This window comes from Lynx canadensis, chromosome B1 (assembly GCF_007474595.2).
Source record: "Lynx canadensis isolate LIC74 chromosome B1, mLynCan4.pri.v2, whole genome shotgun sequence".
NCBI classification, from domain to species: domain Eukaryota; kingdom Metazoa; phylum Chordata; class Mammalia; order Carnivora; family Felidae; genus Lynx; species Lynx canadensis.
This window is the reverse complement of record NC_044306.2, coordinates 90,095,573-90,167,661: the sequence shown is the minus strand read 5'-3', so window position 1 is coordinate 90,167,661 and position 72,089 is coordinate 90,095,573.

Sequence of the window (72,089 nt, the reverse complement as noted above, 5' to 3'; positions counted from 1 at the left end):
GGGTATTAACAAACTGATTTTAAAGTTTATATGGAGAAGCAAAAGACCCAGAACTAAAAGAGCTAACACGATACTGAAGGAGAAGATAAAGTTGAATACTGACACTACCAGACTTCAAGACTTATTGTAAAACTATACTAAACAAGACAGTGTGATAGGTGAAAGAATAGACTGATCAATGGAATAGAACAGAGAGACCAGAAACAGATTCTCATTAATATAGTTAACAGATCTTTGACAAAGAAGCAAAAAGATAGTCATTTCAAAAATGGTGCTGGACCAACTGGGCATTCACAAACAAAAGAAATAAAAATGAATCCAGACACAAATCTTCCATCCTTCACAAATGTTAGCTCAAAATAGATCACACCTTAAATGTAAAATACAAAACTATAGAACTCCTAGAAACATAGGAGAAAACCTAGATGACCTCGTGTATGGCCATGACGTTTAGATATAACACCAAAATTATGCTCCATAAAACAAAGAATTGATAATCCGGGCTTCTTTAAAATGAAAATAAAAAATGTCTGCTGTGAGAGATACTGTTAACAAAATGAGAAAGCAATACACATACTGGAAAAAATATTGGCAAAAGACGTATCTGATAAAGGGCCATAATCTGACATATACAAAGTTTTTTTTCATTATATTTATTTTTTTATTTTTTTTCAATATATGAAATTTATTGTCAAATCAGTTTCCATACAACACCCAGTGCTCATTCCAAAATGTGCCCTCTTCAAAACCCATCACCCACCCTCCCCTCCCTCCCACCCCCCATCAACCCTCAGTTTGTTCTCAGTTTTTAACAGTCTCTTATGCTTTGGCTCTCTCCCACTCTAACCTCTTTTTTTATTTTTTCCCTTCCCCTCCCCCATGGGTTTCTGTTAAGTTTCTCAGGATCCACATAAGAGTGAAACCATATGGTATCTGTCTTTCTCTGTATGGCTTATTTCACTTAACATCACACTCTCCAGTTCCATCCACCAACGGAATGGGAAAAGATATTTGCAAATGACATATCGGACAAAGGACTAGTATCCAAAATCTATAAAGAGCTCACCAAACTCCACACCCAAAAAACAAATAATCCAGTGAAGAAATGGGCAAAAAACATGAATAGGCACTTCTCTAAAGAAGACATCCGGATGGCCAACAAGCACATAAAAAGATGCTCAACATCACTCCTCATCAGGGAAATACAAATCAAAACCACACTCATATATCACCTCACGCCAGTCAGAGTGACCAAAATGAACAAATCAGGAGACTATAGATGCTGGTGAGGATGTGGAGAAATGGGAACCCTCTTGCACTGTTGGTGGGAATGCAAATTGGTGCAGCCACTCTGGAAAACAGTGTGGAGGTTCCTCAGAAAATTAAAAATAGACCTACCCTATGACCCAGCAATAGCACTGCTAAGAATTTACCCAAGGGATACAGGAGTACTGATGCATAGGGACACTTGTACCCCAATGTTTATAGCAGCACTTTCAACAATGGCCAAATTATGGAAAGAGCCTAAATGTCCATCAACTGATGAATGGATAAAGAAATTGTGGTTTATATACACAATGGAGTACTACGTGGCTATGAGAAAGAACGAAATATGGCCCTTTGTACGAAGTATTTTTAAAACTCGACAAAGGGGCACCTGGGTGGCTCAGTCGGTTAAGCGTCCGACTTTGGCTCAGGTCATGATCTCACGGGTCGTGGGTTTGAGCCCCGCATCAGAGCCTGGAGCCTGCTTCGGATTCTATGTCTCCCTCTCTCTCTGACCCTCCCCTGCTCATGCTGTCTCTCTCCATCTCTCAAAAAATAAATAAATGTAAAAAAAAATTTAAAAACTCAACAGAAAGTAAACAGTAACCCAACTAAAATCGGCTAAAGACCTGAACAGACACTTTCTCAAGGAAGATATGTAGATGGAAATTAGCATATGAAAAGATGTTTCACATTAGATGCCATCAGCAAAATGCAAACTGAAGCCACAATGCCACACCTATTAGAATGGCCATAATCCAGAACAATGATCACACCAAATGTTGTTGGGGATGTGGGGCAACAGAAATTCTCATACACAGCTGTTGGAAATGCAAAATGGCACAGCTATTATGGAAGACACTATGGCAGTTTTTTACAATACTAAGTGCACTCTTGCCATATGATCCAGGAACTGCACTCCTTGTAGTTACACAAAGGAGTTCAAAATTTATGTCCACAAAAAAAAACTGCTTATGGATATTTATAGTAGTTTACTCATAATTGCCAAAACTTGGAAGCAACCAAGATGTCCTTCAGTAGGTGAACAGATCAATAAAGTGCAGTACATACGGACACTGAAATATTACTCAGCATTAAAGGAAAATGCACTATCAAGCCATGAAAATACATGAAGGAGGCTTAAATGCATACCACCGAATAAAAGAAGTCAATCTGAAATGACTATATACACTTGATTCCAACTGTATGACATACAGGAAAAGGCAAAACTATGGGAGCAGTGAAAAAGGTCAGTAGTTTTCAGGGTTGGAGAGGGAAGGAGGGATAGATGGAGGGTGGAAGACTCTAATGTCAGTGAAAACACTGTGCATCATAACATAATGATAGAAATATTTCATTATATATTTGTTCAAATTCATAGTATGTGCAACACAGAGAATCAACCCAAATGCAAACTATAAACTTCGGGTGATTATGCTGAGTCAAAATAGGTTTATTAATTATAACAAATGTACCATCCTGGTGAGAGATGTTGATAATGGGGGAGGTTATGCAAGTGTTGGGGCAAGACGTATACTGGAAATCTCCGTGCCTTCCTCTTACTTTTGCTGTGAATGTAAAAATAAAGCCTTATTTTTTTAAAGGAATTCGGTAGTCACCATGTTTAACTAAATTCTTGAACTAGATAATTGTTCTAGATAGAGAAGACTGCTTTCAATATGAAAGTATGATTTGATGATAGAGACTGCATTTTCTATTCTCTAGGAAGGGCTACTGACGCTTATCTGATTTGAGGACAGCTTATAAAATAGTCTTGTGTGCATCAAGAAACACAAAGAAACTTGAATACATACTCCTGACACATATAAGCATATAATTACTCTTACCAAGTGAGTTCAATAATCACACTCACAAAAGCAGATGATTAATATGCTGATAGCTTATTATTGTTTATGGGCTAACCATCAAAGGAAAACCTTTGTTTTTGCATTTGTGTTTCTTTTACATCTGTTGTTAAATATGCTTATTTGTTTGACACAAGGCTTTTTTCACTTCTTATGAGGACTAATACTGTCCCAAAGAAATTAGGAATATAAAATATTACAACAAATACTCAAATTTGGTTTTCATTTTATTTCACAGAAATAACTATGTTTTTGGTCTAAATTATAGACTGAAAGATGGTACTTAGATTATGAAGACAATATTTTTGAGTACTTAATGTCCTATTTTAAAAATGCTAATCAAGGTACTGGATAATTATATTACATACAGAATTTTGGAAGTACTATTTTGATTCATCTATCATGCTAAATCTAACATATACAGCAATACCAAACAATAATTAAGTGGCATCGGTTGATGAAATTATCTTTAAAAAACATAAGATTTTGCAGAATCCTATGCATGCATATTTTACTATCAATAGTGAGCGATCCTTTGCACTTTCCTGCAATTTACCCTGCATTTGACTTTAAAATTTTCAGGTTGAAAAGTAAAAGCTATTTACTTTTAAATATCTAGGCCATAATCATACTGGAAAGCAATTTACATTATGCCATAATTTTCTTTCTTTAAATATTAGTAGATGACACAGGGCTAAACTAGAAACGCTAAATGTGGACCAACTTAACATTTAACTTTCAAGTGAGAAATTTAACTTAAGGTAACAAAAGATAGTCTAATAAAATTCGCCTAAACGAGCTTCAAATTTCTAATCTGTCCAAAGAACACTTTCTTTTCATAAAGTCAAAATTGGATAATACAAGCTGTACTAAAAAAGCTAAATGACCTGACAAGAATAATGCTCTATCTTGTCTTTATTTGAGGCAGCTTCATGAATTTTTCTTCATGTTGAAAATCCTACTCTTTCAGAAATAAATAAAACATATTAAAAAATTTAAAAAAAGAGGGGCCGCTGGGTGGCTCAGTTGGTTGGGCGAACTACTTGGGTCATGATCACACGGTTTGTGAGTTTGAACCCCACATCAGGCTCTGTGCTGACAGCTCAGAGCCTGGAGCCTGCTTCAGATTCTGTGTCTCCTGTTCTCTCTCTCTCTCTCTCTCAAAAATATGAAACATTAAAAAAGAAAATCCTAATCATTACTTAGTTTTCTATGAAAACTAAGTTTGAAATGCCTAGCTAAGTTTATATTGTTTCTGGGGTAAGTTAACTTTATGGAGTTAATGGTTAAAGAAGAAATCAATACAGTTTGAAAATGCTAATTTTTAATCTGTTGGATCATAATTTTAGAAAAGAATACTTTCCAAAATTCAAATGCACAAACAGAACCCACAGCAAAGAATATTCAGAAGTCAATTTGTCTTAAAAAATCTTTTTCAAGTTATCAAATATATAATTTGCATTGATGCCTTCTAAAGCTATTTGTAGTGGTGCCTGGGTGGCTCAGGTGGTTAAGGGCCTGATTTTGGCTCAGGTCATGATCTTGCAGTTCGTGAGTTTGAGCCCCACATCAGGCTCTTTGCTGACAGCTCAGAGCCTGGAGTCTGCTTCGGATTCTGTGTCTCGCTCTCTTTCAGCCTCTCCCTCCACACACTCTGTCACTCTCTCAAAAATAAATAAACATTAAAAAATAGAAAAAAATAAAATAAAGCTATTTTAGTAAAAATAGTAAAATAATAGTAAAAAATATTATTGTATAATTAAATTAAATTAAACCTATAAAATAAACTATCTCCCTATTTAAAAATTAAAATTCTAATATTTAATGAAGAAAGAGAAGTCAGTTTTAATATTTACTCTTATGGAAAAAAATTACTATGTAATTGTTAGATACAATGTGAACGTTAGTTACAAGCTTTAAATGATTGTATGAGTTCATTAATAATAAATTAATCACTCAAAATAAAACAAAATGCAGTTTATCTAGATAAAAATGGATTTCTTTAACTCTGAAGAGCTAAAGTTTAAAAAGCCATTGTTCAAAATTCGTTATCTAAACATAATATTTTAGCTCTGGGAAGGGGATTTTAAGTACACTTGGTAAGATGAGTAATTTAGGATTACTCTTGAATTCTTAGTCTTACTGGAGAAATAAAATTTTTGGATTCCTTATAATCTTCCTGAAGAATAGACTTAATTAGATCTTCAGAAATGGCCTCAAGCTGCTTTTTACCTCAAGGCCTTCACATAAATACTATACTGGAGCTCTGTTGCCCTACCTCTTTTTCCTTATGACTCTACCCATCAAGTACTGCAAGGATCTGCGTCCTTGCTGAAGATTTCCCTGAGCATCCATTATGCCTCCCTAAGAGCACTTAGGCCACAATATTATATACTTTCCAAATAACATGTGGCTATATCTCTGATAGCACTTATTAAATTGATTGTATCAATTTTTACTATAATAGACAATCTCTATAACTTTTCTACTATAACCAAATCCCATGATACCAGAGACTTCTTTTCCAGCTCCTCATCTATCACTAAGGTAGCATGCTGTAACTCTCCCAGCTTTTGAACAAAATCATTTAACTGCAATTATTCCAATAGAATTCTGGTTCTGATTGATTATGAATATCTCTATTTCTAAATCATATTACGGGACTTACGATCATATATATCTCAAAAGAAAACAGAACCATTTTCAAATATTTTTAGTTTAATTGAATCAGGTTTTGATGCCAAACAATTCCAAAGGTTGTTATAAATCTTCTCTAGAGCTAGTAGTTTAAAATGACTTCTCTTATATGAGGTTCTTATGCCATTAGGATTGGATGAGAATATATAATAAATATGAATAGCTATTCAGTACTGATGAAAACCATCAAATTAGTTAAAATTCTGAAAGTGCCTTTGGCATCCGAATATTAGAGGACCCCGAATTTAGATTCCTTTCTCTCAACTCCTCTCACCACACTGTTTAGAAACCCATCCTGAAAACTCCACTCCTCTAGATAATATTTCCTCTGAACACAACTGCCCACACCTGACCAAGAGCCGATCTCTCTCTTGTTCATCACACTTTATCTAGGTTGTAACCCTGTTATCCTCTTATAGACAAATATCCTCTTGTTATTACAAATATTCCAACTTTTTGAGCATATCTGCCTCCTGTATTACACACTGTCATTTTAAGAACAGGAATCATGTTTTATTCAATTCTATATCCTTGGCAAATCTCTCATTTTGCTAAGTAAAGACATTAGATTAATTTCATGAGGTAAAACGTGAATTTTATTACCGTTTTATTTATCAGAATGCTTTTGAATTTCATGATTTACTGGTAGTAAGTCAATATGATTGATTTATTCAATCATAAATAGTTAAATATAGTATGTTTTCAATGTTATACTCATGTCCCCATTTGACAGTAATGGAAACCTTGTTCAAGAATTTTAATTTAATTTTTAACTGCCACATCTCAGTAGTTCTAACAGAAACAACTAAATGGAGGACCCTTTGTATAGTAGAGTAACATAATGAAAGAACCCAATCTAGCTAACTCATAGACAGCTTTCTATCATGAAGTTCCATCTCCTCCCACTATTTCTCAAATACTCACTTCATTTTTACCAACTACCTGCTCAGCCTTAAAAAAAAATAAAGCTTTGTCAATTGGAGGCTAGCATATAATAAAAAAATAAAAGATAAAAATAAAAAAAGGGAGAAGGAAACAAAGGAATAATATATAGCAAATAAAAAAGGCTGTTTTCTAATTATACTGATGAGAGGTCACTAAACCTGCTTTTATCAACAAACTTCTCCCTATTATATATGAAAATTGACAACTCTATTTCATTATATATGGCAACTTGTTTGCCAGGTTTTATTACTGTTTGTGAAGCTTATGCTCAGGTCTCTGTCCAGGATCTTCAACACTGTCCTTTAAATGGCAGTGCTCCCACAGATGCCCCTTTTTAGGTTAAAATAAAAAGAATACAGGGGCACCTGTTTGGCTCAATTGATTAAGGAGTGTCAAACTCCTGATTTTGGCTCAGGTCATGCTCTCATGGTTGTGAGATCAAGCCCCATGTCAGGCTCTGAGCTGACAGTGTGGGGCCTGCTTGGGATTCTCTCTCTTCCCTCTCTCTACCCCTACCCCACTCTCTCTCTCCCAAAATAAATAAACAAACATTTAAAAATAAGTAAATAAAAATAAAAAGACTACAATTTTCCTTATGTTCCCTACTGGCATTTGTTAGTGCTTTTTGATTTACATAATAATTAAATTTCCTTGAGAGTCTTCATAATTTTATCTTCAGTTAATGACATATTTAATTCAACTATATAATGGATTAATTTTATAACATCCATTTATGATGTATTTATTAATACCAATTCTTACTTTGAAAAGTGAATTTCATCATGTTCTCTTTCTTTTACATCACCACTCAATTGACTAGCAGGTTACTATCCATGTTTAATTTCTATTAGTGATACATCTCAGTGATATAAGAAAATATTTTTATTCATTTAAAATATTCCTTTGCCTTTGTTTATAATTTGAGAAAATTAACTAGCATGCTTTTTTTCATTTTTTTCCTCAAAATGGTTTTTAAACAATGCATTGAGATAACTTTCTAATGTAATTTCATATAGTTTGTTTGAGTGACTTGGAAAATGAATAACAGAAAGTCTACATCAACTTTTTATTCATGACATTATTCAATATGTTGACTGCCATTCACTGATAATGTCACAAGTAACTCTGTTACCTACCACTGGCTTCCATTCAGGCTGTTATTACTCTCACATTCTGCAATCACTTATTATATAATTCAGTGGAGGGTAACCAACACATTTGAAAGATTTCCCTTTCGCCCCACCCCTTGATTGACAGAATTCCTGGTTTCTATTAGGAGTGGACTCATTTGTATGTAAAATATTCGGTAACATCCAATTGCTTTCATAAAAATTTAAAACAAACAACAATCAATGCAATTTTGTCCTAGTTTCTACTGACAAGTGCTGGATGGTGCACACATTGAGGAAATTCTCAGAAGACTTTTTTGAGTATGACCATTTTTAAAGTATTTAGAAATATGCATCTTAAATTTAAAAAAAAGTAGTTTAAGAGAGGAAATATCAATAACAGTGGCATCCTGGATTATTTGATTTTTGAGGCTTGAAGGTAAACATAATTCAAGTGACAGACAGATGAATTTATGCCTCCAGCTGTACCTCTGCACAGTGAGCTGTGAATTTTTGAACATGGTAGCAAAAGGTTAGAAGCCTACTGGTTATATGGTTAAACAACACAATCTATATTCACAGCTTGCAGATGGGACAGTTAGATCACAGAAACCATTCACTTTCCAGTATTTTAGTGTTTTGTTTTTGCAGTCTTCTTACATTGCTACACTTTAGGAAATATGCTTCACTTTTCATTCTAGCCAATAGGTAGTTCACTGGTAATAGTTGTAACCTAGGCTGTATTACTAAAAACAGAAGACAAAACTTAAGTATTAAAATAATGTGTGTTTTCACAATTTTTCTATGGTTGCAAAAGTAACTGACCATCGTTACAGCTCCTTTTGTTAACATCGTATTGACTGTAAAGGTTAGAATTGGACCCTCAATAGCAGTAAGGTAATCTGGCCTTGCAAGTTCAGAAATGTAATGACCAACCAAGAGAATAAGCTGAAATTTTTCTATAGCTTGGGAAAAACACCGTCAATAAAGTAGTATAATTATCTACATGAAATGTGTTTGAATATAGGATTTATTACACAGTTAGCCATTTGGACAGTCTTCAAAAATCTGGTGATACACTGGGGGAAGCAGCGATGACTGAGTTTAATAACTAATTAATTTAACTGCAGAAACTGGCTAAGGCTTAGATTTCCATGTAATTCTCAAATGGAGTGTGAAGTAAAACAAAGAACAACTGGATACATTATAGAAATATTTAAAAAATTAAACTCAAAATGCTTTAAGCATTTCAATTAGTGCTTCCTAAAAAAAAATAACTTGCCTGATTTCAGGTTATTGAATTGGTTATTCAGATATGTGCAATGAAGTCATCACAACCCTTAACGAGTTTTAATACCCTGAAGAAGGAACTAAAATTGAGTTTTTCCATCTGTTGAAGTAGAAAGGAATAATTAATTATCAGCGACCTCTTACCAGATAGGTGTCTATGAATTTCCCGATCACTATGTTGCCCAGAAATATATGCAGAATTGCTTTCAATGTGTTACTAGTTTTTGAAGCCCTCTAATCATCATGATCATCCTGGAAAAAAGTTAAGGATTTATAATTCTATCAGTTTCCACAGATTAAGGTGGAGCTAGGTTTTCAAGTGGCAACTCTTTCATGCTTGAGTATCAAATCATTTCATTTTCAAACCTTGGTTAGTCAAAGATCTAAATGTGAAAATACAGGAAAAATAGAAATGAGAATTTTGTTCTTTAATAGTGTTGATAGGGGTACCTGGGTGGCTCAGTCAGTTAAGCGTCTGACTTCAGCTCAGGTCATGAACTTGTGGTTTGTGAGTTCGAGCCCTGCCTGGGGCTCTGTGCTGACAGCTCAGAGCCTGGAGCCTGCTTCAGATTCTGTGTCTCCCTCTCTCTCTCTCTCTCTGCCCCTCCCCCATTCACACTCTGTCTCTTTCTGTCTCTCAAAAATAAATAAATGTTAAAAAATATGTTGGTAAGATATTTTGCTCATAATTTTGTTCTTCAATAGTTTTGGTAGGATATCCTTTTTACCAGGGAGGTTTGTCTGCCAGACACAGATTAATTGGAACTTAGATTTTGCCATTTTTTTTCTTAAGAATTTTATAATGATAGAAAATATGTAGATACTGTGTTCAAACAATATTCCAGCTATTAAGCAATGTGACCAAAAATGCATCACGTAAAGTTAGAGAAAAGAAATTATAGTAGTGATATGTAACCTTCCAATTTACACGCAAACCTCTCATTTAAATTATACATATATAGCTATAAAATTATTATTTAAAGTAAGACTTTAAGGAAACAGTCACTGCTATAGAATACTTTGGTTAAAATAATGAATATAATACAATTAATTGGTAGCTTCTAAGCGCACTGGAGAAGCTGGACAAAGAAGAACATTAGTTGAGTGTTTCAAACTTCAAGATTAAAGGCTTGAGCAAGAAAGTTTTTATAATGGTGCTAACAAATCATTAGTTTCTGTAGCCACAGGGGTGCTATTTCTGAAAACCAAACTCCCAGTCTAATCCTGTGAGTGGCCGAATTACAACAGAAATGGAACTTGTAACTTCATAAGTTCTATTATTATGAAGATAGGAAATTTACTAGGAAATAATGGGACCCTGGAACTTGGCACATCAGCAGAATCTGATGAAAATGGAGACATGGAGCTTCCAAATTCTTTCTGATTTTCCTAGCCAGTAGAGCCAGCTTTTCCTCCCTTCTTTAAGGAATGTGGTCTCTCCTTGTCTAAAAAAAAATCTTTAATCGCCTTCCCTGAAGTTGTTGTTTGGTAGGAGATTCAGATCATCTTCAGGACTCATTAGTACAGCGTCTTACAGCCTCTGGATCTATAGCCAGAGTCAAGTACCACCATGTCCCAGATGAAAAGGTAAAAAAAAATATGATCCATAAGGAAGTGCTATACATACCAAAACTGGCAAGATTATGTCAAAGTACGTAAATAGAAATGTGTAACGAATATTTGGGAATAGATCCTAAGAGTTTTGGGTTAGAATGAAAGAAATACAATATTGCATCAGGCTGTAGATAGTAGGGATGCACTAAAAGGCATTCTAGGTTTAATATATTAGCTAGTGTGAATGAGAATGGCTCTAACAGTTTGCTTGTTATGTTGAGTGAAACCTAGACTCAAAGCTAATCCATATTAAATGAAATTAAAAGCTAGGAACTTCTTGATATGTAATACAGGATGTTTCCCAGAGGATTAAAGACATTCAAATATTAGATTTATCATGCAACACCCCCAAACTATGACTCAAGAAGAAGTCTGGAGACTAGAGACCGATGCTTTATGAAGGCTTTGGTAAAATATGTTTGTAAGGGGAGTCCCAACATTCTCAACATTCTGTATTGTCTCTTGTATGTAGGCCATAAATTACAGTGCAACATTCTGTCATTGAAGGACATGACTCCCTGAAATCAGTTCAGATGATGGGGCCTAGGGTGGCAAGAGCCAAAAAGCAGTACTTAGTTATTAAAGACAGGTAGTTGTGATTACTATAATCCTAAGTAGGTACAAGCAGTAATCATAATAATTTGACTTACCAAAATAGACATTAGCTAACTGATCATGGTGTCCCTAGAATTGAAATAGATTGATATTTTACTGAATCCTTTCTTGGTTAATGTAAGTGGATAAGCTCTTACAATGCTGAACAGAAGTACTAACTAAATAACCACAGTGGAGAGTCACAGTCTCTCAAAAGATTCCCCAATTTAAGGCAATTCACAGCACAGACATTCTTGAATGAAAAGGAGGCCTGGTCCTTTTGAGAAAGTACCTTGCTACACTGACCAAGTTTTATAATGTAAATTTTTTTTCTCAGGCTTCCCTAAGGGACCTGACATTATTTACAAGGAGCTTTGGGTACTTGAGAAGGGAAAATAATGAGAATATTTGAGGATACCTGACACTGGTTCTTACTGAGATCCCAAATGTCACTGTAGTCCACCAGTCAGAGTAGAGGTAATACAAGTTAGGCAATCGAAATAATTTTTTGGGTCCACTTTACTGTTGGCCTAGTGAGACCCTGAATGCAATCTGTGGGTATTTCTCAGTTTCCTAATGAATAAATATATCCAGCAACTGACAGAATTCCCTGACCCACAAAGTGAAAACTATGTGTGTGTGTATGTGTATGTATATATGTATGTACATATATCACATCTTCTTTACCATTCATCCATCGATGGACATTTGGGCTCAAAATAAATAAATAAATAAATAAATAAATGCGTCTACTGACCAAAACAGTCAATTAAAGGTAACATTGTGTTACTAGAGGGATTACAGAGATTGTGCCACAATCAAGATGCAGAGGAAATGAACCTCTTCATATGCTATTTCAATTCACTTCTTTGACCCATGCAGAAGACAGATGGATCTTAGAGAATGATTGTGAATTGTTAGAAACTTAACTGGTCATGTGAATTGCTGCTGTTGTCCTAAATGTAGTTTCAGTATTGGACCAAATTAGTGTATCTCCTAGCACCTGGTATGTAGATATTAACGTGGCAAGTGTTTTTGCCCTGTAACTGTCAGTAACAACCATCAGAAGCCATTTTCCTTCCTCCCAGTTGGTCAGAAATAAATTTTCACTGTCCTACTCAGGGCTCCATGAATTCTCCAGCCTTGTACTGCAGGAATCTTAGTTGCTTATCCATTGCAAAAGACATCATGCTTGTCCGTAACTTTGATGATCTCATTCTGACTGGATGGAACCACTGCCAATAGCAAGTGGTAGGAAATATGAAATGTTTATTATAAATTAAGGCCTTGTAACTATTTTCAGAAATAAAGATTTTATAGCTCCTCTCTACTTATTTCCCTGAATTGTAATGTACATATCAATAGATATCAACAAATTTCTTTTTTCATCCTATTCTACCCCACCATCAACAAATGTATGAAGATTAAACATGCCATAACTTACTCATTTTGTTGAATATTGAAAATGGATTGTAATGAGAAAAATGAAGATTGGATTCAGAGTAGCTAAATTTAAAACATGATACCAAAGTAACTAATACAACTTCAGATTTTCTACTCTTGTGGAGTGAAAATATCTCATTTCCAAAATATCTCTCTTATGTTAGTCTTGACATTTTAAGGATTATATGTATATAAAAAAGGATGATAGCTAATCAAATGATTTCACTATAATGGACATTTTATTTCTGTCTTTGCCTACCTTTTATTCATCCTCTCTTCTTTATTGTCTTGTGTGGAATGACTTCAACCTTAATGAATAGAATCTGGTGAGCTACATGAAGATACTTTCTTTCTCAGAGACAATTGGCAGACATACTGATCAAGGTTGGTCAATGGAGGATGACCCTATGGAGTATAAATCTTCTACAAAGTGGCAAAAGAACCTGAAAATTTTCAAAGTGGTCTGGCTTTATGAGGGAGGTTCTTATACCTCCTGAACTTCAATTTTGTGAATCTGTTTGGTTTTTGACAAATATCCAAGCTGGGTGTTTATATTTTCAAAGATGTGAGCTCACCATATAATTTTGCTGAAAATGACTAAATATGGAACTCTTGCTTACAACTAAAAGAACCCCATATAGACACCATTCTAATAAATATCATTTCTTTGTTCTCTTATGAACCTTGTTAGTGTCCTCAAGTAACAATATCACATTATAGAACCTTTACTTAATGATGTGACTACCTTCTCTATTCAGTATTAGATGTTATGGCCTTTGATAACTCTGATAATTTTTTATCCTTGGGATATGCATGAATTTTTTTACAGACATATATACACACACATACAAATGCAAGGCCATGTTTGTTGGTTCTTTCAAGAAAACACTAGAATGTGGTGGGAAGGATAAGGAAACATTTCATCATTTCTAAATGATGGAGAGTTTTCCAAGGAGAAAAATACCACGCCAAATTTTGTGGATATTGAAACTCAACTCCCTATGATCCCAAAGGTGATATTCTGATTTGTGTATTTTAACGTGGCTATAAACATTTGGTTCACAGTTGTTAAGAGTTAAACAAAGAAAAATAGGTTAAAAGCCAATTTCTCTTGAGAGAAGAAAGAATGAAAGAGCAAAGAACATCTTGGCAAAATGTAATGAGGAAGTGGGAGCACAGGGGAATACCCAGCTTCCCCAAATGAGATAGCAAGAAAACCTGCCAGAGACACACAGGGGAAATATGCCAAGATAACATATTTTCTCCGGGGGAAACAGAACCTGTGAGGAAAAACAAATTGAAATTGAGGAAATAACTGAAAATAAAATCCAAAGCAGAGAGGAACAAAAGGTAATGAGTACAACAAGGAAGAGGAGGGAAAAATGTAAATTTTAATCTACTTACAGATGTTTATCTTTATCTGAATACATATGATAATGATTTTTCTTCTAAAATATATTTGTAAAAAGATTTTAACTATTCATGTAAATGACTTTAGTATGCTCTTATTGTATAACTATTGACTAATTAATATAAGCAATATTGATGATGAGGATAAAAAGATGCTTATTATTACTCACAATTCTGGATTAGAGTTGTAATTCAGATAGTAGCTGCAGAAAGTCCCAGTAGTGACTAAGCTGTTACAATGCACTTTTTGTGTATGGAATATGGTCTTAAATATCATGAGATCAGTTTTTTTCTGTTTAACAAGGCCACCTTACTACTTTGAAGACCAACTACAGAAATAGAGAAAAAAACTTAACCCCCAAATAAAACTAATAGGTTAATATAGTGAAAAACTCTAGTATCTAGCATTTTTTAAAAAGTAAACTTGTGGGGCGCCTGGGTGGCGCAGTCGGTTAAGCGTCCGACTTCAGCCAGGTCACGATCTCGCGGTCTGTGAGTTCGAGCCCCGCGTCGGGCTCTGGGCTGATGGCTCAGAGCCTGGAGCCTGCTTCCGATTCTGTGTCTCCCTCTCTCTCTGCCCCTCCCCCGTTCATGCTCTGTCTCTCTCTGTCCCAAAAATAAATAAACGTTGAAAAAAAAAATTTTTTAAAAAAAAGTAAACTTGTAGGGGCACCTAGGTGGCTCAGTAAGTTAAGCCGACTTTGGTTCAGGTCATGATATCCTGGTTTGTGAGTTCAAGCCCCGCATAGGGCTCTGTGCTGACAACTCGGAGCCTGGAGCCTGCTTTGGATTCTGTGTCTCAGTCTTTCTCTGTCCCTTCCCCACTCACACTCTGTCTTTCTTGCTTGATCTCAAAAATAAATAAACAGAAATATATAAATAAATAAATAAATAAATAGTCAACTTGTACATAGAGTCAACTTCCAAAATCACAAAACTAAATTTCTACAAAGTATTGGAATTTTTCTTAAAATATCTTACAATAATCAATCAAAAAAGCAGAAAACACAATAGTTTCACCTGAAAGAATTATTACTCTTATGGATACTTTATAACTGAGTAAATAGTTTCACCAAAACATATTTTCTTAATACAATACGATAATGGTTTTTCGATACATTTGTATGAGAATTGGTGAAGACATGTCATCTCCATAAAACACTTAGAATAGGGTTTTTATAAAGATGACTTTACTATGTTTTCCTACAGAATCTAATGATATAGCATTTAAGAGCTTTTGCTGTCAGCACAGAGCCTGCTTCAGAGCCTCTGTCTCCCTCTATCTCTGCCCCTCCCCTACCTCAAAACTAAATAAACATTAAAAATAAAGAATAGCCAGGTACATATTTAGAAAGATACGGATACTGGCATTTAAATTTAAGGTAGGGGGTGCCTGGGTGGCTCAGTTTATTTGTTAAGCGTTGGACTTTGGCTCAGGTCATGATCTCACAGTTCATGTGTTTGAGCTCACAGCACAGAGCTCGGAGCCTGCTTCGGATTCTGTGTCTCCCTCTCTCTCTGTTCCTCCCCTCTGTCTCTCTGAGAGAGCATGAGACTCATGCTCTGTCTCTCTCTGTCTCTGTCCCTCTCTCTCTCAAAAATAAATAAACATTAAAAAATAATTCATAAATTATAAGCTAATAAATACTATAATAATAGCTGTAAATTATACCTTTTTCTATTTAATAAAAGGCATATTGATTCAAAAATATTAAACAGTATCATCATATTTTCATATTTACTAGAAAACGAGCAACTATTTTTTAGATGCAATTCAAAGATGTTTCCATAATTTTATATTTATGAATAATCACAAGCGGGAGACAATATGAGGCCTTCAAGTATGAACTCATTGTAACATGCTCAGCCTATTGATTAGATAAATACAGGATTATTGGGCAAACATATCAAAAGGCAACCATCCTTTAAAAATCATACTTCATTTTCAAAATATTATCTGAAATGACAAAGTGTTTTTGAAATGCTAGCATCCTTAGGCATTATGATCTGGGTTAGGTCAAGCTATGTGACGGGCAACAAATGTATCTCTGCAATGCCATATTGAAAAATGTGTGGAAAGAAATGTGATAAAAGTTATCCAGCAACTTCTCCCCCACCCCTCACCCCCAGTTTCTGGGTCATTTGTTTGGTCTCTGAAAATATCAGGGTGAGACAAATATTCGTCACTTCTTTTGTTTGTTTGAAAAAAATATAATGTCAAAATGGTTTCTTGGTTAACAGTTTAATTTGTATCACAAGTAGTGGGTGCAGACTCCAAATCCCTTATCATTTTCACAGCCTTTTCTGCCACTGAGCTGAATGTAATTGATGATACATCAGAATTTTCAAGTTAAAGTTTTAGCAAACAAGTCAATGCTACAAGCTTTTCATTTTTGGACTATTTTTCTTCTTTCCATACATACCTGTTTTTTAACATAAATATTACATATGGTTAACTTAAATTTAAAATAACCTGGAAAAAATTAGCTCAGGATAAATTTTGTCTTATTATCCAAAATATAATTTTTGCTTACATATATTATAAAGAACTATCTTATTGGTTGTTTTGGACAGAATTGTGTGCCACAAATTCATATACTGAAACCCTAAGCTTCAGAACCTTGAATGTGACTACATTTGGAGATAGAATCTTTAAAAGGGTAATTAAGTACAAATGGGGCCCTTAGGGTGGGTCTAATCCAATCTGATTGTGTCTTTATAAGAAGAGGAAATCAAGACATGCATAGACACCCAGAATGTCTGAGTATGGAGAAAAGGCCATGTGAGGACACACGGAGAGGGGGCCCATTTGAAGGCCAAGGAGGGAGGTCTCAGGAGAAATCTGACCATCTGACACCTTGATCTCAGATTTTTAGCCTCCAAAACTGTGAGAAAATAAACTATTGTTTCAGCCACCCAGACTATATGTAGGATTTTGGTACAGCAGCCCTAGCAAACTAACATAACTTGAAAGCAATTTCTTTTTTATATATCTACTTTAATTTGCTTTCCTCAGCCTTGAGAAGACAGTTTTTCTTGTGAAACATTAGTTAATAGCAAACTCTTTAAGGTATATTTACTCATAATATTTGATATTTGATATATTGAGTCTTATTTTTTTTTTTTTTTTGTAAACTGGAACTCTAAGCTAATATTCCATTAAACTGCAAAAAAATAAATAAATAATAGTCTTACATAGGATTCAACATGGGCACAGCAGATTTAATGGCTTATGTATATACCATTATATATAAATTTTGTATATAAAAATTTAATAGTTTTCCATGATCATGGTCAACAACCAGTCCAGTTCTAAAGAATCACTAACTAACCTAGTAGATTTTAGACAATGATTAATGTAATAAAAATACTTACTCTCCCTTACCTTATCTTAAACTTGATGCTTTTAATCTCTTTTCAACAAAGTGACAGATTAAGGTCCCGAACTGGCATAGGAATAAATGTAATACAATTGAAATGCATGCAATCAAATTGTATTTAATAGGTACCCACTTTTATGCTCTACTGTAATTTGTATATGATATATTGGGCAGCTGTAGTTTACTTATGATAAGTTAGAAATGTTTGGGTTCAACATAATTATAGAAAATGAAATGATAAGGGAACCTGGGTGGCTCAGTCAGTTAAACACCTGACTCTTGATTTCAGTACAGTTCATGATCTCATCCTTTGTGGGTTTGAGCTGCACATCAAGTTCTGTGCTGACAGTATGGAACCTGCTTGGGATTCTTTCCCTCTCCCTCTCTCTGCCCCTCTCCTGTTCCCTCTTATGCTCTCTCTCTCTCTTTCTCTCTCTCTCAAAATAAGTACATTAAAAAAAAAAAAAAGAAAAGAAAAGAAAATGAAATGACAACAATGCATTAGTGCTTAGTGCTACAAAAGGGGTTTGATGTTAAAGGCTTATACATCAAAGAGCCAGGAGACCTGGGTCAATGGTCAAGTTCTAATGAGCTGTGTGACCTTGAGGAATTCACTGAAACTTAATGGCTTTGTAGCTCTACAAATCAAGTAATTAGAAAAATTACTTCCTAGGGATGTGTGCTGAACAAGATCATCTTCTATGACAATACTACTATATCTAACACAGATTAACTAAGATAGCCTGTTGTTTTTTAATATGTTAGGCACCTACTATGTACTATGCTTTCTATTAGATGTTGCATATGAAGAAATAAGATTCTTTATATTCCAAACTGGAATGTAGCAGATTCTGTTAAAATGTAGCAGACTGTTTAAATGATACATATATATGGTACTTATCTATAGTGCATTTGTGTATAAAAATATACACATAGTGTATATGATGTAGTTTACATATATTTAAGGAGATCTTATTTTGTAGAATAGTTTTAGATTCATAGAAAAATTAACAAGACAGTTCAGAGTGTTCTGATATACTCTTTCTTTCTGTCTCACCCTACCCCCACAGCTTCCCCAGTTATCAACATCCTGTACCACAGTGGTACATTTGTTACACTGATGAGCCTATATTGGCACATTATTATCAGCAAAATCTGTAGTTCGCATTGGGGTTTACTACTGGGAGGTTTATATTCTATGTGTTTTGATAAAGGTATAATGAAAGGTATCCACTATTATAGTATCATCTGGAAAAATTTCATTGCCCTAATAATCCTGTGTTCTGCCTATTCATCCTTCTTTCCGCCTTGCCCTTTGCAACCACTGATAATTTTATAGTCTTCATAATTTTAGTTTCTTTCTAGAATGTATAACTGAAATCAGTAGCTTTTTTAATTCACTCTTTTCATTTAGTAATGTGCATTTAAGTTTTCCCCATGTCTTTTCATGACTTGATAGCTCATTTCTTTTTAGCACTGAGTAATTTTCCATCATTTGTGTGTGGCATAATATATTTATCTATTCACATACTAAAGGACATTTTGATTGATTCCAAGTTTGGGCAAGTATGAATAAAGCTGCTATAAATGTCACCGTGCAAATTTTTGTATGGACAAGTTTCCAAACCATTTGTTTAAATACCAAGGAGTGCAGTTGCTAGATCATATGGTAAAAGCATGCTTAGTTTGCTAAGAAATTACCAATTTATATTCCTCAGTTACTATGCCCACCAATAATTTATGAGTTCTTGTAAGTTCACATCCTTGCCAGCATTTGGTGTTGTCAGTGTTTCAGATTTTGGCCATCCTAATAGGTGTGTAATGATATGTTCCTGCAGTTTTAAATTGCATTTCTCTGATGATGTGAGAATCTTTTCATATGCTTATTTTCCATCTGTATATCTTCTTTGATGAAATGTCTGTTCAGCTCCTTGGCCCATTTTTAATAGGGTTTTATTTTGTCTTCTTATTGTTGAGTTTTAAGTGTTCTTTAAATATTTGGACATTGGTCGTATATAAGATGTGTTTTTGCAAATATTTTCTTCTAGCAGGTGGATTGTTTTCTTATTTTGTTAACAGTATATTTCACAGAGAAGACATTATTAATTTTAGTGAGGTCCAGCTTATTAATTATTTCTTTCATGTATTGCATTTTTTAGGGTTGTGTGTAAAAAGATATCATAAGAAAAGTGTCCTGCAGATGATATGATCAATAAAATCACCAATGTTTTGATATTAGAATTGAAAAATTAGTGCAAAAAGCAAAATTCCTTAAAACAATAAGGGATGACCAAAAGCTGAGTAAGAAAATGTGTTAAAAACATGACAAAAAAAAGCAAATGAATTTTAAAAATAGGAAAACGTATATAGTTATAGAGGGTAACTAGATTTATTGTGATCATTTTGTAATGAGTGGAAATATCAAATCATTATGATGTACACCTGAAACTAATAAGATATTCTATGCCAATTATACAGACATAAATAAGAGGGAAAATAAATGAATATAAAACAAAAAAATAGTCATTTCCATGTCTTGTTAATAAAAGTGTGAATTGTTCTACCTTCTTTGAAGGGAAATTTGGCCAAATTTATCAAAATTAAAATTTCTGACAGGGCCTAAAAAGTGACATCCCATTTACTGTTATTAGCATACCCAGTGACCAGATTTTAGTTTCCAAAACCATTCTGCAGTTAAAAAAAAAAAAAAAAAAGCAAAAAAAAAAACAAAACTATGGTTCCTTGGAGAAATAGGTGACTCTAAAATGGGCAGAGAAGGAAGGGAAGATGGCGGCGTAGGAGGACGCTGGGCTCACCGCGCGTCCTGCTGATCACTTAGATTCCACCTACACCTGCCTAAATAACCCAGAAAACCGCCAGAGGATTAGCAGAACGGAGTCGCCGGACCCAAGTGCAGACGAGAGGCCCACGGAAGAGGGTAGGAAGGGCGGCGAGGCGGTGCGCGCTCCACGGACTGGCGGGAGGGAGCCGGGGCGGAGGGGCAGCTCGCCGGCCAAGCAGAGCCCTCGAGTCTGGCTGGCAAAAGCGGAGGGGCCTGACGGACTGTGTTCCCACAGCAAGCGCGACTTAGCGTCTGGGAGGTCATAAGTTAACAGCTCTGCTCGGAAAGCGGGAAGGCTGGGGGACAAAGGGAGGGAGAGCTGCGGAGCCCCCGGACGACAGAACTCAGTTTGGTGGGGGAACAAAGGCGCTCGCCAGGGCCATCTCCCCCGCCCATCCCCCAGCCAAAATCCCAAAGGGAACCGGTTCGGGCCAGGGAAATTGCTCTCTCCGCGCAAACACCCAACTCTGTGCTTCTGCGGAGCCAAACCTCCGGCAGCGGATCTGACTCCCTCCGGCTGCCACAGGGCCCCTCCTGAAGTGGATCACCTAAGGAGAAGCGAGCTAAGCCTGCCCCCCCTGCCGCCATGCACCTTGCCTACCCACCCCAGCTAATACGCCAGATCCCCAGCATCACAAGCCTGGCAGTGTGCAAGTAGCCCAGACGGGCCACGCCACCCCACAGTGAATCCCGCCCCTAGGAGAGGGGAAGAGAAGGCACACACCAGTCTGACTGTGGCCCCAGCAGTGGGCTGGGGGCAGACATCAGGACGGACTGCGGCCCCGCCCACCAACTCCAGTTATACACCACAGCACAGGGGAAGTGCCCTGCAGGTCCTCACCACACCAGGGACTATCCAAAATGACCAAGCGGAAGAATTCCCCTCAGAAGAATCTCCAGGAAATAACAACAGCTAATGAGCTGATCAAAAAGGATTTAAATAATATAACAGAAAGTGAATTTAGAATAATAGTCATAAAATTAATCGCTGGGCTGGAAAACAGTATACAGGACAGCAGAGAATCTCTTGCTACAGAGATCAAGGGACTAAGGAACAGTCACGAGGAGCTGAAAAACGCTTTAAAGGAAATGCAAAACAAAATGCAAACCACCACAGCTCGGATGGAAGAGGCAGAGGAGACAATAGGTGAACTAGAAGATAAAGTTATGGAAAAAGAGGAAGCTGAGAAAAAGAGAGATAAAAAAATCCAGGAGTATGAGGGGAAAATTAGAGAACTAAGTGATACACTAAAAAGAAATAATATACGCATAATTGGTATCCCAGAGGAGGAAGAGAGAGGGAAAGGTGCTGAAGGGGTACTTGAAGAAATAATAGCTGAGAACTTCCCTGAACTAGGGAAGGAAAAAGGCATTGAAATCCAAGAGGCACAGAGAACTCCCTTCAGACGTAACTTGAATCGATCTTCTGCACGACATATCATAGTGAAACTGGCAAAATACAAGGATAAAGAGAAAATTCTGAAAGCAGCAAGGGGTAAACGTGCCCTCACATATAAAGGGAGACCTATAAGACTCGTGACTGATCTCTCTTTTGAAACTTGGCAGGCCAGAAAGAATTGGCACGAGATTTTCAGTATGCTAGACAGAAAAAATATGCAGCCGAGAATCCTTTATCCAGCAATTCTGTCATTTAGAATAGAAGGAGAGATAAAGGTCTTCCCAAACAAACAAAAACTGAAGGAATTTGTCACCACTAAACCAGCCCTACAAGAGATCCTAAGGGGGCCCTGTGAGACAAAGTACCAGAGACATCACTACAAGCATAAAACATGCAGACATCACAATGACTCTAAACCCGTATCTTTCTATAATAACACTGAATGTAAATGGATTAAATGCGCCAACCAAAAGACATAGGGTATCAGAATGGATAAAAAAACAAGACCCATCTATTTGCTGTCTACAAGAGACTCATTTTAGACCTGAGGACACCTTTAGATTCAGAGTGAGGGGATGGAGAACTATTTATCATGCTACTGGAAGCCAAAAGAAAGCTGGAGTAGCCATACTTATATCAGACAAACTAGACTTTAAATTAAAGGCTGTAACAAGAGATGAAGAAGGACATTATATAATAGTTACAGGGTCTATCCATCAGGAAGAGCTAACAATTATAAATGTCTATGCGCCGAATACCGGAGCCCCCAAATATATAAAACAATTACTCATAAACAGAAGCAACCTTATTGATAAGAATGTGGTAATTGCAGGGGACTTTAACACCCCACTTACAGAAATGGATAGATCATCTAGACACACAGTCAATAAAGAAACAAGGGCCCTGAATGAGACACTGGATCAGATGGACTTGACAGATATATTTAGAACTCTGCATCCCAAAGCAACAGAATATACTTTCTTCTCGAGTGCACATGGAACATTCTCCAAGATAGAACATATACTGGGTCACAAAACAGCCCTTCATAAGTTTACAAGAATTGAAATTATACCATGCATACTTTCAGACCACAATGCTATGAAGCTTGAAATCAACCACAGGAAAAAGTCTGGAAAACCTCCAAAAGCGTGGAGGTTAAAGAACACCCTACTAACGAATGAGTGGGTCAACCAGGCAATTAGAGAAGAAATCAAAAAATATATGGAAACAAACGAAAATGAAAATACAACAATCCAAACGCTTTGGGACGCAGCGAAGGCAGTCCTGAGAGGAAAATACATTGCAATCCAGGCCTATCTCAAGAAACAAGAAAAATCCCAAATACAAAATCTAACAGCACACCTAAAGGAAATAGAAGCAGAACAGCAAAGACACCCCAAAGCCAGCAGAAGAAGAGAAATAATAAAGATCAGAGCAGAAATAAACAATATAGAATCTAAAAAAAACTATAGAGCAGATCAAAGGAACCAAGAGTTGGTTTTTTGAAAAAATAAACAAAATTGACAAACCGCTAGCCAGGCTTCTCAAAAAGAAAAGGGAGATGACCCAAATAGATAAAATCATGAATGAAAATGGAATGATTACAACCAATCCCTCAGAGATACAAACAATTATCAGGGAATACTATGAAAAATTATATGCCAACAAATTGGACAACCTGGAAGAAATGGACACATTCCTGAACACCCACACTCTTCCAAAACTCAATCAGGAGGAAATAGAAAGCTTGAACAGACCCATAACCAGCGAAGAAATTGAATCGGTTATCAAAAATCTCCCAACAAATAAGAGTCCAGGACCAGATGGCTTCCCAGGGGAGTTCTACCAGACGTTTAAAGCAGAGATAATACCTATCCTTCTCAAGCTATTCCAAGAAATAGAAAGGGAAGGAAAACTTCCAGACTCATTCTATGAAGCCAGTATTACTTTGATTCCTAAACCAGACAGAGACCCAGTAAAAAAAGAGAACTACAGGCCAATATCCCTGATGAATATGGATGCAAAAATTCTCAATAAGATACTAGCAAATCGAATTCAACAGCATATAAAAAGAATGATTCACCATGATCAAGTGGGATTCATTCCTGGGATGCAGGGCTGGTTCAACATTCGCAAATCAATCAACGTGATACATCACATTAACAAAAAAAAAGAGAAGAACCATATGATCCTGTCAATCGATGCAGAAAAGGCCTTTGACAAAATCCAGCACCCTTTCTTAATAAAAACCCTGGAGAAAGTCGGGATAGAAGGAACATACTTAAAGATCATAAAAGCCATTTATGAAAAGCCCACAGCTAACATCATCCTCAACGGGGAAAAACTGAGAGCTTTTTCCCTGAGATCAGGAACACGACAGGGATGCCCACTCTCACCGCTGTAGTTTAACATAGTGCTGGAAGTTCTAGCATCAGCAATCAGACAACAAAAGGAAATCAAAGGCATCAAAATTGGCAAAGATGAAGTCAAGCTTTCGCTTTTTGCAGATGACATGATATTATACATGGAAAATCCAATAGACTCCACCAAAAGTCTGCTAGAACTGATACATGAATTCAGCAAAGTTGCAGGATACAAAATCAATGTACAGAAATCAGTTGCATTCTTATACACTAACAACGAAGCAACAGAAAGACAAATAAAGAAACTGATCCCATTCACAATTGCACCAAGAAGCATAAAATACCTAGGAATAAATCTAACCAAAGATGTAAAGGATCTGTATGCTGAAAACTATAGAAAGCTTATGAAGGTAATTGAAGAAGATTTAAAGAAATGGAAAGACATTCCCTGCTCATGGTTTGGAAAAATAAATATTGTCAAAATGTCAATACTACCCAAAGCTATCTACACATTCAATGCAATCCCAATCAAAATTGCACCAGCATTCTTCTCGAAACTAGAACAAGCAATCCTAAAATTCATATGGAACAACAAAAGGCCCCGAATAGCCAAAGGAATTCTGAAGAAGAAGACCAAAGCAGGAGGCATCACAATCCCAGACTTTAGCCTCTACTACAAAGCTGTAATCATCGAGACAGCATGGTATTGGCACAAAAACAGACACACAGACTAATGGAATAGAATAGAAACCCCAGAACTAGACCCACAAACGTATGGCCAACTCATCTTTGACAAAGCAGGAAAGAACATCCAATGGAAAAAAGACAGCCTCTTTAACAAATGGTGCTGGGAGAACTGGACAGCAACATGCAGAAGGTTGAAACTAGACCACTTTCTCACACCATTTACAAAAATAAACTCAAAATGGATAAAGGACCTAAATGTGAGACAGGAAACCATCAGAACCTTAGAGGAGAAAGCAGGAAAAGACCTCTCTGACCTCAGCCGTAGCAATCTCTTCCTCGACACATCCCCAAAGGCAAGGGAATTAAAAGCAAAAGTGAATTACTGGGACCTTATGAAGATAAAAAGCTTCTGCACAGCAAAGGAAACAACCAACAAAACTAAAAGGCAACCAACGGAATGGGAAAAGATATTTGCAAATGACATATCGGACAAAGGGCTAGTATCTAAAATCTATAAAGAGCTCACCAAACTCCACACCCGAAAAACAAATAACCCAGTGAAGAAATGGGCAGAAAACATGAATAGACACTTCTCTAAAGAAGACATCCAGATGGCCAACAGGCACATGAAAAGATGTTCAGCGTCGCTCCTTATCAGGGAAATACAAATCAAAACCACACTCAGGTATCACCTCACACCAGTCAGAGTGGCCAAAATGAACAAATCAGGAGACTATAGATGCTGGAGAGGATGTGGAGAAATGGGAACCCTCTTGCACTGTTGGTGGGAATGCAAATTGGTGCAGCCGCTCTGGAAAGCAGTGTGGAGGTTCCTCAGAAAATTAAAAATAGACCTACCCTATGACCCAGCAATAGCACTGCTAGGAATTTATCCAAGGGATACAGGAGTACTGATGCATAGGGGCACTTGTACCCCAATGTTCATAGCAGCACTCTCAACAATAGCCAAATTATGGAAAGAGCCTAAATGTCCACCAACTGATGAATGGATAAAGAAATTGTGGTTTATATACACAATGGAATACTACGTGGCAATGAGAAAAAATGAAATATGGCCTTTTGTAGCAACGTGGATGGAACTGGAGAGTGTGATGCTAAGTGAAATAAGCCATACAGAGAAAGACAGATACCATATGGTTTCACTCTTATGTGGATCCTGAGAAACTTAACAGGAACCCATGGGGGAGGGGAAGGAAAAAAAAAAAAAAAAGAGGTTAGAGTGGGAGAGAGCCAAAGCATAAGAGACTGTTAAAAACTGAGAACAAACTGAGGGTTGATGGGGGGTGGGAGGGAGGGGAGGGTGGGTGATGGGTATTGAGGAGGGCACCTTTTGGGATGAGCACTGGGTGTTGTATGGAAACCAATTTGTCAATAAATTTCATATATATATAAAAAAAATAAAGACTTTAGGGTCAAAAAAAATAAATAAATAAAAAATAAAATGGGCAGAGAATATAGAATATAAGGCCGCAATACTATATAGTAGGTACTTAAAAGAAAAATTAAAAAGAAGTTGACGAGAGTATGTCAAAGGACATAGAAGAAAACATGAAAGAGTTCTTAATGGCCAAATTGGAACCAATTGAAAATCAAAATTTATAATAGCGAATAAACACCCAAACTATGAATAGCTACAAGTTCATACTGATATAAATATTTAAATATGTAAGTAAATGAATAGGGACAGATACAAATATTCCCTGCAGAAGAATTATAACTCCTCTCTCCAAGTGATGGAACCTAGTCTTGAAAGGGGAAAACTCACTTTATGGAGAAACATGGCAAAAAGCAACATAACCAAACGATAAAGTTAGTATCATCAGTGGGAAGTCATGTAACGAGCATGTTCGTAAGATATGATGTGACTAGAAGAAATTTTGTCTCTTTGGGTTCTTCCAGGAACCCATATCCAGAATCAGCAAGGTACAGAACCTAAACCGGATCCTGAGGTAGTGTTGCTCTGGAGCCGGTGTTCTTAAACACGGCACCCCTTCCTTATGGGTAGACAGCAAGAGTTTAATTTAGTAAACAGTGTTCCAATGAAACAAAAACATACCAAGTTATTAAAATTATGTTTTGGGGGCACCTGTGTGGCTCACTTAGTTAAGAGTCTGACTTTGGTTCAGGTCATGATCTCTCCGTTCATGAATTGGAGCCCTGTTTCTGGCTCTGTGCTCAGACCCCGGAGCTCACTTCAGATTTTGTCTCCTCTCTCTGCCTCTTCCCCACTCACACTCTATGTCTCTTTCTCAAAAGTAAGTAAACATTAAATTTTTTTTAATAAAATAAAACTGTTTTTCACCTATGACATGTTTGTTCTCCACAGGGTTCTCTGAAGCAGATATTTCCAAGAAATGTGTAATAGATAGCATTGCACTGATGGTCCTAAAGCTGCATAGTGATGAATACAACCATGATTCACAACCATAAAGAAATCTAAGATGCTTAGAATTTGTTTATTTTCTGAATGCAAAAATTTTGTTTGGAAAAAAGGCTTAAAATAGCATTTAAGCTAGAAGGTATGCTTAAATTGTTGACACCATGTATCATGATTAATCTCTATTTCCATCTCAAATCTTTTCAGTTTGATTAATATGCAATCTTGCTTTGTTTATCCCTATAAATTTGATGATAGAATCATCATAATGTATAGAATATAGAAGGTCTTTGGATATTTCTGTGTTGTCAGTGTTATTTATTATTATTTATAAAAAGTTATTTATTAAGAAGTTATTTTATTTCATTTAAAAAATATTTAATGTTTATTTACTTTTGAGAGCGAGAGAGAGAGAGACAGAGCAGGAGCAGAAGAGGGGCAGAGAGAGAGGGAGACACAGGATCTGAGGCAGGCTCCAGGCTCTGAGCTGTCAGCACAGAGCCTGACGTGGGGCTCAAACACACAGGGCATGAGATCATGATTTGAGCCAAAGTTGGACCCTCAACCCACTGAGTCACTCAGGCACCCCAAGAAAGAATTATTTTATTTTTTAAATTTTTTTTTTTCTTCAACGTTTTTATTTATTTTTGGGACAGACAGAGACAGAGCATGAAAGGGGGAGGGGCAGAGAGAGAGGGAGACACAGAATCGGAAACAGGCGCCAGGCTCCGAGCCATCAGCCCAGAGCCTGACGCGGGGCTCGAACTCACGGACCGTGAGATCGTGACCTGGCTGAAGTCGGACGCTTAACCGACTGCGCCACCCAGGCGCCCCAAGAAAGAATTATTTTAAAAACAAGTGATAATGCTGTAGATTTTACCAGTTGTTTTATTAATTGTTTTCTGTAGGTCTTAGAGATCTCGAAAATTGACCGGTTAATATTTATTAACATATATTCATTACACATATATGTGGTATGATAATTTTGTACATGTACATGGGTGTATCATGGTCACGTCTCCAACCTGTCAGCCCAGGAAAACACTTCTCTTTGGAACTTCCTTGGTACATACATAGAACATCTCCTCCTGGTTTATGCTGTGGAACAATGTATGTGAATAATATGAGGACAGTGTGCATTCTATTACATCTTTGTATGAAAGTTTTTTTCTAATAAACTCATGTTCTATTGGCCCCATGTGGTACCATTGGTGCATTCCTGGGATCATTTTTGCAAGTCAGTGAGTGACCATCATGCAGCAAATGTTACTAATGTGTTCTGGGAACTACAGAGTTAACCGGAACACCTGTAACAAGTTTTCCCTTCTGGGATGACAGTTGGTGATTAGCATCCAGTAACCAGTGATAGGTAGGGCTGCCAAGGAATCTGCTCAGAACTTTGCAAATGTGCAAAAATGCTTGGGCTCAGGTCCCAGAAAGAATGAAATATCAACAAAGATGTTGGTCAGTTGAAGGAAACTTGTATTTGCTAAAAAGGAAAACCCAGCCATGTGACTGCTAGTGTTGAGAGGACTTCAGACACTTAAGAGCTTTGGGAGAGGGACCTGAAAAATACAAATGTTTTGTGTTTGGAGGCTGGGAGAATTCTAAAACTTAAGGGGCAGGCAGAGCTGAGATAGACCTGCAGTGGTTTCTCAAATGCAAATAAGCTAATGAGTTGATAGCAAAATATGGAGTGGAATTCAGAAAACCATGAGGATGAGATGAGCAGACGTGAAGACTAGATATAAAACATTCATTCCCCTCTTTCATCCTAAGGTAAGATCCCAAATATTGTTAAACTGTATGCCTCCTAAAGCTTAGATAATTTGCTATTGTACCTGGGCTGCCGTTCCTTTGTCATCTTGTGTATATGCTATGGATGTTTTGGACACTCCAAGGATTGGTTACAGTTATCATAATCTTTGTCTTTGACTTCTTCAAAAATCAAGGAAATGAATGGCCAAGAATGGACTATACCTAAGAAGTTGTAAAGCTGAAATAATGTTTCATTCAAGTAGCAGAAAAAGTACTTGATTTTTCTCATAGAAGAATTAGTAGAGTCACAGTTATTATCCAATGCATTCTTCAAGTTTTAAGAGCCCTGAATGACCAGTGGAAGCCACCAGTGCCCAGAGCCTTACTGTAAACCATATAGGATAAGGAAAAAAGGGACTACTTTTATTACCACTGTCTGATATCATAAGATATCTGCCACTGTGAGTACTTGACATGCAGGCTTGGACGTTTGTAATGGTTTGTTTTTTTTACAATGTTCTGGAGACAAAACCAAGATCAGTTCGCCTTTGCTTGCCTGGAAAAGCATGCCAGTGACAGAACATAAATGGATGGACAAACCTTAGCATGTCAACTCTTGAAAGATGCACAGATTTTCTGTTTACAGTGATTTTTTTTAATAAGGTCTTTAATAGAAACACCTGCTTGTATTTAATTGCACACCATCCTCGCACAACTGGCTAAAATTGGTGTGCCTTGAATGAGAACAAAGCACAAGGTAACATCATACAGATGATAAACTTGGGAATGAAATGAATCATAACGTAAAGAAATAAAAAGGATCTGCTGGATATACATCCACCAAGTACAAGGAAGGGGGCCTAACTACTGATTAGCCTCTTGGGATACTGGAGGCAGCACATCCCTCACTTGAGGTATTTACACCAGCCTCTAAAAGAATTGGCAAAGGTGGTCACATTTGAGTGGGAGGACCTATGGCAACGTTCCATGAAAGCATTCCAAACAAATGTAACTCAAGCACTGCTATAGATCTCCATCTCTCTTTCAGACTCCATGACATATATATCTTTCACCATCCTCACAAATGACTGAACTTTTGGCAAAAATTCCACCAGTGTTCCTGAGTTGCTAAGTGATTATGGATAGACTACCACTGGTTCCTAACAGAGATTGTCTCACTGGGGGGGGGGGGGGGGGGGACAAAGTCATGACTCTAATATTGTCATCCTACAATGGACCCTCCAATTAATGGTGAATATTAGACCTTGAGCTTTAGCCCCCTTCACGAATATGCACAGTCATCACCTCTACTATGGCCCAAAGGAATTACAGTCTATCCCACCATAATATCTAAACCAGTCTGAAGGAATAGGGTCTTTAAAAATAAGTTTTTGGGCATACGGAGCAAACACTGTTAGTTACAAGAAATTTATTCTATGCCAACTGTGAGAAATAAGCCCACTGACCCAATCAAAGGAGGGGCATGGAGACTCGGAGCACAGTGAAGCAAGGCTTTAATCAACATTTTTGCAAGAGTGAGTGTCTGATGGACAGGCACACTGTGGGAAGTTATAGCAGGCAATTTACCTCCTAGCGTGCAGGTCCTTCCCTGATTCCACATTGGCTGAGTACTACAGAGGTTACAGCTTTACCTGGATGTCACCCATGCCCATGTAAGGAAAAAAAGTAGTCTGATTAGAACAAATGTACATTCCTTGAGGTGATGCAAAGATTTCAGTTCTTTGGAGCATGCTCATTGTAAAGCTTGTGATAAATAAGCCCCCTCAAAATGGAGAGGGGGGAAGAAGAACCCGGAAGTGAAGTGTTTAAGGGTTTGGGACTCCATTTTGTGGGTTGGTGGTGGGGGCGGGGGGTGGGTTCCTACTTATTTCCAATAGGATATAATTCTATTGTTAACTAGACAGCACAACTTTTATTTGGTGTTTCTGAAAATGAATCGCCTCACTTACTTCTCACAGCAGCCATACCAGCATCTCCTGCAAAAGCCTCCGTAAGATTGTTTGATCTTATCATCAACCACTTAGAAATTATATATGGTCATATCCACTCCACCTCAGCTGAGTGTATAAACACCAGAATCAGGGAGTGGAGAACAAGAATTTGATGAGAAACTGTATACTTTTCTCCATTTTCAAAACAAAGTACTCCTTTTCCAGGATAGTGACTTCTCAAGATAAAACAGTAGTTTATAGAATGCCTGATTTTGACCTCAAGGGATGGTGGACAGATCAGAAATGCTCTAACCAAGGACATCTGAGCAGACATTAATTTGGATACTGACTTTGCCTCAAGCAGTTCTAGGAGTATATTCCTCTGTCCCCAGATAAAGGATCATGTAAACATGATGAGTCCTGGATTTCTATGAAATACAAGGACTTGTTCTTATTCAAAAACAAGGACAAACATTTTGGATCATTTCCAAGAGTGGCTGAGTATTTCAATTGGTTGGGTATAGATGGATATGCCTTATTTCTGGGAGGTGAACAATTATCTATTTTTCTATTACGCATATGGACAAAAAGCTTCAAGTAGCCTTACCAAACTGTTTTTTTTTTTTTTGCAATATCTTGAATTCTTTGCAAGTTGAGATATTTAGCTTCCCACCTGAGTCAGTGATGTGAGAAATCATATCCCTTCTGCAGTCTGATGTTAATCAGAACTTACAGAGTCACTTACATTTTATGAGCCTTCCAAGACAATGGGAGTCAAATACAGAGGTATTTGGAAGCCCATTCTTACCCGCTTTGACAGCTTAGCCTAGTGGAGAGCTGGCTCAGATTAATTAAATATACCATTCAAGGTTGTTTTCTAGTGCTCCCGGTATGAAACGTGTTTCTCTGTATTCACTCTCCCTAGTAGTTCTTCTAATACTTCACATACTCTGGTAGTTTACTCATTAATTTGAGAGCTACATTTTTTTTTTAAGTACCTGTTACTCTCTTCACATGCATGACGTGATGTGTGGGTACAACTCATTCTCTCACAAAATGCTCTTAGTCATGAAAACCCATATTCAAGCATAATGTAGTTTTGTTCACACAGAAGCTCTTAAATATTGTGATTTAAATCATGTTAGGGGCGCCTGGGTGGCTCAGTCCGTTGAGCGTCCGACTTCGGCTCAGGTCACGATCTCGCGGTCCATGAGTTCGAGCCCCGCGTCAGGATCTGTGCTGACAGCTCAGAGCCTGGAACCTGCTTCTGATTCTGTGTCTCCCTCTCTCTCTGCCCCTCCCCTGTTCATGCTCTGTCTCTCTCTGTCTCAAAAACAAATAAAACATTAAAAAAATTTAAACCACGTTATATGAGTTCATTAAAATAACATTTAAGTTCATAAAGTCCATACAGTTTTCTGGTTGTGAGAAGAAATGGCATATTACTCTTTATAATTTCATGCTGAAGTTCACTGCTATCTACACAAAGAACTTTATCAAGCTTATGATCAAAATATTTGAAAATGTTTTGAAAGTAACTTTAATTTTGCAGATTTTTGGAAAAACACTTTTGTCTCCAAAAATGATATATAAACTGAAAAATTTGAATACCTGAATAAATGAAATTGAAAATATAACCATTGAGTTACAGTATAGGAACATATTCTGACACATTTTATGGATTTAGAGCAAAAATCAACTTTAAGTGAATTTAAAAAGTTCCAATGTTATTGTTTGGATGGTGTTATAATTTCCTTTCCAAAGATGAGTTATTAAAAGTAGCAGAATAGTATTTATGGAGACTTAAGAAAAAACTTCATTGTAATTACCAATTTTTGGTGGAAATTGCTTGTATTCAGGTTTTAAATGGCATTATCATAGTTAAATTCATCATTATATTGTTACATTAAAGAAAAGAAAGGGCGGAGTGCCTGGGTGTCTCAGACTATTAAGTGTCCAACTTTGACTGAGGTCATGACCTCAGAGTTCATGAGTTTAAGCCCCACATCTGGCTCTCTGCTCCCAGCCTAGAGCCTGCTTTGGATCCTCTGCCTCCCTCTCTCTCTGCTTCTCCCCTGCTTGCTCTCTCTCTCTCACAAAAATAAAAACATAAAAGAAAAAAAAAGAAAAGGAAAGGAAAGGAAAGGCTGATGTGGAACATTTTCTTGAAGGACAATTTTTAGAAGTTGAGATGACAAAATTCTAGTTAATAAAAATAAAAAGTTTCTGTCAATTAGAGAAAAACTAAGAAATATTCTTCTGCCATTTCCTACCATCTATCCGTACAGACAGTTTCTTAACAATTTAAATTCTCAGAAAGGAGGACAATCTTCTAACAGCATCAGTCAGCAGTTGGGTGTGACCATTGCAAGGTGAAAACTTAACATTACAAAAAATATGTTTATAGGGGTGCCTGGGTGACTCAGTCGGTTGAGCATCTGACTCTTGGTTTTGGCTCAGGTCATGATTTCACCATTTGTGAGTTTGAGCCCAGAGTCAGGCTCTATGCTGACAAAGAACTTGCTTGGGATTCTCTTTCTCCTCTTTTCTCTCTGCCTCTAAATGTGCACCCTCTCTCTCTTAAAATAAATAAATAAATTTAAAATAATATGTTTGTAGGAGCAAACTCAATTTTATCATCATAAGCTTTGAAAATATTTAATTTTGAGGTATTTTACAAACTTAATGTTTAATATCTTCTTCAAAATATGTATTTAATTAATCTGAATAAAATTATGAAAAGATAAGAACTTTTCACCTTGCCCTATACTGATGCTCGCATTCCTTTACAGCTTAATTAAGGCTGTTATAAAATTGTCTTTTTAACTGCATGAATTTCGTAAAAATGATTGGGAAACACTAGAGAAATGAAGAGCTCTGAAGTTGTGTGCCTACCATTTAACGTAACAATAATAATCATTATCATCGTCTTCATTATTGCCTTACTTTAACCATTTTAAGTTCATAAACAGATATAATCAAAAGGCAGATTAAAATCAATAGTAATGCTACTACTTCTGAAAATATATTTTTCATGTAATCCTGAATAAATAAATTCTGAAATAGATGCACAGGAACATCTTCCTAAGTATGTTATTTTGTAACTTTTTATACATAATGTATCATGTTGATATTTTATGCTGACAAATGTATTTCTATAAAATGAGTTAACTAGTTTTCATCAGATGTAAAGTATACATTATGCAGATTTGCTAAAATTCACATGTAACCATTTCTTGTTAGATGTTATGACTATTTCCAAATATTACTTTTATAAATGATACTATGAAATATCTTAGACCTATGTTTTTGTGCACTTTCTTATTTATTTCTGGGATCAGAGAGTGCTCTGGTTTTTGTGATTTTTTTATATAGATTTTGTAATTGCCCTCTGACTTTGCAATGTTTTAATTTACTGTAATAATCATGTTCAACATATGGCTTCATATTGAAGTTATACAATAACTTTTACAATATAATAAGTGGCTCTTTGTAAGTTCTACTACATCTGAGAAGTCTTAAAGCATATGTAAAGTGTATATTCTGAAGTTAGTACTTCTATGCATTTTTCATGGAACAATGATTCTCTAAAAGTAAAAAAAAAAAAATATTCCCACAAAAAACTTTTTGTATAGCAAGTTGCAAATTGATGTTGTATCTACATTTAATATTTGTGTTCAAGATTGTAAAATTGCAATGTATTTTAAGAGATTCATCTCAGAGGTTTAGGGCTGTAATTAGGAGTATAGAAAGCCAGATGCTCTTTCTGTTCAGTAAGAATATAATTGACAGTTAACTTGGAATCTCATACTTCTGCTAGATTGTTTTTCAAAATCTACAGTGATAATGAGAACAAGAGCAACAATGCCAATTACCTGGTGTTTGCAATATCACTAACAAAAAAAAAAGTAACAAGAATTTGAAATCTTAAAAAAAAAAAAGATACGGACTTACTGGAGAAAATCTTTACTAAGTGGCCTTCACTTAAAAAAGATCAATGAAAATAGTAAGTGAGAGTGCATGAAGAAAGATCCTTGAACCATATCTTTAGGTCAAAATTAACATTATTTTTTTTTTCTGTTCTGACACAGATAATTGGAAAAAAGAGTCCAACCAACAGACCCCTGAAGTGGTGTCATTTTCATTTTCTTTAGAAGACACTTGTAAGGCAGGTGCATTCACTGAAAGCATCTACACATGCTGGAAGGGAGAAATAATTTACCAAAATGATGACCATCTGTCATAATGACAGAACCTTATTATCAGGAAGGCATTGGGTGTGAACCTCTAAAAATAAATATATATATATATATATATATATATATATATATTTTTTTTTTTTTTAATTATTGTTCCACTGGAGAGGGAAATAATTTCATAGGGACATCTTCAAAGGATACTACAACAATTATCTAGACTTCTTTTCAATCTTTCTGACATGCGTTATTACTCATTTGCACACATATGTAGTAAGTACCTAAAAAAGTATAATTTTATACTTTTTGTATGTGAGATACAAAATAATACAAATACATTGTATCAGAAAAATTACTCAGATCAGTAGGCCTGTGATTATTAATTTTGAAGATGAGTTAGGAAGGATCGGCAAGAAAACAAAAATCAAACCAAACTCATTAATGATAGTGAAGTTACTTTACCAGCAATTAAAAAAACAAACAAACAAAACTATTTCATGTACGAACAGCAGCACCCATTTAGGAAGGACTAACAGATGAATCAATCGGCTCAAGTCCCAGTGAGATCACTTGTCCCAAGCCCTTTGATTATCCATGAATCCAACATCATTCAGAGGAAAATATTTACTAAAGGCAGAAGAAAAAAAAAAGTTGAACTTATTGACAAATAATCAGGAAAACAGAACCAGAGTTTATATTTACAATTGATACGCTCTACCTCACTGAGAGTATATCTGTATTACAAAGTTTTGGTAGCATTAACATACTGTGAGGCTCTGTTCTCACTATTTTATATCATTGGCACAATAAATGAAAAAGCACACAATCAAATTATTCAGCAGAAAATATTTTGTTGTATGACATGGAAAGGATATTCTAAGGATAGAATTACTAAGGTCTAAAAAATATTTATAGGATTCCTGAGGATATTTTCAAACTTAAAAGAAACAAAAAATGACTTGAATTGTAAAAATCTTCGGTGACCAAAATAAATGCTAATTAAAGTATAAATTAATTATTATAAAAATGATGATGTAAAGAAAATATTTGTAAAAAGTTTTGCAGACTGTGAAGGTTAGTGATTAGTGGCTCCCTAGCTTGTGTCTGTATTTCAAGCACTTGGAAAAAATACATATCACAGAATTTAAAAGCATTAAGATGATTGATAGTTCCTAAAGAGTCGCTATCTTCACTTTTCTGTGCCCATACTTCATGGAATTTTTCACTTATGTGCCAAGATTTGTGGTTGTTCTACTTGTCCATATTTTCTTATACTTCCACATGCAACTTTCCCTGCCAAAAATGTTTCCCCTATCTCTTAATTTTATAAGAATGCCCCTAATTTTGAAACCTCAGTTCGGGGTGCCTGGGTGGCTCAGTGGTTAAGCGGCCGACTTCGGCTCAGGTCATGATCTCGCGGTCCATGAGTTCGAGCCCCGCGTCGGGCTCTTGCTGACAGCTCAGAGCCTGGAGCCTGTTTCAGATTCTGTGTCTCCCTCTCTCTGACCCTCCCCCGCTCATGCTCTGTCTCTCTCTGTCTCAAAAATAAATAAATGTTAAAAAAATTTTTTTAAATAAAAAAAGAAAAAAAAAGAAACCTCAGTTCAACTCTCTCTGACCCCCTGAAACCTTGACCACTTCTCATTACCTGTTTTACAATCTTCATCACATGTGTAATCCAGTAGCAATATTTAATTTCATACTGTTTTTCTTTTGCACCATGCATCATTTGTATTTGTACCCAAAATGGATAATTTTACTGAATGTTGCTTTAAGGAAGGTTAATGTATATATTGAAAATGTACCTGGTTGGGTTCTGCAGAAGCAAAGGACAAGTCATTAGCTGGTGTGCAGGCTTTTAGTAGGAATCAACACTATCCAAAGGCTGAGTAGCAGATCTTCCCTTTAATATGGGCGGCATCTATAAGTATAATACATAAATCTATACAAATCATAAGTATACATCTGGCTCAGTTGTCTCAAAATAAATACCATTCTTCTATTATATCTTATTTTTCTAGTTGGTCTCGGATGAGGCATTAGTCAGCTACAAGGAGTTTCAATACTGTGGTTCCAGTTACACATCTATGTTGGATAGGTGAACATAGATCTCACATTTCCTGAGCAAAATCTGCATTTTGAGTAGGTTGCCAGATTTAAGATTATGGAAATAAGATAGGGGAGAAAAGAAGGTATTCTCATCTACCAGAAAAAGTTAATCAAATCAACCAAGGAATTACAAATTGGGTCAGATATATTCTACCCTATGGTATCATCTTGCATCTACCAATTAGATCGAAGTTCCAGGGGAAAAAAAAAAAAGTTAAGTCAGATGTTGCTGAAAGAAATTAATTCTTTGCTCCAATGTTAAAATGCCTAAATAGTGCAACAAGATCTCCAGCTAGTCCTCAAGGAAGCTAAATAATGTTTTATTACATATTTTAAACAAGTCGGTAATGAGAGGTGTAAGATCAAGAATAATATAGAACAGACTAAGATGCAAGCATTGAAATTGTTAAATAATCAGGGTAAAAATGGTCCCCAGTCTTAAATCAATTTTCTTTTAGTGACAAAAGGCATATATACAGCATTAGAAGACATTTATTTTTACCTGTATAAATCTATAACGTGTAGAAAAGTGTACTAATTAATCATAAGTATACAGCATGATGTATTTTCACAAAGTGAACATGTTTACATCATCAAGACTAAAATCAAGAAACAAAACATTACCAACACACCTAAAACTCTCTTCATGCTCTTTGTGGTCACTGTCTCCCTAAAGATAATCACGATTCTGAAATTTGCCATCATATTTTAATGTTATGTTGTTAAATATAATCTATTTTGAAGCAATTTCAAATTTTTAGCATAGTCGCCAGTACAGTTATAAAGGATTGTCATATGCTCCTCATGGACATTCACCATTTTGCAGTATTTTCTTTTTTTGCTCTTGCTCCTTAATCCCCCTTGCCTCATTCCCCACCTGTGGACCTTTTAAGAGCAACCCACAGATATACAAACATGATTTTCAGTCCAGTGATTCCCAACCCCAGTACGTATTTCCAAAAAAAAAAAAAAAAAGAGGAAATTTTCCTACATAACAACTGTATAATTCCCCTAAGACAAGATATTAACACTGGTAATACACTGCCCTTCTTTCCAATATCTCATTCAAGTATCCAACAATGTCTCTTCTTTCATTTCTGGCTCAACATCTCCATCTAGAAACAATTTATTTGCCATGATATGTTTTGTAATTTAAATTTTGTGCTCATCTTTGGCTCATCATACTCTGTGGGAATCTTGATGAATTGAGTTGAGGGAATTTACCTTAGAGAGGATATGTGCTTGTTTTTTACATTTTTTTTTTTCCTGGAAGACTACAATCTTAGAGCCTCTCTTACATTAATTTGCTTTTGGATTCCTGGCTAACAGAGATAATGAAATTTCTTCCAGAATCTTATGTGAGTATGGGACAATGCTTATATATTTTCAGGGAAGTGTACCCCTATCTGATGCTGAAAACGAGTCAAAATTTCTTCCTTATCTCCCTTGGTAGGTAAATAGATTTTTCTTAACTCAGTCTTCTTCTTAAGAGGTATCATTTTTGGAGACCTGACTTCCTGCGGGGATCTCATTTCTAATTCTCCATTATCAACAGGCCAAGGTTTTATCTGTTGTCTCCCTCTGGCTGTGCAAACTGAAATTAAATCCTATCCAATACCCTGAATTTTGTTTCCTCTTTATCACTGGCTCCTATGGCTTTCCTCAGCATTCTTTTTCTTTACTTCAAATTTATATATAATCTGACATATTTTTCATCTTACGTAGATCTATAGATGTTTTGTAGGAGGACATTTCACACCATATACTATTCTTTGTTGTTGTTTTGATGCACTCCGAGTGAAGTACAGACTCCCTCTCTTTAACAAATAAAAGGGAAAATAAAAAAGTCTACCTATTAGATTAATGCTCCCTCTAAGTCTTTTGTTTAGCTGGCTGCTGTTCACTAAATGTCCATGTTTCTCCTTTTGTGTTTGAAATTCGTGGCGACAACACAACATTGGAGTCTCCGCAAGTCCTCTTATTATGAGAATTTTACCAGTAATTCAATACTTCAGTACTTTTTAATAGGTTTGAAACCTCCATTTTAGAACAGGAAATATGAAATTAAAATAAAACAGATGTTTCTTCATCTTCTAAAGAAAGATTTGCCACAGAGAACAAATGTCATTTAAATCACAAAGGTGAAAATACAAGAATTTTCATAGATAATTTATATTGCATTAACCAACTCACTCCGGAAGGTATTACAGAAATAATATATGGATATAAATTCTCTCTGTCTCATGAGAAAGAATGATGCCTGCAGGATATTCTCAATTAATTTCCATATCTGATATCCTATAAATGTAAGATGAATTGCTATAAAAAAGGCAAGGCATGTGGGTGAGCTTTTATATAAATATATCAATGATGGATTAAACAAATCTAATATGAAAATGAGACAATCCCTCTAGGCTTAGAACATGCTGAATTGGATTATCCAGGGAACTGCTAGAAATATATATGAAAAATAAGAAGTACATCTCAAAAGAACTGAATTGGAAAGTATTTTGAAATTTTCTAAGTATTGCAAATGAGTTCAATTTGTGAAATTTGCTAAAAAGAATTATTACACAGAACTGAAAAAGATTATCAATATACTGAACTTTCTAGAAAGAGCATCAAAAAGAAATGACTCTTTTTGAAAAAACAAAAATAAAAAACACCACTCAGCCTTCCTTCACTTTTTTATCGTAATCCAAATGCCGAGGATATATATTCTTTCATGAGTTTTAGTTGTACGTACTATATCTACATCTATCTATCTATCTATCTATCTATCTATCTATCTATCTATATATATACATACCTATTATATATACATATATGTGTATATATATTATATATGTGTATGTATACATATACACTACTTATATTTCTAAATTTACAAATAGTTCATAAATATATTGATTTTCTTTAACTGCATCCACAAATATAAACCTTCTAAATTATTTTCACCACTATCCTAAAAATATAAACACAATAGGTTAAAACAGTAATGTAACATTTCCTTGGGTACTTAAACTGATGGTTGTAAAAGCTATTTTTAATGGAAAATTTTAGTTTGAACAGTCCAACATAGGAGGGAAATAGATCAGAGAGGTGCAAGGAAAGTATGTGGAAAAAACTCTGTGCCCCTCGTGCAAGAATTGGTCTTCTGAAAATCATATATTCTTCTCTATCTTCGGATTCACCTCATTCAAAACTTCTCATTATTCTTTATAATATTGTTCCTCCAATTCTGTATAGACCAAATGTATCAATAAATATTTTCTGAGGTTTAGATTCTTAGCAGTCTTTTTCCTCCTGTAGTATCAGCTCATGTTTAAGGAGCTTAAACATAATGGTAGCATCAATGGAAAATGTCATAGCCTCTCTAGCCTCTGGTTGTATCATGAGTTCATCCTGTCTGGTTTTGGGATACCATACTGCTCCATTCCCTGCAGAGGCCAGCAGGCCTAGCCTTCACCTCTGTTTATGAGGTACGCAGTCTGCTCTCTCTTCCTTGCAATGTATGGCCTGTCATGTTCAATAACCATAGGTATTTCTTAAAAACAACACGCTGGGGGCGCCTGGGTGGCGCAGTCGGTTAAGCGTCCGACTTCAGCCAGGTCACGATCTCGCGGTCCGTGAGTTCTAGCCCCGCGTCAGGCTCTGGGCTGATGGCTCGGAGCCTGGAGCCTGTTTCCGATTCTGTGTCTCCTTCTCACTCTGCCCCTCCCCCGTTCATGCTCTGTCTCTCTCTGTCCCAAAAATAAACATTGAAAAAAATAAAAAAAATAAAAATAAAAAAAAAAAAACAACACGCTGGAGTTCAGGGATTCCTAGGGTGTTTATCTCATACCAAGCTGGATGTTGTTAAGCTGTCCTCAGTCTCATCAAATTGCTTTCTCCCTTAGCATTTGTTAATGTGCTACCTGGATATCACATTGATTTCCCTCTGCTCTCATAAAACTTTTTAAAGATATTGTGTGTTTTCCTGATTAAGGGCCAGTCACAGGGGCTTAAGACTCCGTGTTCAGTCTTTTCCCAAACATATGTGGAGACTTCTGGCTCCTTTCCTCTTCTCCCCTATCCACACCAACGGGGTTAATCAAGATTGGGAGTAGGGATAAACATCATATGCTCAAATGTCACTAGTGAAGGACCCCCACAGTGCCTCTTTATTTAAAACTGAAACATGACCTCTACTCATGATTCCATTTATGCTCTTAAAGTTTTCTTTTTATAAGACTTTTCACCTTCTAAAATAATATATAATCAAAATACCTATTGTGATTAACGTTCATTATTTGACTCACAACAAGTGCATGCAAACTGTCAATAAAAAGGTGTTTGAGTAAACAATGAACACGATTTCCATGCCAAACTGAATCCTCTATATTTCTGCAGTATCCTCCATTCAACACCCATCCTTTAAAGGGCCTTGGGACAGCTAGGAGCCTCAGTCTATTTAGCGTCCAACTTATGCTCAGGTCATGATCTCATGGTTTGTGAGTTCTAGCCCCACATGGGGATCTCTGCTTTCAGCAGAGTCCACATTGGATTCTCTGTCTCCCTCTCTCAATTGCCCCTCTCCTGCTTGCACATGCACCCTCTCTCTTTCTGTCTCTCTGTCAAAAATAGTAAATAAACATTTTTAAAAAGAGCCTTTTTTACCTCCTTCCTGAGTGGTAGGGATCTGCCTTTATCTCATACTCTTCTTCCCCTTCAATTCATCCTTATACTATACTCTTTGCTCTGAGTCCACCAAAATTTCATCATTAAAATATAGATAAATCTTCAAGAATACAGAAACTGTTCTTTTTCAAAGAAATACCTCTAGTAAATCAGAATTGTCTTGATTTGAGTATCCAATGCCAACTGTAAGTGAAGAACTACATCTGCTAAGCCTTTCCTTTGCCAGCTGGAACAAATCTTCCTTCCTTTAAACACCGATGGCCATGGTCCAGTGATGGAGAGTTGCAGAGTCACAATAGTGATGCCGTGAAAGGAAATATGGCAGGCTAAAAGGCCTCAATGTTACTCATGCCATTTCTCATTCTAATAAAAATGTTTTCTGTCTCCTCACAAAAGGTATTTACTTTCATCCCAGTTTCCCACCATTTTTTTTCAAGAATGTCAGATGTAGCCTTCTCTCCAGGATCTTTTCTCAGAATATCCTTCCAGATATCCCAAGTTTGACTCAGTCACCTAGAAATTACTAATTTTTACCATCCTCAAAGAGAGTTTCATAAATACTGTCTCTCAGATTTACCTTCCACCGTTCTGGGTAGGCTCTCACCTTGCTGGAAGTGGGGTAGATATACATCTGAGCCTCCAAGATGCTGTCTCCTACTGCTTCTTCCCCTAACATGAGCAAAATACCCGAGAGAAGGAAGGAAGAGATTCACCTGAGCCCTCCTTTCATCTAAATTCTCCAAATTTAGTTTATGTCAGAATGACCAGGAGGGCTTAAAAATACAGGTTATTGAGCCCCATCCAGAGTTTCTTATTTAGTAGATTTGTGGTTCTCACAAGAACCCAGGTCACATGATACTTTTACTGCTGGCCCAGGGACCACACTTTGGAACTATTTTAGATGTCTTACTTTAACAGCATAGCTTTTTAACCTCTTTTATCAGTTGTATAATAAAACAGAAGGAACCATAGCACTATATAAAATGAAATCAGATTTCCCTCCCACTGAAATATTTCATGTTGCCTTACTGCCTGAACTTGTATCACTTCTAACACTTTCATTAGGGTACCTCCTTCACTCTAAAACTCACTTTTGGGTGTTTCCGAGTTTACTTATAGGCAATTGCTCAACTCTATATTGCATTTAATTGACTTTATTATGAGAAAGTAGAAAAATTTTAATAATGATGTCTAAATGTTAGTCACTAATGACTAAAGTAATAGTAAATACATTTTGAATATAAACTGGGTACAATGTAAACAGTGTTATTATGAATTAATACCATCCATTTAGTTCTTAACTGTTGTAGCTTTTAGGAGATCTTCCCACCTTCTCTCCTTATTTCAAAGATAACTTTGTTGTTAAACTAGTTATTTGAGTAAAATAGTTAAAATTAATTGCACTAGGGATTAAGATAAAAACTTTAACATACATAATGTTCTTTGTAAATGATGTTGTATAACATATTAAAAGTATACTATTTTAAATGAATAATATGTTTGGGAATTTAAAGAAAATTCATCATTGTATCAATGTAAATAGGTATTTTCATATTTCTAGTAAAAATATTGATGGATATATGTGTGTGTGTGTGTGTGTGTGTGTGTGTGTGCGTATACATATACATATATATATATAAAATGTCAGTAAATGTTTTGGGTTTAATTTTAGGGGCGCCTGGGTGGCTCAGTTGCTTGAGAGTCTGACTTTGGCTCAGGTCATGATCTCATGGTCTGTGAGTTTGAGCCCCACGTCAGGCTCTGTGCTGACAGTTCAGAGCCTGGAGCCTGCTTCGGATTCTGTGTCTCCTTCTCTCTCTGCCCCTCCCCTGCTCATGCTTTCTCTCTCTCTTTCTCTCTCTCTCTCTCTCTCTCTCTGTCAAAAATAAATAAACATTAAAAATATTTTAAATTTTATAATTTTTTTTTCATTTTTATTTTGATATCTCCTAAAAAAGATCATTGTTGGGGCACCTGGCTGACTCAGTCAGTGGAGCATGTGACCCTTCTTCTTGGAATCATGAGCTATATCCTCACATTAGGTATGGAACCCACTTAAAAATAAATAACAATACCGGGGGGCCTAGGTGGCTCAGTCGGTTGGGCATCCGACTTCAGCCCAGGTCATGATCTCGCAGTCTGTGAGTTCAAGCCCCGCATCGGGCTCTGTGCTGACAGCTCGGAGCCTGCTTCCGATTCTGTGTCTCCCTCTCTCTCTGCCCCTCCCCTGCTCTCTCTCTCTGTCAAAAATAAGTAAACATTTAAAAATAAATAAATAAATAAATAAATAAATAACAATAATAATAATAAACAAACAAACAAATAATCATTGCTATCTATATATTGTCAATAGAATACTGGAATTTAATGTAGTTTTCAACAGAAGATACCAGTTTACAGGGAGTTCTAGTTTTGTGGCTCAACTTCTAGTTTTCCAGTTTGATTTGGGAGGGATTCATTCCAGTTGCCATAAAGCAACATTTGCCTTAGAAAACAGTGAACACATTCAAGTTGCTTAAGACAGCTCATAAATCCATCGAAGGAAAGTGAATTTAGATTTTATTTTTTTATGTCTTCTTTGGTTAAAATGTTTTCATTTCTTTACCCTACACAAATTCATTAAAATGTTGATGCCACAGGAAGAGACGTTTATGCCTACATGAGAGAAAAATTAGATGAATCAATAAAAAAAAGTATCCATCTAGATGAGTCATGTATACATCAGGCTAATACGTCAAATGCTCACAACAAGGAAATCAGTTAGCAATATAATTAAATCTACTTTCATACTATCTTTCTAAATTTAATAGTGAATTTATAAAGTTGTTTAACGAAATTATGCCTAAATATTTTTATTAATTAGTATGATTTTACATCTTTTGCATCATATATAACCTTCAAATACGTATATACGTATTCACATATATTTTTTCAATTCCTTTCACAAAAATTGGAAGGGATACAGACAAGTTGTAGATGTAGCAAAATATATGTTTCCATGTTCTGTATGAATATGTGGTTTGAAAGGAGAGCCTGAAGAGTACAAAACTGCCCCCATTACCTTTTGACCTCCAACCCCACGGCACACTGCCACTTGTCCCAAATAGTTCTATGATACCTCAGCTGTATCCTTCTTTTTCTTCAGCAACATGGGAGATAGGTATCCTATCTCCAACACTCATGACTTTCCTTAATTTTCAAAGTCTCTGACTGGATATATTCCAAATCTTGGAATTACATCCTCTCCTTCACATCTCTCACTGTCCCTATGGCTGCTAGGATTGCTCAGTAATTTAAAAATTTAAAAAGAAAATTCTGGGGTAACTATTTGTTACATATTCCAGGGCCTAAAAACATGTTTGAAAATTCTATGATCTAAGGGAGCCTGGGTGGCTCAGTCAGTTAAGTGTCCGACTTCAGTTCAGGTTATGATCCCATGGTTCGTGGCTTCAAGCTCCACATTGGGCTCTGTGCTGACAGCTCAGAGCCTGGAGCCTTCTTCAGATTCTCTGTCTCCCTCTCTCTCTGCCCCTCCCCTGCTTGTTCTCTCTCTCTCTTTCAAAAATAAATAAGCATAAAAAAATTTCTTAAAAATATTCTATGATCTAATAATATGTGATCTAATAATATACAATCTAATAGAATCTTTTACTTTTCAGTACATTATTTACATGTACTTTGTAATTATTTCTTAATCGACTCAACTTTTTCTTTCAAATAACTGAATAATATGTTTTAAGTTACATTTTTGATGACTTCAAAACTTGCTTTATTGTAAAAGATTGCTCATTATAACAAAAAAAAATCTTCCCTTGGCAATATTTGGTTCAGAATGTTAAAACAGAATGTTTGTTTTTAAAAAAATAATTCAGTGTGACTTTGCTGCCAACACTACTTAAATTGTGTAAGTTTTTTTTTTTTAATTTGCCTTTTAAGATAAATTGATAACGTATCCAATATACAGGCATCATTATAGAGATAATTTAAAGACATGTCCTCTTTTCTTGGTGACAGTTTTCAAATTCAAATTACATAATTAGTAGAAGATTTATTTTTTTAATGTTTATTTATTTATTTTTGAGAGAGAGAAAGAGAGAGGTTGCAAGCCGGGGAGGGACATGGGAAGGGGGAGGAGAATCGCAAGCAGGCTCCATGCTGTCAGCACAGAGCCTGATGCAGGGTTCCAACTCACAAACCACAAGATCAGGACCTGAGCTGAAATCAAGAGTTGGACGCTTAACTGACTGAGTCACCCAGCAGCCCAAAAGTGGAAGGTTTCTTATAGTTAGCTAAATTTAAGGCACTGAAAGAAACAAAACAAATTGTTAAATACTTGTATTTTCTGGTTTTGTGAAACACATGTTAATAGTTGCTGTATATATATGCATTGTATATAAATGCATTGATTACAAGAACAAAGAATGTTTCTTGTAAATGTAACATTTACATCAAATGATAATTTTGTTTGTTTGCCATTAAATTTAGCAACCAAGTTCATTTATTAAGACATTTTTTATTTCAGGTAGACGGAAGTATTTAACAAGACATGTAATAACTTCAGCTTTGTTTTTCCCATCTGTGAAGTTTACTTGTCCATGCCCATAGGTTGAATGAAAATGTTAGGACTTGTTATACAATTTCTATGCCAGTTATTTTTTTTTTCAGAACAACAGACACAACTTCAGCAATCACAAGCAGAAAGGGATTTTATGTGGGAGAGGAGAGGTTTATAAAACCTTTGGAACAACTTGGAGGAACAGAGGACAGAAAAGTGGTGATGATTGTCCAAGAAATTCAGTAGCTGGAGTTAGACAAAACTAGTGATGATAATCACAACTTTCTGCAGCACCTCATTGGGAGCTTTTCAGAAGAAAAGCAAAAAAACAAACAAACAAACAAAAAAACAAAAACAAAAACAAAAACAAAAAGAAAAAAGCAAGCAAAATTTTACCCTGGCCACCGGGCAAAGCCAGGTGATCTGCCTCCCGGCATGACTTAAACAAAAATGGCTTTATATTGTCTGTTTTTTTCCACCTCTTATGAAATGCCTACCATAAAGGGAAGCAAAACTGAGAACATGAGGCATAACTTTCAGCCTCTGGTATGCAGGAAGGAGCATATATAAGGTGAAAGGAAGCTGCCTTGTGCCCCCACTCTGCATTTGTCCAGCCTTTCTACACTTAACTTTTCAGAAATAATTGCTAAGTATGTGTTTCTGCCTAACGTAACAGGAATATCTCTTATAAAAATACAGGGGCACTCACCCATCCCACCAACAAATGGAAAACCAAAATTTCTTCCTTTTTTCAATTTCTAAAAGATGTTCATTTTCTTTCCTTCTTTTCTCTTTCTTTCTTTCTTTCTTTCTTTCTTTCTTTCTTTCTTTCTTTCTTTCTTTCTTTTCTTCCTTTCTTCTCCTCCCCCTTCTTCTCTTTTTCAGCCTTGTCCTGTTCTACCTTTGATATTCTATACATTAATGAATAAATTATAATATTAACCACTCCAAACTCACCTTATAAAAATAATGGCACAAGAAAGTAGGGAAGAAAAGTAGGATGTGGTTAATATATAACAAAATATATATATATATATGTATAACTACTATCGTCCTCATTTCTTCGACTTTTCATAAGAGCATCAATAAGTCCAGTTATAACTATGCCTGTCTGTCTTCCCTTCTCTTCCTCCTCCAAGCACAATTTACCTAGCATATTTAAAAAATATATTCAGTTCGTCTTTAAGTATGTTGTGTCATTTTAACTTCATTTGAGTGTTTTCTTTTTTAAAATAAAAATTATATTCAGGGGCGCCTGGGTGGCGCAGTCGGTTAAGCGTCCTACTTCAGCCAGGTCACGATCTCGCGGTCCGTGAGTTCGAGCCCCGCGTCGGGCTCTGGGCTGATGGCTCAGAGCCTGGAGCCTGTTTCTGATTCTGTGTCTCCCTCTCTCTCTGCCCCTCGCCCGTTCATGCTCTGTCTCTCTCTGTCCCAAAAATAAATAAACGTTGAAAAAAAATTAAAAAAATATTATATTCAGATAATTGTCACTTAACAAGCAGCTGGAAAAAAAAAATAATACAGCAAGATCCTGTACACATTTTACTCAGCTTTTCCCACTGGAACAACTTTCAAACTATAGTATAATACCAAACCAGATCATCGGCATTGATGCCATCTACAAATCTAATCAGATTTTCCTACTTTACTCATATTCATTTATGTTTGTGTATGTACGTGTGTGTATGTAGTTCTGTACAATTTAATCGCGGGTAGGTTCATGCATCCACCACCATAGTCAAGGTACTGAACAGCTTCACCAAAGGTCCTCATGTTGCTTGCTTACAAGCACATCTGAATCCCTCCCACCACCCCCACCCTGTCCATATTCTTAACTCTTGGCAACCATTAATCTGTTCTCCATCTCTAAAATTGGCCATTTCAAAATGTTATTTAAATAGAATCATAAAGTTTATAACCTTTGAGAATTGGCTTTTTCCACTTGTTACAATTCCCTCAAGATGTATTCAAGTTGTTTTGTGTATTGATAGTTAACCTTTCTGTTTGCTGCTCAGTAGTGTTCCATGTTATGGATGTACTACACATTGACCATTCGTCTGTTGAAGGACATCTGTGCTGGAAACCCAGTTTGGGGTTATTCCAGATGAGGTTGCATTGTTTATCTATGTGTGTTTTTTTTTTCATGAACATAAATTTTTATTTCTCTGTCAAGAATGGAATTATTGGTTGTAGAGTAGTTGAATTTTGAGTTTTATAAGAAACTACTAAATATATTCCAAAGTGGTTTTACTATTTTAGTTTGTGCTTTCTTAATTGAAATTGTTATTGAGATTCACATGCCATGTAAAAAAGGATATTTAATAAGAAAATTCACATGATTTATAATTTTTCTAAATACATGTAGAGTCAAATGTTAACATGCTTTCATCTAAGTTTATTTTCATAATTTTTTAAAAGCTTTTGGTATTGTTGCTTTCTTAAGTATTCTTACACTATATTTGTGTGTGTCTGTGTGTGTGTGTGTGTGTGTGTGTGTGCGTGTTATTCTGCTTTGTTTTGTTTCTTCCTATTCCCCACTGGTAGGTAATTTCTGTTTTTGTAGTTTCAAGTTTTTATTCAAAATCCAGTTAGTTAACATACAGTGTAATATTAGTTTCAGGAGTAGAATTTAGTGATTCATCACTTACATACAACAACCAGTGCTCATCACAACAAGTGCCCTCTTAAATGCCCATCACCCATTTAGCAACCCTCAAGTTAGTTCTTCATAGTTAAGAGTCTGTTTTGTGGTTTGCCTCTCTCTTTTTCCCTCATGTGTATATCGGTTTTATTTTTTAAATTCCACATATGAGTGAAATCATAAGGTATTTATCTTTCTCTAACTTATTTCACTTTGCATAATACTCTCTAGCTCCATTCACATCACTGCAAATGGCAGGATTTCATTCTTTTTTATGCCCGAGTAATATTCCATTGTAAACATATAACCCCTCTTCTTTATCCATTAATCAGTTAATGGACTTACTTTGGGCTTTTTCCAATTTAGCTATGGTTGATAATGCTGCTATGAATATTAGCTTATGATAACGCTGCATATATCCCTTTGAATCAATATTTTGGTACCTTTTGCATAAATACTTAGTAGGATAATCGCCAGATTATAGGAAGGTTCTGTTTTTTAACTTTTTAAGGAACCTCTACACTGTATCCTAGAGTGAATGCACCAGTTTGCATTCCTACCAACGGTGTGGGAAAAGGTTTCCCTTTCTCCTCATCCTCACCAAAATCTGTTCTTTCCTGTGTTGTTAATTTTAGTCTTTCTGATAAGTGTGAGGTGGTATCTCATAATTTTGGTTTGTATTTCCCTGATAATCAGTGATGTTGAGGATCTTTTCATGTGTCTGTTAGTCATCTGAATGTCTTCTTTGGAAAAATGTCTATTCATGTCTTCTGCTGATTTTTTAACTTATTTGTTTTTTTGAGTGTTCAGTTTTATGTTTTTTTTTTTTTATTTTGAATACAAATCAGATATGTCATTTGCAAAATCTTCTCCCATTCAGAAAGTTGCCTTTTAGTTTTGTTGTTTGTTTCCTTTGCTGTGCAGAAGCTTTTCAAAATGGATGAAATACCTACATGTGTATCAGGAAACCATCAAAATCCTAAAGAAACAGGGGTAAACTCTTTGACATCAATGTAATAACTTCTTACCAGATACATCTGCTGAAGCAAGGGAAATAAAAGCAAAAATAAACTATTGAGACCTCGCTGGTAATTTTGAAATAAGATATTTGGGGCTATACTTTGGTGATATTTTAAGCTTTGAATGCCATGTACAAATCCCTATCAATATCACAATATATAGATTTGCAATTGGTTCTACTTCTCTACCTCAAATAATGTTCTAGAATTTATGTCTCTATTTTCATGTGGTTATATTAACCTTGGATGTTAGTCATATTTTAGCTAAAATTATTGGTTGTGTACATAAACTTTTACAAAGTTAAGTGCAGTGCTTATTAAAACTCCTTTCAATAGTTTCAATCTTTTGTTAACTTGATTTTTTTACTTGATTTAAGCTGTTAAATATGTTTAAAATAAATTCAAAAATTGTGTAGTTATTTGAAAAATTAATATTTTTAAAAATTGTGTAGTTATTGAGTTGATACATACATGAGAATGGATTTTTTGACTTTTACATTCGAAAGATAGCTTATTAGAAAGTGAATCCATGATTTACACTGATCTACCTTTCACAAATTCTTATGCTGATTTTTCTATTGTGTTATTATGAAGGGACACCTAATTGAGGAATAGCTTAAATCCAATCCAGCATATGTTAGCTTATGAATGACTTGATATTTATACCCAATTCTGGATACATAGGCATTTTTTCGCTTTACCCTTGGGTGTAAGTGACATTCAGAATACCTTCAAGTTTTCAGATTCTACATTAATAATTCCCAGGAATGATGAATCTTTGTTTCAAAATCTTTGATTATCAGAATTATTTTTTATTAAGTCTTAGTTTTCTGTTTTGATTATTGTTTTTTTTATTTATTTGGTATGGTCTCTGTTTCATTTACTCTACTTTCTAAAACAGGGGTATCAGTTATCTGTTGTTGGAACCTTTTTTCCACTAGATTTCGGACTTTCCTCTGTATCTTTTCATAATTTCGTATGAATTCTACCTAAAATTCTAAAACCTGCCCTTTGAATTTTAAACTGAAATTTCTACATTATGATGTCAATTTCTACCACTTTGCAATGTACAACTTATACTGTATTGACAATATGTTTGCTTTAATCTCTATCATAGATTTTGACAATTTTGTATTGAACTATAATATTTTCTTGTCCTAATATGAATGGTTGAGTTTTTACTTCTTTTTTTTTTTTTAACGTTTATTCATTATTTAAAGATAGAGGGAGATAGAGCATGAGCAGGGAAGGGGCAGAGAGAGGCGGAGACACAGAATCTGAAGTAGGCTCCAGGCTCCAAGCTGTCAGCACAGAGCCTGACGCGGGGCTTAAACTCACAAACCGTGAGATCATGACCTGAGCTGAAGTCAGGACACCCAGCGGACGGAGCCACCCAGGCACCTCTACTTCTAAAGAGAATATATCTCACTGTGCTAATCCAACAGGTAGTAGTAAGGTTATTCTATTTCAATTGTTTCTTTGTAAGTAGGAGCCTTGAAGCAAATATCACAAAGTTGAATATAAGCTTTTCTGTTTATAGATAATCCTTTTGGATTTGTGGCATGAAATCGGGTTTATAACCTAAAGTTAACAGTAATAACAATTCTCTTCCCTTGTTCCAACTTTATTGAGGTATAACGAGAAATAAAATTGTAATATATTTAAAGTATATCATGTGATGATTTCATGTATGTAGACATTGTTAAATAATAACTACAATCAAATTAATTAACACATCCATCATCTCACATACTTAAAAAAAATTTTGAGAATGCTTAAGACCTACTCCCTAAGCAAATTTCAAGCACACAATAGAGTATTACTAACTATAGTAACCGTGAAGTACATTAGATCCCCAGAACTTACTTATTGTATAACTGAAAGTTCATGACTCTTCCATTATTATTGTTTCTATTGCTAATTTTACTAAGGTTTCAAGGGATGAGACTTGTCAAACCTGCATTTATACAATTATATAGCCATATTTCCTAGTGCAGCCTATATTTATATGCCTTGTTATATATTGCATATGTAATATACATTATAACATATATTGTGTATACACATTTGTTTTCACAATATATCACAAATATGATAAATATTGAATTGCTTATATATATTCATTATCATTGCGCAGAATTTGTAACTTTGTATAAAATATAGAAAAATGACAAATTAAAATTAGAGTGTTTTGATAGAATCAGAATTACAGTTGATTTATTTCATTTCTAAACTTGTAAGTATATATTACAGAGTTCTGTTTGTCAAATCTAGAGTCTAGAAAACTTCAGGTTGTGACAGTTATAGGAGGTAATGCAGAGGAGGAGATAAACTTGAACAGACTGTTGATTTTTCTAAGTCCTTGAAAAAATTGAAACCAGTGGGCTTTTGACTTTTTATAAGATATAAGAAAAACAACATAACTCTGTGCTGGTCTATTTTGTTACAGCCTGAAGTGATTTTTCTATTTGTATTTTATTATCTACCTGTATTATTGGGAAGAATATCCCTCTAGTCTTTAAAAGACAATGTTAAATGCAGCTTCCTTCAAAAAAAGGGCTTCTCTTATTCTTTGGGAATACTCTGAATATCTCATTTGACAGAAGAAAAGAATTTATCCAGGATTCTTTTGTTGGTTCAAAAAAGATGTACTGTAATTCCCAGTTTATAAGCCTCTACAAATAAGTTAGTCTAGTCATAGTCAGTATATGGGAATATATCTGAAAATTACATCAGAAACAGAAATAACAAAAGGCTTTTACAATTCTATGTACTAAAGACTTTATTTCTTTTTAATTTGTTTTGGTCAGTGAAGTGTTTAAGTGAAGTATTTCAATAATTTCACTTTCATAGAAACATTTATATACTTTTAAAAACTATCCTTTTTTTTTATTTTAAATTGTTTTCCAGAGCTTTGCTTGTGTGTAGAATTTAACATACTCTTTGTCATGAGATTGTGGATATTTTTTTTTTATATATATGAAATTTATTGACAAATTGGTTTCCATACAACACCCAGTGCTCATCCCAAAAGGTGCCCTCCTCAATACCCATCACCCACCCTCCCCTCCCTCCCACCCCCCATCAACCCTCAGTTTGTTCTCAGTTTGTTTTTTTTTTAATTTTTTTTTTCAACGTTTATTTATTTTTTGGGGACACAGAGAGACAGAGCATGAACGGGGGAGGGGCAGAGAGAGAGGGAGACACAGAATCGGAAACAGGCTCCAGGCTCTGAGCCATCAGCCCAGAGCCTGATGCGGGGCTCGAACTCACGGACCGCAAGATCGTGACCTGGCTGAAGTCGGACGCCCAACCGACTGCGCCACCCAGGCGCCCCTGTTCTCAGTTTTTAAGAGTCTCTTATGCTTTGGCTCTCTCCCACTCGAACCTCTTTTTTTTTTTTTTTCCTTCCCCTCCCCCATGGGTTCCTGTTTAGTTTCTCAGGATCCACATAAGAGTGAAACCATGTGGTATCTGTCTTTCTCTGTATGGCTTATTTCACTTAGCATTACACTCTCCAGTTCCATCCACGTTGCTACAAAAGGCCATATTTCATTTTTTCTCATTGCCACATAGTACTCCATTGTGTATATATACCACAATTTCTTTATCCATTCATCAGTTGATGGACATTTAGGCTCTTTCCATAATTTGGCTATTGTTGAGAGTGCTGCTATGAACATTGGGGTACAAGTGCCCCTATGCATCAGTACTCCTGTATCCCTTGGGTAAATTCCTAGCAGTGCTATTGCTGGGTCATAGGGTAGGTCTATTTTTAATTTTCTGAGGAACCTCCACACTGCTTTCCAGAGCGGCTGCACCAATTTGCATTCCCACCAACAGTGCAAGAGGGTTCCCGTTTCTCCACATCCTCTCCAGCATCTATAGTCTCCTGATTTGTTCATTTTGGCCACTCTGACTGGCGTGAGGTGATACCTGAGTGTGGTTTTGATTTGTATTTCCCTGATAAGGAGCGACGCTGAACATCTTTTCATGTGCCTGTTGGCCATCTGGATGTCTTCTTTAGAGAAGTGTCTATTCATGTTTTCTGCCCATTTCTTCACTGGGTTATTTGTTTTTCGGGTGTGGAGTTTGGTGAGCTCTTTATAGATTTTAGATACTAGCCCTTTGTCCGATATGTCATTTGCAAATATCTTTTCCCATTCCGTTGGTTGCCTTTTAGTTTTGTTGGTTGTTTCCTTTGCTGTGCAGAAGCTTTTTATCTTCATAAGGTCCCAGTAATTCACTTTTGCTTTTAATTCCCTTGCCTTTGGGGATGTGTCGAGGAAGAGATTGCTACGGCTGAGGTCAGAGAGGTCTTTTCCTGCTTTCTCCTCTAAGGTTTTGATGGTTTCCTGTCTCACATTTAGGTCCTTTATCCATTTTGAGTTTATTTTTGTAAATGGTGTGAGAAAGTGGTCTAGTTTCAACCTTCTGCATGTTGCTGTCCAGTTCTCCCAGCACCATTTGTTAAAGAGGCTGTCTTTTTTCCATTGGATGTTCTTTCCTGCTTTGTCAAAGATGAGTTGGCCGTACGTTTGTGGGTCTAGTTCTGGGGTTTCTATTCTATTCCATTGGTCTGTGTGTCTGTTTTTGTGCCAATACCATGCTGTCTCGATGATTACAGCTTTGTAGTAGAGGCTAAAGTCTGGGATTGTGATGCCTCCTGCTTTGGTCTTCTTCTTCAAAATTCCTTTGGCTATTCGGGGCCTTTTGTGGTTCCATATGAATTTTAGGATTGCTTGTTCTAATTTCGAGAAGAATGCTGGTGCAATTTTGATTGGGATTGCATTGAATGTGTAGATAGCTTTGGGTAGTATTGACATTTTGACAATATTTATTTTTCCAATCCATGAGCAGGGAATGTCTTTCCATTTCTTTAAATCTTCTTCAATTACCTTCATAAGCTTTCTATAGTTTTCAGCATACAGATCCTTTACATCTTTGGTTAGATTTATTCCTAGGTATTTTATGCTTCTTGGTGCAATTGTGAATGGGATCAGTTTCTTTATTTGTCTTTCTGTTGCTTCATTATTAGTGTATAAGAATGCAACTGATTTCTGGACATTGATTTTGTATCCTGCAACTTTGCTGAATTCATGTATCAGTTCTAGCAGACTTTTGGTGGAGTCTATCGGATTTTCCATGTATAATATCATGTCATCTGCAAAAAGCGAAAGCTTGACTTCATCTTTGCCAATTTTGATGCCTTTGATTTCCTTTTGTTGTCTGATTGCTGATGCTAGAACTTCCAGCACTATGTTAAACAACAGCGGTGAGAGTGGGCATCCCTGTCGTGTTCCTGATCTCAGGGAAAAAGCTCTCAGTTTTTCCCCGTTGAGGATGATGTTAGCTGTGGGCTTTTCATAAATGGCTTTTATGATCTTTAAATATGTTCCTTCTATCCCGACTTTCTCAAGGGTTTTTATTAAGAAAGGGTGCTGGATTTTGTCAAAGGCCTTTTCTGCATCGATTGACAGGATCATATGGTTCTTCTCTTTTTTTTTGTTAATGTGATGTATCACGTTGATTGATTTGCGAATGTTGAACCAGCCCTGCATCCCAGGAATGAATCCCACTTGATCATGGTGAATCATTCTTTTTATATGCTGTTGAATTCGATTTGCTAGTATCTTATTGAGAATTTTGGCATCCATATTCATCAGGGATATTGGCCTGTAGTTCTCTTTTTTTACTGGGTCTCTGTCTGGTTTAGGAATCAAAGTAATACTGGCTTCATAGAAGGAGTCTGGAAGTTTTCCTTCCCTTTCTATTTCTTGGAATAGCTTGAGAAGGATAGGTATTATCTCTGCTTTAAACGTCTGGTAGAACTCCCCTGGGAAGCCATCTGGTCCTGGACTCTTATTTGTTGGGAGATTTTTGATAACCGATTCAATTTCTTCGCTGGTTATGGGTCTGTTCAAGCTTTCTATTTCCTCCTGATTGAGTTTTGGAAGAGTGTGGGTGTTCAGGAATGTGTCCATTTCTTCCAGGTTGTCCAATTTGTTGGCATATAATTTTTCATAGTATTCCCTGATAATTGTTTGTATCTCTGAGGGATTGGTTGTAATCATTCCATTTTCATTCATGATTTTATCTATTTGGGTCATCTCCCTTTTCTTTTTGAGAAGCCTGGCTAGCGGTTTGTCAATTTTGTTTATTTTTTCAAAAAACCAACTCTTGGTTTCGTTGATCTGCTCTACGGTTTTTTTAGATTCTATATTGTTTATTTCTGCTCTGATCTTTATTATTTCTCTTCTTCTGCTGGGTTTAGGCTGCCTTTGCTGTTCTGCTTCTATTTCCTTTAGGTGTGCTGTTAGATTTTGTATTTGGGATTTTTCTTGTTTCTTGAGATAGGCCTGGATTGCAATGTATTTTCCTCTCAGGACTGCCTTCGCTGCGTCCCAAAGCGTTTGGATTGTTGTATTTTCATTTTCGTTTGTTTCCATATATTTTTTGATTTCTTCTCTAATTGCCTGGTTGACCCACTCATTCGTTAGTAGGGTGTTCTTTAACCTCCACGCTTTTGGAGGTTTTCCAGACTTTTTCCTGTGGTTGATTTCAAGCTTCATAGCATTGTGGTCTGAAAGTATGCATGGTATAATTTCAATTCTTGTAAACTTATGAAGGGCTGTTTTGTGACCCAGTATATGTTCTATCTTGGAGAATGTTCCATGTGCACTCGAGAAGAAAGTATATTCTGTTGCTTTGGGATGCAGAGTTCTAAATATATCTGTCAAGTCCCTCTGATCCAATGTCTCATTCAGGGCCCTTGTTTCTTTATTGACCGTGTGTCTAGATGATCTATCCATTTCTGTAAGTGGGGTGTTAAAGTCCCCTGCAATTACCACATTCTTATCAATAAGGTTGCTTCTGTTTATGAGTAATTGTTTTATATATTTGGGGGCTCCGGTATTCGGCGCATAGACATTTATAATTGTTAGCTCTTCCTGATGGATAGACCCTGTAACTATTATATAATGTCCTTCTTCATCTCTTGTTACAGCCTTTAATTTAAAGTCTAGTTTGTCTGATATAAGTATGGCTACTCCAGCTTTCTTTTGGCTTCCAGTAGCATGATAAATAGTTCTCCATCCCCTCACTCTCAATCTAAAGGTGTCCTCAGGTCTAAAATGAGTCTCTTGTAGACAGCAAATAGATGGGTCTTGTTTTTTTATCCATTCTGATACCCTGTGTCTTTTGGTTGGCGCATTTAATCCATTTACATTCAGTGTTATTATAGAAAGATACGGGTTTAGAGTCATTGTGATGTCTGTATGTTTTATGCTTGTAGTGATGTCTCTGGTACTTTGTCTCACAGGGTCCCCCTTAGGATCTCTTGTAGGGCTGGTTTAGTGGTGACAAATTCCTTCAGTTTTTGTTTGTTTGGGAAGACCTTTATCTCTCCTTCTATTCTAAATGACAGACTTGCTGGATAAAGGATTCTTGGCTGCATATTTTTGCTGTCTAGCACCCTGAAAATCTCGTGCCAATTCTTTCTGGCCTGCCAAGTTTCAAAAGAGAGATCAGTCACGAGTCTTATAGGTCTCCCTTTATATGTGAGGGCACGTTTACCCCTTGCTGCTTTCAGAATTTTCTCTTTATCCTTGTATTTTGCCAGTTTCACTATGATATGTCGTGCAGAAGATCGATTCAAGTTACGTCTGAAGGGAGTTCTCTGTGCCTCTTGGATTTCAATGCCTTTTTCCTTCCCCAGTTCAGGGAAGTTCTCAGCTATTATTTCTTCAAGTACCCCTTCAGCACCTTTCCCTCTCTCTTCCTCCTCTGGAATACCAATTATGCGTATATTATTTCTTTTTAGTGTATCACTTAGTTCTCTAATTTTCCCCTCATACTCCTGGATTTTTTTATCTCTCTTTTTCTCAGCTTCCTCTTTTTCCATAACTTTATCTTCTAGTTCACCTATTGTCTCCTCTGCCTCTTCCATCCGAGCCGTGGTGGTTTGCATTTTGGTTTGCATTTCCTTTAAAGCGTTTTTCAGCTCCTCGTGACTGTTCCTTAGTCCCTTGATCTCTGTAGCAAGAGATTCTCTGCTGTCCTGTATACTGTTTTCCAGCCCAGCGATTAATTTTATGACTATTATTCTAAATTCACTTTCTGTTATATTATTTAAATCCTTTTTGATCAGCTCATTAGCTGTTGTTATTTCCTGGAGATTCTTCTGAGGGGAATTCTTCCGCTTGGTCATTTTGGATAGTCCCTGGTGTGGTGAGGACCTGCAGGGCACTTCCCCTGTGCTGTGGTGTATAACTGGAGTTGGTGGGCGGGGCCGCAGTCCGTCCTGATGTCTGCCCCCAGCCCACCGCTGGGGCCACAGTCAGACTGGTGTGTGCCTTCTCTTCCCCTCTCCTAGGGGCGGGATTCACTGTGGGGTGGCGTGGCCCGTCTGGGCTACTTGCACACTGCCAGGCTTGTGATGCTGGGGATCTGGCGTATTAGCTGGGGTGGGAAGGCAAGGTGCACGGCGGCGGGGGGGGGGGGGCAGGCTTAGCTCGCTTCTCCTTAGGTGATCCACTTCAGGAGGGGCCCTGTGGCAGCCGGAGGGAGTCAGATCCGCTGCCGGAGGTTTGGCTCTGCAGAAGCACAGAGTTGGGTGTTTGCGCGGAGCGAGCAATTTCCCTGGCCGGAACCGGTTCCCTTTGGGATTTTGGCTGGGCGATGGGCGGGGGAGATGGTGCTGGCGAGCACCTTTGTTCCCCGCCAAACTGAGCTCTGTCGTCCGGGGGCTCCGCAGCTCACCCTCCCTTTGTCCTCCAGCCTTCCCGCTTCCCGAGCAGAGATGTTAACTTATGACCTCCCAGACGCTAAGTCGCGCTTGCTGTCAGAACACAGTCCGTCAGGCCCCTCGGCTTTTGCAAGCCGGTCTCGGGGGCTCTGCTTGGCTGGCGAGCCGCCCCTCCGCCCCGGCTCCCTCCCGCCAGTCCGTGGAGCGCGCACCGCCTCGCCGCCCTTCCTACCCTCTTCCGTGGGCCTCTCGTCTGCGCTTGGCTCCGGTGACTCCGTTCTGCTAATCCTCTGGCGGTTTTCTGGGTTATTTAGGCAGGTGTAGGTGGAATCTAAGTGATCAGCAGGACGCGCGGTGAGCCCAGCGTCCTCCTACGCCGCCATCTTCCTCTCCCCCTGTCCGAGATTGTGGATATTTTAAATCGATGCTAAAATATTACAATATTGGGAAGAGCCCCATTCATTTTTCTTCTTATTTTCATATAATACTGATTTTCTTACATAGCACTATTGTCAAAAATAGATTATTTTTGAAAAATAAAGTTATATTATGTTTAATTGAAAACTTACTTCTGTTTTCTGTAAAATTGTGTATGAAAAATATAATTTTTATCAGTGTCGTAGTTTTATTCACATGACTAATTATGTAAGATAAATAACTTAGGTAGGAGACAATGTAAAATTATTTTGAATTTACTCTCAAATAAAGATAGGAAATTTCAATCAATGTTATTTTTCTCAGTATGAATCTATTTTTATAATTTTTGGAATCAAGTCACAAAAAGGATATTACAATGACTAAGGATTGAAGTTAAATCTACACATACAAATACATTCTACTCTGTGTGTCACTTATTAGTGAACGAAAATTTCTGGAACAAATTAAATTGTTAAGATAGACTATTTTGCTTATAATTGTAATTTTAAATATGGTGCCTTTTTTCCCCCTCTATCCCTACCATAACAATGGTAGAATATTTCAATTCACCCCTCTCAGATAGTGACAAGGTGAAGAGAACAACAAACAAAAACATAAAAAACCCCTAAAAAATAATGAATTAGAGGTGAATTCAAGGTAATGGAATCTTGAAATTACAGTGTAACTTTCTGTTGAGAGTCCTTGAAACATAAACTAAAATTTGAACAAAAAGAAATTAAAAAGTATACCATATAAAAATACAAATGAAACAATACTATTCCCTAATCATGATGCAAGAAAGAATAATTGGTAAAATGAGAAAACAAACTGTAGAAAAAGAAGCACAGGAAGATTCATAATAAATTGCACTGCTAATTGTATATAAATATATTTGAATATTACAATGAAACTGATCACTTTCCATGAAAATGTAATTGGTGCAGTCTCTCCTGCAAATGAAATAATATACATGTTGATTTATACAGAAGGATCACAGATATTTTTCAATGAGTTATCCCCTAAAAAAAATAATAGGCAGGCCCATACAGTTTAATATATTTACACCAGCAGAATTGTAAAGAACAGATAATTCCAACATTATTTAAACTATTCTAGACCATACAATAAAAAGGGTATTTTTTCAAATAATAGTTATTATATGAAACATTGATAGTAAAAACTGACAAAAATTGCACCAGTAAAAGCTACAAACCAATCTTAATTAAGAATTAGGGAAAAAATTAAGATAAAATGTTAGCAAGAAGAATCCAAAAATAATTAAGAAGATTAGCAACACCATTTACAGCAGTTATTATTGGAAAGTTAGCAATCATTAAATATAAGAGCATATTCTTATGATTTATCACATTTATACATCAAGATAAAATTATATAATTTTATACAAATGTGCTGAAGTTCCATTTCCCTATTAAAAATTACAGCTCTCAGTCTAGATTTTTCTCCCCCTCATTTCACCATATGCCTTTTATTCTTTCTTTCTTTCTTTCTTTCTTTCTTTCTTTCTTTCTTTCTTTCCTTCTTTCTTTCTTTCTTTCTCAGTCTTATCTGATATTGCCTTGTGATGAGTCACTGCAAAAGAGAGAATTTTCTTTCCCAATTAAAAGGTCTTTAACTCATTTTGAGTGGATTTTTTAATATGATATAAGTAGGGTCCAAATTCACTCTTTGGCTTATGAAGATCTAGTTTTCCCAATGCAATTTATTGAAAAGGTGGTCCTTTTCCCATTGTATATTTATGGCATCTATGTCAAAGTTCATTTGAGCTTCAGTGTGAGGGTTTATTCCAGGCTCTCTATTCTGTTCCACTGATGTAAACCTCATTTTATTCCACTTTGCTTTATTGCACTTCACAGATATTGCAATGTTTACAATTTGCAGTTTTGTGGCCACCTGCCCATAATGAATCAAGTGTCACTGCAGGTCTTGGTGTCACATTTTGATGAATCTCACATTTTTTCCAATTTTTCATTATTATTATATTTGTTATGATGATCTGTGACCAGGGCTCTTTGAGGCTACTATTGTAATGGTTTTGGGGCACCATGAGCCACGCCCATGTAAGATGGCAAAAAATCCATGAAGAGTGTGTGCCCTGACTTTTGGACCTACTAGCCATTTCTCATCTTTTTCCCTTTTCTTGACCTTCCTTTTCTCTGAAACACATCAATATTGAAACTTGGCCAACTGATAACCCTAAAATGGCCTCTAAGTATTCAAGTGAAAGGAAGAGTTGCATGTTTTTCACATTAAATCAACAGCTATAAATGATTAAGCTTACTGAGGAAGATATGTTGAAAGCCAAAATAAGTCAAAAGTTAGGCCTCTTGCACCAGTTAGTCAAGTTGTGAATGCAGAGAAGTTCTTGAAGGAAATTAAAAAAGCTACTCCAGTGAACACAAGAATAATAAAAGTGAAATGGCCTTATTGCCATTTAGGGAATGTTCTAGTGGTCTTCATAGATCAAACCAGCAAAATTTGCCCCCCCCCCTTTTTTTAAGTTTATTTATGTATTTTGAGAGAGAGAGAGAGAGGGAGAGGAAGAAAGAGAGAGAGAGCAGGTGGGAGAGGGGCAGAGAGAGAGGGAGAGAGAGAGAATTCTAAGCAGGCTCTGCACTGTCAGCACAGAGCATGATATGGGGCTCAAACTCACAAACCATGAGATTATGACCTGAGCCAAAATCAGACTCTTGACTGACTGAGCCACCCAGGCACCCCTCAAACTGGTAACATTCTCTTTAACTAAAGCCTAATCCAGAACAAGGCCCTAATTTTCTCCATTTCTAAGAAGGCTGAGAGAGGTGAGGAAGCTGCAGAAGAAACATTTAAAGCTAGCCGATGTTGGTTCTTGAGATTGAAGGAAAGAAGCTGTCTCCTTGAGACCAAAGTGCAAGGTGAAGCAGCAAGTACTGATGTAGAAGCTGCAGCAAGTTCTCTGCAAGGTCTAGCGAAGATCATTGATGAAAGTGCTTACCCTAAACAACAGATTTTCCAGGTAGATGAAACAGATTTTCATGTGAAAAAGATGCCAGCTAGGACTTTTCTAGATGAAGTGAAGTGAAGCAAAGCGAAGAGAAGAGAAATTAACTCCTGGCTTCACAACAGGCTAACTCTCTTGTTAGAAAGCCATACAGCACGTGACTTTAAGTTGAAGCCAATGCTCATTTACCATTCTGAAAATCCTAGAGCTCTTAAGAATTGTGCTGAATCTACTCTACCTGTGCTCTATAAATGAAGTCACCAAGCCTGGATGACGGCACATCTTTTTACAACATGGTTTGCGGAGTATTTTAAGCCCACTGATGAAACCACTGTTCAGAGAAAAAGATTCCTTTCAAAACATTAGTGGTCTTTGACAATACACCTTGTTACCCAAGAGCTCTGATGGAGAGGTACAATAAGATTAATGATGTTTTCACGTCTGTTAACATGACATCCATTCTACAGCCCGTGGATTAAGAAGTAATTTCTATTTTCAAGTCTTATTATTTAAGAAATAGTTTTCATAAGGCTCTAGCTGCCATAGATTGCAATTCCTGTGATAGATCTGGATGAAGTAAGTTGAAACTTCTGGAAAGGAGTCACTGTTCTAGATGCCATTAAGAACATTCATGATTCATGGGAGGAGGTCGAAATATCCACATTCACAGGAGTTTGGAAGAAATTTATTCCAACCCTGATGAATGACTTCGAGGGTTCAAGACATCTGTGGAGGAAGTAACTGCAGATGTGGTGGAAACAGCAAGAGAACTAGAATTAGAAGTGGAACCCGAAGATGTGACTGAATATTACAATCTCATGATAACACTTAAGAGAGGTTTCTTGACATGGAGTCTAATCCTGGTTAAGATGCTGTGAAAGATTGTTGAAATGATAACAAAAGATTTAGATTATTACATTTGCAATATCTGAGAGGATTAACTCTAATTTCGAAAGAAGTTCTACGGTGGTAAATTCTATCAAACTGGATAGAATGCTATGGAGAAATTATTTGTGAAAGAGTCAATTGATGCAGCAAACATCATTATTGTCTTATTTTAAAAGATTGCCACAGCCACCCCAAACCAAGGAAAGCCTTTCTAAATCTGTAATGTCTCAATTTTCCCATCTGTGATTCTTCCTATCTCATGAGTGTGCATATATCAATAGATTATACTTGTTCACAGATGGAGATGTACTGAGTCTTTGATAGCTACCCAGCAACTGAAAGAACAAAAAGAGAATTTGACAAGTTAACTCACTTGTATTTTCAACCAAATGGTCTGCCTGTAGTCATTAAAGTATTCTTTAAGGCTCCACTGCTATATTTATTTCACCCAGAAAGTTAATCTCAGAATAACTCCTATGTGCGTTATAGCTTTAGAGTGAACTTTTGTAATTTTGTGCTATTTGAACATAATTCATGAATATAAAATGTGTTTACTTTTTAATGATAATGGTTATACTGTTTAAGTTAAATAGTATATAATTCAACATAATCATCATCAGCCAAAATAATTAATAATCAAATAATTCCTCAAAACTTTACATTTGATAGATTTTGTAAATTTGGAGCAATGTCCTATCCTCAATTTAGAAAGTCTTCTCACTTACGTTAAAAAAAAAATGCAAACTTGTCAACCACAAAAACAAATAAAATAGCACCATAATCACTCCTATGTATGTAGAGTCAATAAAAAAAAGATACTTCCCCTTAGACTTTAATAAACTTTTATTTTCTTTCTCAAGATAGCTTATCCTATGGAAATGTTTGCTCATTAACTGTTTTGAGTAAGTTAGGAAGCAAGTTCCCTGGCTTAAACCCAATGCAACTGTATCTAACTGAGAAATTGTATTTCTGACCTCCTAAGGAACAGTTCTGGGCTTATACAAAAAATATGAAAATAAATAGAAACAAGTATACTAATATCTCAGTGAAAAATGTTTTTTGAAAGCTACAGCAACAACAATAAGCAAATAAACACTCCATTTTTTTTTTGTTTTTGTAATGTACATCAAATTTTCCCAGTTATGACATAAGCATTAGAGATATTCCATTTTCTGATAAGGCAAGCTAATTAGGAGTGCCCTGCAATGATACAAATAGTTAGCTATTGTCTTTAAAAGGAAGATCACAAGATATTTCATATGAATACCAAATTAGCTATCGGGATACCTGGAAGGAACAATAAAAACGTAAAACAAATTGGGGCGCCTGGGTGGCGCAGTCGGTTAAGCGTCCGACTTCAGCCAGGTCACGATCTCGCGGTCTGTGAGTTCGAGCCCCGCGTCGGCTCTGGGCTGATGGCTCAGAGCCTGGAGCCTGTTTCCGATTCTGTGTCTCCTTCTCTCTCTGCCCCTCCCCCGTTCATGCTCTGTCTCTCTCTGTCCCAAAAATGAATAAACGTTGAAAAAAAAAATTAAAAAAAAAATAAAAATAAAAAAAAAACGTAAAACAAATTAAATATATATATATATTTTTTTCACAGCTCTTTATACACATACATATGCACACACACACGGAGGAAAGGCCATGTGAAGAACCAGAGGAAGGTGCATCTGCAAGCCAGGAGGATTGCTCTCACCAGAAACCTTGACACCTTGATCTTGGACTTCCAGTCTCTAGAACTGTGGGAAAAAATAAAAGAAAAGCCTGTTGTTTTAATGTCGTTTAAGCCACGCAGTCTGTGGCATTCTGTGACGGCATTCCAAGTTGACTGGGATAGAAGAATCTGATCAGCTAACTTATTTTGAGAGAGCAGTTTCAGTGAGCCATGGAGCTGGACACTGGGGATCATAGTGACAAATAAGCCATGGTCTTTGCCCCTGGTGAGCACACCAAATACCCAAAGATATACCAGACCAAGGAGCCTTGGCTACCTTAGGAGAGTGGGTATTTGGTGAGAGAAATATAAGAAGGTCCCTCCTCCACTGAATGGGAACAGAAGAGTCATGTGTTTGCAGCCCCACCCGTTGGGAGGAGTTCACAATCGAAAACTAAGAATGCAAGAAATTTGGAGACAGCTCAGAATCCAAGAATTCTTTGGGAGACTTATGTTTCTACTATTTTACCTCTCACTGTCATTTCTTCCAACTTTTAAGTTTTTTTTTTTTTCACCTCTTCAAACTCTCTTGCATCTTGCAACTCCTGTTGTCTTCTATGACTACTTTGCTCTCTGCTGCCCAGAATTTTTATTCTTTCATTCCCTCCAAGTTCAATTATAGAAGGTGGTTGTGTGATTCAGACTTTACGCGTGAGCATGCAGTATTTGAGAGGAAAAATAGCTCTGCACAGTGAAATAGAGACAACTTAAAATTTAACATTAGTCCTTACTCCCAAGAAGATTTAACCCTTCCCCATCATAGTGATTTTTTGTAACCCTGAACATTATTAATGTCCCAGCTCACCACAATATCTTGCCTGCTCTCCCCCTTGAAGTTTTACATTTCACTAGACTCCAGACTCCACATCCCATAGTTTGTAATATTTTGCTCAGAATTGTCTTACTTTTGTAAATACATACAAGAGAATACTACTCTGGGATCAAAAAAAAAATGCAATCTTGCCATTTGCAACAATGTGGATGGAACTAGAGTGTATTATGCTAAGCAAAATAATTCAGAGAAAGACAAATATCATACGATTTCACTCATATGTGGAATTTAAGAAACACAACAGATGAACATAGGGGAAGGGAAGGAAAAAGGATATAAAAGCAGAGAGGGAGGGAAACCATAAAAGACTTAAATTCAGAGGACAAATTGAGTGTTGCTGGAGGGGAGGTGGGTAGGGGGATGGGCTAAATGAATGACGGTCATTAAGGAGGGCGCTTATGATGAGCACTGTCTATTATATGTAAGTGATGAATTACTGGGTTCCACTCCTGAAACGAATACCACACTGCATGTTAAAAAATTTTAATTTAAATAAATTAGTTTTTAAGAAAAGAATGGTGTTACTTTTTCTACCTGTCTGAAAGTATGATCCAGAGCAATTTATACCCTCCAATTTTAAGGAGCTTTGAGAAACCAAATGCATCCCTGCAAGGTCCTCATCAACCTTGTAACACTAACAAAAGATTTGTAAGTGTTGTGCTGTGGTTGCTGTGGTTGGAGTAGAAGGGAGAGAAGAAGAGGTTGGGGAGGGTTCTCCTTTTATATGCATATTATTATTGATGTTTGAAAACTAATAGCCTTCTTAAGTGGTCTCTCTTATAAAGAAAACTTGACTCCATTTTGAATAAAATGTATAAGGCTCATATGGCCAGAATCAAGGGCCATGTGCCTTTCTTGTGTAATAAGAATATGTCTCAGAGCATCACTGTTCCAAGGAAGAGAGATATGGAGAAGACCTGAGTCCAACCCACAATCTAGAACCAATTCCAGGATTTCAGGAGGAGCACATGCTAGATCAACTAAAGCCCAGGCATCCTGCAGAATGAAAAAAGCTATTCAATATACAAAGATGTCCGTTACACTGTATTTTTGCAATGGAGGCTAAGTGATATGAGGGGGAGAGTGGAACGCCTGTGTCCACAGCTCTTGCTCTTTGCTATACCACTCTCTCCTCTTACCTCTAAGGACACTTACCTTTGTCTTAGCATATTGATGCCCCTTTTCTCTTCCTCCTAGTAGATTATCATTTCCTAAAGGACAGAACATGAATTTTTCTCATGCTGTCCAGTCCCTAGCACAAATCTTTGTACCTTGCTGCTGATCAATGAAAATTTCGGATAAATGGTAAACTTGAGCCTCATGTTGGTGATAACTACAGATGGCAATTATGGCTTAATTACCTGCTGGTAAATAAATATCACCAGTCCCCAGTGAGACCGGATGAGATTTAGAAATGGGCTGGCACAAATTCATCTCTCTCATACTGGCAGAGCTTACGCCTGACAGCAGAAGTAGTGAGGTGAACCACAGTAATTTGTTTCTACCACTAGGGGTTTCATCATTACTTCACATTAGTGTATTACTGAAGACATTTTTGGATACATATGAAAGGGCTTATGACTAAGGTAAGTGACTGCTTCAAATGGAAATAGTTGCAGATAAGATTCTCTATCTTCTCAAGAAAAACTATTCTGGCTGCTGAGAAAATAAGGGAGTGTTCCTGTCTCTGCTACCTTCTCCTTTTCCTTTTCAGGTTTTCATCAAATAGACTTTCTTAAAATGACCAAAGCATGATGTACTGGTATGTAATATGCCACTACACCTAGCTGTTTTATGACTACTGGTGGCATTTAACTATTATAACAAAAATGCATACCAAACTGTAGAAAAAGGAAAGAAAAATATATATATATATATATATTTTCACAATCTCCTGTATTTCTCTAAAAATGTGCATTTTCAGGGTGCCTGGGTGGCTCAGTCAGTTAAGCATACAACTCTCAGTTTCTGCTCAGGTTATGATCTTGTGGTTTCATGAGTTCGAGCCCCACATTGGGCTGTGCGCCGATGGTATGGAGACTGCTTGGGATTCTCTCTCTTTCTCTCTCTCTCTCTCCTCTTTCTCTGCCCCCCCTCTACTCACATTGTCTCAGTCTCTCTCAAAATACATGAATAAACTTTAAAAAGCAAATAAAAATAAAAATGTGCATTTTCTTTTATTATCCTTGGATCCTCAATTAATGACTCTCATTGATATAGTATATAAGGACTCATTAAACGTTTTGTGGAGACAAGAGAACAATGTTGAGTTCCAAGCAATAACTATTGCCATTTTTTTATGGTTAGTATGCTGCCTTTATCCTGTCATGGCTTAGTGGAATGCTTCTAAAATCCTGGAGATAATAGCAGCTTTAATATTTTGAAGAATTTAACAATCATGATCAAATAGTAAAATTATGATTGTAACTACCAAAGAGGTTAGTAATCAAGTGATCTACCAAAGGATGGTTCCCATGATTTTCTGTGAAATAGATTATGTCAAAACCTTGATCATATCAATATTTCTTAGTGAATGAACTATGCTTAATCTACATTTGTGATATAGGCAATGCTCACTGATTTTATTAAATAGTGGCTCTCCTAAATAGGATTCACAAATAGGCAATTTCATTTCAGGTCTTTTGCACCAAAATGAACCTAATCATTGATGGATAAATAGTACATGGATTATTTTCTGTAACTAATCTAAAAGCAATTAATATATGACTCTAAATTTCTCACCTTGAAATTTCCTGCAATAAGAGCTATAAATCTTTATCTTGGGTAATTGGGAAAAGGCATTAACAAGTGTGATATTAAAACAATTTAAAAGTTGTTTTTCGCCATCAAGAACTTGGGCAAGAATAATGAAAAGAACTGACAAAATTCCGACTAAGCAAAAATATGCAAATAAATTAGCAAAAGCTTTTTTAAGCCAGATTGACATGAACATGCTAATGACTATGTTCTGACTACTAGAGATTTCATTATAATTTGCATCCTCGATTTGGGTGCTCGTGAGCCAAGAGAGCTGTAACACTTTGGTTTAATACTGCAAACTCCGTAAGCAGTCTTTCCAGGTTTGTACCCCACATCTTTCGCATGTTAATTATGTACATGCATGCAAGGTACCTAAATTATCTGTTTCTCAATAAAATGGACCAATAAAGTTGGTAGTAATGAATGCAATTAAGATTCAATCCTAAAACAAATCAGGTGCATTTTATTTAAATGAATCTTTTTCTTAATTTACCCTATAATATATATATATATTATATTATATATATATATAATATATGTAATATATATAATATGATATATATTTTCTAATTGTAAAGGATAATGTATGCTTACTGATAAACGTAGGCAGCATAGGGAAACACATGGAAGGAAAAGCAATCTTTTTTAGAAAACATGAGGTATACTTTAAATAACATTTAATTTGCCCTTTCAAAAACCCATTAAGATAGATATTAATGATAATAGAAATATTAAAATATCTCAGCTACGATTTATTGGGCTCTTACTATAATTAATTACTTTCCTAGTATTATGTATTATTATAAGTCCTTACAACAAAACAGGTATTATTTTTCATATTTTAAAGGTAAATAAACTGTATATCAAGAGAGTTTCTATTGTTTGTCAAAGCCAATTCAGCTCTTAAGGCATGAATCAAAAATTCCAAGCCCTTTCTGTTTGGATCCAAAGCACCCCACCTTAAACAGGATGTGCTTTTGAAGAAAATCAGGTTAATTGTCTTGTTCACAACTGAACAGCTTGACAGTTAAAGAGTCAGTGCTAATATTCCCAGCTCCACATATGGTGATTAATTGTAGTTTCATAGAAAAAAATGAAAACAGTCAGTTCTTGTATATTGTTAAAAACTAAAACTAAGTAATGGAATGCTAAAAGGCAGTATGTGAATATTATTTAAATATGAGAAGTGATTTTTGATTCATCTCTTCCTTTTTATTTCTATAGTTGTTTTTTTTTTTAATCACCAATGTTCCAAGACATAGCTTTGAAACCAAGACATGTATCCATGAGCTCTGAAGACTTCATCACAAAATAAGATAAAATAATAAATTACAAATATCAGTGATGCCTATTTAAAAACAAATAATACTTAACACTGCCTGTGAATCTACGTTTTATGTTCTAGCTCTCCTGAGACAAAAGGCATATTGTTCTCACAAAAGGGATCCAAAGAAGGAAGAGAGAAGAGAAAAGAACATGCTAATGACTACGTTCTGACTACTAGAGATTTCATTATAATTTGCATTATGGGGTATCATTTTATTCAGCAATGTTTTTAATGGAAGAATAAAATATTTTTTTAATCAACTGCTAGGCTTCTGGGATTGATATAATAATATAACCCCTTTTGAATCTCCACATTTGTGTAGACATATGAACCTTTTCTTCTTTTCTTACAATTATTCTTTCCATTTAGAAGGATTTTGAAAATTACATTCTACCTCCTTTGAGTGTGCCAAAATGCATGGCTTGTATGTCTCCTCATCCTGAGCCGTTTGTATAGTTACATGGGCAACCAGGTAGGTCAGACAACACAGCACAATTTCCCTGTATCTGCTTACTTCCTGGAGGCAGGGATGGACTATTCGTAGGATGCTTGTTGCTGGTTCAAAAAGGGCTAAGGCCTTGGCCTTGGGTACCCAATCAATATCTCAAACCACAGCATGTGCAGGCATTATCTTTATGCTAAATCACATCACCCCAAAGAAGTTAGGGCTTAAAAATACTAGCACAGAAAATGATGATACTGTGACTGACTGCTATTGGTACAGTATTAAATGGTTCTTCGTTTCTTGGAGGAAGTCTTCTTCCAGCATCTTTGAGATGTGCCAGACTAATTTGTTAGCTTACAAATAATGGAAAATCTCAGACCTCTTCACAGCTTTTGGCAATCATCTTCATGGTGCTGACAGGAGGTAGAATAGATTTTAAAGAACACTTTTTTCCAAGCTTATGTTTTTTTTTTTAAAGTTATTTATTTATTTTGAAAGAGAAAGAGAGAGAGAGAGAGAGAGAGAGAGAGAGAGAGAGAGAGACAAAGGAATTCTCAGAGACACAGGAGACAGAATCCCAAGCAGGCTCTGCACTGTCAGCATGGAGCCCAATATGGGGCTGGAACCCACGAACTGGGAGATCATGACCTGAACCGAAGTTGGACACTTAACCTACTGAGCCACCCAGACGCCCCTGGAATGGATTTTAAAAATAAATTCAATTCTTTTTTTTTTAATTTTTTTTAACATTTATTTTTGAGAGACAGAGAGAGACAGAGCATGAGTGGGGCAGGAACAAAGAGAGAGGGAGACATTATCCAAAGCAGGCTCCAGGCTCTGAGCTGTCAGCACAGAACCTGACTTGGGACTCGAACCTAGGAGCAGTGAGACCATGACCTGAGCTGAAGTCAGAGGCTCAACCTACAGAGCCACCCAGGTGCCCCAAAATAAATTCAATTCTTATGGACAAAGGGCACATTATGACAGTAAAGGTCTTCCACTACAACCCAATCAACTGTGTGTCTTCTTGAGTCCCTGAATCACACCTCCATTCAAAAGATTGACTTTTTACTTAGGCCATGTCAGTAACTGATTTGATGACTGGAAATAGAAGTTTTATTTTTGTACCTCCAAGGAAGCCATTCAAATCTGTTAGCTGCCAAATCCTTCCTTTAGGAAATAGCCATCAAGGTCTAAGGAAGCCCAAGCAACCATCATAATAGACATATATGGAAAAGAATACAACCTCAACTGAGCTCCTGGACAATGTGCACCCAGCATCAACTTCTAGCATGTGTGTGAGTCACCTGGACTGGCTGCTACTATATTTTACTGATCGTGGTTTGCCTGTGTCAGCTGACATACCAAGAGCAGAGAAAAGCTATTCTTGCTGAACCTTATCTAACTTGTAAAATCTTAACAAATAAAAGATGGTTACTGTATTAAGCGTCTACGTATTTTTTTGTTGTTTTGTTAACTAAACTTTTATTTTGAGATAATTTTACATTCACTTGCAATTGTAAGAAACGATACACAGAGGATCCCCTATAGCTTCGCATAGTTTCCCCTATTTGTGACATCTAGCTAAATTTATAGCCATTATACTGACAATGGTACAGTCAAGATAGAGACTATTTGTGAAGAAACTGATACCATCTTGAGTCACAGCTGGAATATCAGTCACCATAATGACAAATATTTCAGATTCTCACATAGGAGTCTGAAGGAAAATGGTCTGTCCCTTTAAAAA